Genomic DNA, 60,636 nt, shown 5'->3' with positions numbered 1-60,636 from the left:
TGGAAGTGTCTAGGACAGGGGTCCCCAAACTTTTTCCTGCGAGGGCCAAATAACTTTTCCCTTCTCTGACGGGGGGCCGGGCCAGTTTGTAACAAAAAGTGTGACGATCGCAGAGGTGTCTAAACGTAAACATTTATTGTTTTCCAGAAAGCCACACATAACCAAAAATTAACACTGTCTGGGATCTTGACAGGAAAAAAAAAATCTGAAAATAAATGATAACATTATTCATGAAATAAATAACACTATTTATGAAATGAATAATAACCAAATAACCCTTTTCAAGTTTTCACAGAAAAAAAGACCAAGGAACATTAATTTTCTTGTAGACACAACTGTTTGCAGTTCTCTCATATCAAATTCACTGTGAAAACCAGAAAGCAAACAGGCTATGAAACTGAACTGATACCAATACCTACCAACACAACACATTTCACTACCAGTATAGTTGTAGAATGGTTTTTATCCCAGCAGATTTCATTATGATTATATTTGTTTGTACTCAGAATGGCTCATTCAAGTCAATACATGTTCATCCCGATTAGACCAGCCCGATTAGACCGCGAGATGTGCCCTCCATTCGAGGAGCTCTGTCAGTTGTGATGCTAACAAGCTTTGACCAGTCCATGGTTTGGCATACTTTGCCAAAATTATTCTCCCCGTCATATTTCCTTTGAGACTTAGGAGGGATGCCAGATCCTCGCTCATTTCAAAGTCTGTGCTAACTCCATGAATAAAAATGGGCAGCTACGCTGTGTCCTGCACATCCGTGCTCTCATCCAGTGCAAATGAAAAAAAAGTCCAATTATTTCGTCTTCTGCTGCAGCTGGGCATATACATTACCCCCAATTTCTTCAATATGTCTTGTGATTGTAGTCGTCGACAGACTCACGACATTAAAGATATCTTTCTTCTCGGGACACATCTCATCCGCGACAGCATTCAAACATTTCTTGACAAATTCTCCATCAGTGAAAGGTTTACTGCTGCTTGCTATCAGTTGAGCAACCCAAAAGCTCGCTTGAACAGAGGACCAGTTCATCTGAGCTTGGAGTACAAATGTACTCTGCTGAGCTAACAGTCCACTTTTTAGCTTTGAGAGTTTGTCTGCTCGCATTTGACCTTGCAAGCTATCATACTTGTCTTTGTGACGGGATTCATAGTGTCGGCACAGATCGTATTCTTTGAATACAGCCACCGTCTCTTGACAGATGAGAGAAACAGCCATTTCTTTGGATTGAACAAAATAATTATCGCTTGTCCGCTGCAGGTTAAATACCCTGCTTCTGAACCTATTTTTCTGTTACCTAATCTTTTCACCATTATTCAGTGTTATTTGACAGGGTTGTGTCCAGGATTGGAGGGGTTTAAGATTAGGCACAGATTGCAGAAGGGTGGAATAGAACGTAACCTTCTATGCACATGCAAGTCACGATTACGTGGCCAGAATGAAAAAAAAAAATCATAATGCATCTCTGGTATTGTTCAGGGACTGGGCAAAATGTGGAGACGGGCTGTAGTTTGGGGTCCACTGGTCTAGGAGAAGCAGTGGAAGAGTTTCTGACTAGTTTATTCAACAGGATCTTAGAGAGTTAAAAGATTCCTGAAGAATGGAGACGAAGTGTGGTGGTGCCCATTTTTAAGAATAAGGGGGATGTGCAGAATTGCGGCAACTATAGAGGAATAAAGTTGATGAGCCATACAATGAAGTTATGGGAAAGAGTAGTGGAAACTAGACTGAGAGCAGAAGTCAGCATTTGTGAACAGCAGTATGGCTTCATGCCTAGGAAGAGTACCACAGATGCAGTATTTGCGTTGAGAATGCTAATAGAAAAGTACAGAGAAGGCCAGAGGGAGTTACATTGCGTTTTTGTAGACCTAGAAAAAGCATATGACAGGGTGCCAAGAGAGGAGCTCTGGTATTGTATAAGAGAATCTGGTGTGACAGAGAAGTATGTTAGATTGGTGCAGGACATGTATGCTAGCTGTGAGACAGCGGTGCGTTGTGGTGTAGGGGTAACAGAGAAGTTCAAGGGAGAGGTGGGACTCCATCAGGGATCAGCTCTGAGCCCCTTCTTGTTTGCTGTGGTGATGGACAGGCTGACAGATGAGGTAAAACAGGAATCTCCATGGACCATGTTTGCAGATGACATTGTGATCTGTAGGGAGAGCAGAGAACAGGTTGAGGAAAATTTAGAGAGGTGGAGGTATGCTCTGGAAGGGAGAGGAATGAAAATTAGTCCCAGCAAGACAGAGTGTATGTGTGTGAATGAGAGGAACTCAGGTGGAATGGTGAGGCTACAGGAAGTGCAGATCCAGAGGCTGGACATTTCAGGGACTTTGGATCATCAGTTTAGGGCAATGGAGAGTGTGGAATAGAGGTGAAGAGATGGGTTCAAGCAGGTTGGAATGGGTGGAGAAAAGTGTCAGGGGTACTGTGCGATAGAAGACTTTCAGCCAGAATGAAAGGAAAGGTATACAAGACAGTATACAAGAGGCAGACCGAGAGGTTGCAGAGATGAAGACGCTAAGGTTCTCTTTGGGAGTGACCAGGATGGATAGGATCAGGAATGAGTCTGTCAGAGGAACAGCACATGTTAGATGTTTTGGAGAGAAGGTCAGAGAAGCCAGACTGAGATGGTTGGGTCATGTACAGAGGAGGGATAGTGAATATATTGGTAGATGGATGGCGAAATTGGAGCAGCCGGGTGGGAGGTCTCGAGGAAGACCAGAGAGAAGATTTATGGACGTAGTGAGAGAGAGATATGAAGTTAGTTGATGTGAGTAAGGAGGATACAGAGAATAGGGTTAGATGTAGAGGGTTGAGTTGCTGTGATGACCCCTGGAGGGAAAAACCGAAAGGAAAAGAAGAAGAAAAGAAGGTCAAATACTAAGCCCAGAGGATCCCCTGTCCCCAAAGGAGGTATTCAAGTGTTTTTTGGCTACTTTAGAATGTTTCGAACTGGATAAACCAAATAAAATTACTAATTTCCGAAGACCGAAAGCTTTGCTTTATTTGTCTCCATTAATTCAGGTGTCAGGCATGTTTTCAGCTGAGTTGACTGGCCTGCCATCTCTCAACAGACTCCTGTATTCCTTGAAAACACAGCTGAACGTTGCGACCAACCCGTTCATCATGTACGATGGCAACACCTACTACCTGGTCAACAGAAAGCATGTCAAGACGAGCCTTGTGGAGGCTGATCCCGACGTTCTGGGTTACGACGTGGATGAAAACGAGAAGGGAAAGTCAGCTGGCCAGCTGATGCTGGAATCCTTGCAAAGGGTAAGTGGTGGCCATCTTGGTACTTGTACACCATAGCAATGTTTTTCTGGACTTTGACTTGTCTAAATTGACACCGGCAATGATTACCATGTTTACTTATTTAAACTCCGTCTTTTTTAACTGGTTCCTTCTTGAAACTGGGAGCTGTGGTGTTGGGGGCATCGGCTACTGGTCGGGTCTCATAAGGCAAAGTGGTCCGAGGTGGGGTTCAAGAATTGGAAGGCCCCTTTTTGATGCCTGAACGACCCCTCCCAAACCCCTTACTGCAGTTGCGTCAGATCATGGATGAATCACATTCAATAAAGAACAAATCCCAGAATAAGTGTACAGAAATGAGATCACTGCTTTATCAATGTCTGATTCAGTGTTGCTGTTATTGCACCGAGCAAATGAAATAACTCTGAGAAATGAAACCATCTCCTGTTTGTTCCACCTGCTAAACTGTTCCGACAAAGAGCAATGTTTGCCAAATATTTGCCGGCTTTCACAGGTTACTGAGTTTTGGAAGTTGCAAATTATAATCGCACTTCACTGCTTTCTCAGTTTTTTTTTCTCTGTGTCTAAAACATGGGTTGGAAACCCGCGGCTCCGGAGGCTTTTGAAAATAATTAATGAGGATTTAATTCAAATGCATTTTATTGAAGTTCATTCCTTTTAAATGTAATTTTAAATTTGAAGATTATGCTGATCTTGTACCATCAAAATTAAATGTGTTAAAATATTTTTGTCTCTCTTTGTAAGAGACTGCACGTGCCAGTAAAAGGATGACAGAACACATAACAGTTTTGCCTTTTTTCATAAATATAAAAAAAGTAACCTTCAACCCAATATCTTTTATTCAGAGTTCAAAATGTTTTTTTGAAGGCAGAAATTTAATTTAATTTTTTTTGGATTTGTTTATTAATTGAAAAAAAAAAAAGCAAGACACAATTTGTTTGTACATATCATAAACAGCTGAATGGATACTCAAGTGATGCTTTGTTTTCCTGAAGGTGAATTTGGAAGTGTTGAGGAACGGCTGCAAGTCTGCCCTGCAAAAGTACGACAGATACTCCGTCCAGGTAAAAAAAAACGACTTTGTTTGTCGGGTAGATACGTGCCAAAGCAGATGAAACAGCGGGACACTATCCATGCAGGAACGATGCTAGCGTGTTCAAGAGGGAAGCCAGGGTGATCTAGGTTGATATTCGGGACCCTGGGTGGGGTGGGGCAGTACCTGGCAACACCCTGAAGGCTCTGAATTTGAAACTGGCGCCTCGAAAGACTTGGATGATGACAACACTAAAACTGCGGCGGGCTGGAAGACCCCCTGGCAAGAAGCTGGCTGGCTGAGGGAGGAGTTGCCCAAGCCTGTGAGGGTGTGAGGAATGTCCAAGTCAAGTATTCAGGAATATTCCGATTGCCTTTGTTTAAAGAGGACAGCATTCGGCATCTCAGCATGAGAACCAAATGCTTAGAGGCAAATATCGTGTGACGCAAATCGTTCAAAAGGTTTGTGACAAAGCCGACACGGTTGACATCCCAGTGGGAAATGTATTTGTTTAAAAGGAGTATCTGGTGGAGGTGGCCAACCTGAGTTCAGAGGCGGTGAGGATGATCGGTGATGTGCAGAACGAGAGGTCGCTGATGTACACGGCGGTGTCTGAGATGGTTTACGACTTTGCTGACATCAACGACGACGTCGAGTAAGTGGCCACGGCTCAAGACAGGTATAGAAGCTGCCTACAGTCTATTATTATTAATGTAACATATTAACTTTTTAGGTACTATGAAATCACTGGCGGGTCAGAAGTTCTTGTAGATGCGTTCCTCAATGTCTTGGATTGTCCCATTCTTTATAACTCCAAGGTCAAGGATGTGACCCAGACTGAGGAAGGTGTAACTGTGTCATACCAGGAATCATCAAGCAGCTCTTTAAATAAAATCAAAGCAGACGTTGTTCTGGTAGCAACCACAGCCAAGGCATCCCTCTTGATCAACTTTGAACCACCGCTGTCCATCGCAAAGATGCAGGCCATGAGATCGGTCCACTATGATAGCTCCACCAAAGTCGTGCTCACCTTTAGCAGAAGGTTCTGGGAAGATGACGACATCAAGGGAGGAAAGAGCATCACTGGCAAGCCGTCGCGGTTTATTTACTACCCCAGCCATGGCTTCCCTGACAACCAAACCATCGGCGTCCTCCTGGCATCCTACACCTGGTCTGACGACTCCCTCCTCCTCCTCGGTCTCAGCGACGAAGAGCTGAAAGAGATGGCTCTGAATGACTTGGCAGAAATTCATGGTGAGAAAGTTAAGTCTCTCTGCACCGGAGTGCTGGTGAAGAAGTGGAGCTTGGATCCTTACAGTTTGGGCGCCTTTGCCCTCTTCACCCCTTACCAGCACCTGAATTATGCCCAAGACCTCTTCAAGAAAGAGGGCAGGATCTACTTTGCTGGCGAGCATACAGCGTTCCCTCACGGCTGGATCGAGGCGTCCCTAAAATCCGCTACCAGAGCTGCCAAACATATCAACGAAGACGCCAGAAAGGTCCATGAGACCAAACTGAGTGATGAACTTTAGAATCATCTCCTAAACGCTATTACATGCAACGTATCCATATCTATCCATCGATCTTCCCAGCCATGCCATTGCTGGTCGGCTGCTGCGTGTAGCTTTTTCCCCTCTGCCATTGATGATGTCCTGCAGTGACGTGATGGGTCACATCACACCTGGTTAGGACAGTTGATGCTGTTAAACAACACATTTGTGACATAAGAGTAAACTGAGTAACGGGCTTCAGAGTCTCCAGCCTGTAGTTTATCGATGCTGGCTTCATGCAAGAAATCAGATACCCACTATATTGCTTTGCTTTGTCACAAGTCTACCTTCAGACCAATCCGCCTGCTATCCTATCCTACTTTAAGATTTCTAACATCACGTTCCCCAAGCTATCTCGCAGCCTACTAGTTATCTATCTATGCAACCCAAACAAGCGTTGAAAATACCCGTTGTAATGACGTGATTGTAAAAACTCAATAAACTTTATTCTGCTTCACATCAAATGTCCTTTGTCTTCTTTTTCGAAATAGGACAATAGAGGTTGGTAGTTTTTTTTTGGATAGACATTGATATACGTACTGGGCTGAAAGGTAGTATGACAGCAGGTAGCTGATGAAACAAGCCTCAGGCCCAGGGCCTTGTAACATCAAAAAGCAAATGTGAATATTTAAAATCAGATGATAAGACGTGTTAATATATATCTTTACAATATTAATTCTTAGAGGTTCCTTTGCAACTGATGAAACAAAAGGTTGCAGGAAATGTACTGCTCTCCCAAACTGCAAGGAAGAAAACGGATAGTGTTCTCTGGTGGAGACATTTTGTAACTACAACGGCAGAGAACAAATTGGTGCAGGTGGTTTATGTTTAGTATACACACACACACACACACACACACAGATATATATTTATGTGTTTAAATATGTCTGTTAGTGTGTGTATGTATGTAGAAACAGCTTTTATTTTTGTTGCTAATATTAATATTTTGCGAAAATGAAAGTTTTCTTTGTCATAGCTAATCAAATTTATCTAAAGCAACTTCCTTAAGATGCCGGATTCTGCTGAACCCTCTGCCTCGACCTTTCCCTGCTAATTTTCTAGTTTTTAGATAATTTGCTGATTTTTATAGGCATTTCTGGCTATTTTTCAATCTGCTTACTTGTACATCTGTGTATGTATTCTACGCAAGGCTAGGTTGCATTCAATGATAGCAAACTTTCTATAATCGGCTCTTCAGATCACGTTCATTAAAACTACAATTTAAAATATGGACAGTTAAAGATTTTTTATACAAGTTAAAACAGGTTATGACGTACAGTATCATACTATCAAACACCCTTCCTACAATGAGGTGCTATGGGACAGCAAACATCTTGTGGCGAGATACTTGAGCAACAAGCTGTCATTTCCTGTCTTCTAACCTCCCTCTTCAATGCAAAGGCATATTGTTCTTAATGTGTTCACCGAGCATGTAAAGAGCTTTACAGAGTTCTTTCTATGTGAGGATTGGATGTTCTAGCTCAACATTTTTTGTGCCGCGGACTGATTTGTCAGACAATAATTTCACGGATCGGCCTTTAAGATGTGGAAATACATATTAATATTCCTGCTTTTTCTTTCAAAATACTCCAAAGGCTTGGTTTTTGATGCAGGGTGCTTGGTCTCCAAGTGGCAAAGCAGTTTTGAAAGCGTCACTGCCTCATCGGAGAGCCAGTCACCGCATATTATGCAGAGCCGGCTTGGTGCATTGGAATCACCTGTCACGATAAAGTTTTAAGTAAGTCTCCTGGTATTGTCTGTTAAATGCAGCTTTTACTTAGTGGTCATAGGCTCTTCTGTCTTCTCTTTGCAAAGACACTTTCCAAAAACGCCTGTTTTTTACTCATTTGATAGCTTGTGGGTTTGATATTAGCGTTAAGGTATCATATGAATGAGACAAGCATCTTGACATGCGTGAAGAGTGAGTCATAGACGGATGTAAAGGAGAGAATTAGATCATTTTTCAGAATGAAACATTGTGTGTATAACAAATAAAAAGGAAAAAATGTAGGTTATTTATTCTTTCTGTGCGGCCTGGTACCAAACGACCCACAGGCTGATACCAGTCTGCAGCCAGGGGGTTGGGGACCGCTGCTCTAGCCAATCCAGCTTGGAGTCGGTGAATGCAAGTGTGTGAATGCAAGATTGAAACGTGCGATGGCTCTGAGTCCCCATGTTTTGCAGGTGGACCATTTGAGTAGCAGGAAAGACCTCACCAGGTGTATGCTCCACTCCCCCTGTGCAAATAAAAGTCCTTCAAGAAAGAGGCAGCCTGATGGCCCAGATAGAGCAGGATGGAGAATGTTGAATTTAGGACGGACAGCATTGTAATAAATGGCATGGATGCGACTGATGATCAACAGATCAGGGTTGCAAAACACCTGATGCAGACTTGCACTGCAGCGGAAGGTCATGAAAGGAGGACTTGTGGCCGTCAGATTGGGTTGTGCAGTTACACAGCATAATTGAAGATGAGTACCCCTGAGCAGAATGCCAAGGTATCCTGCTAATGTCATTTTCCCTTAAGCCAATGACAAGGATGTAGAGAGAAGCTGATCAAAATTCAATTGAAGTTCAGGTCTAATCAGCTCACTTACTGTAATTTCCAGACTATTAAGTGCATCTGAATATAAGCTATATGTGTATTCACAAAGGGGTGGTGCAGGGGCAGTAGAGCGATTCTTCTTGGAATCAAACATTTCTGATTCGAATCCTGGTTCCATCCGGGTCGAAGTGTTGTTGAACAAGAAATTGAACCCCTAACTGCTCCCCTGGTGCCACTAGATAGCAGCCAATTACTCGTGGTTCATCCATGGTGGGTTAAATGCAGAGAGGAATTTCACGTAAAGGATTAATACAGCGCAACAAAATTTAATTTAAACAAATTTGGCTGTACTTGTCTATTAGAGACAGGGGTCAATGTTGTAACATGAGGTATTTACAGAAACTTTTTTTTTTTAACTTTTAATTAAATACATACTGGTAACATCCAAAAACGCACTGGGAATGCTTTTTTTCCGAACAGTGCCTGTAACATGGCTGATTAATAATACAAAACACATGGAAAAGTCCATCCATCATCCATTCATTTTCTATCCCCGCCTCGTCCTACCCCAGCTGATCGCTATCTTTGTCTTCCTCCTGCGCACTAAAACCAATAAAGTCATCTTCTTCAGTGTCAGAATTGAAAGGCCTCAGAATTTCACAGTAATATTATTGGTCCAATGTGATGAGGCTAAATATTTTGGCAGCATGAAGCTCGTCGGCCCCCCCAAAATCCGTGAAATATCACCTCAACCGCTTTGAAAATAGACCAGTAATGACAATAGAAGGTGGCTGGGCTGTTTGGCAGAAACATCTTGAAACCCCCCATTGAAATCCACCAGCCTGGGCTACCAACCTGTTCTCAAAGTGGGACCTCCTCATGAGCGGTTTTTGCACACCACCAAAGCCAAAAAGGTTGAGGGCCGGAGCAGGAACGGTCATTTCTGTGTGGGGGAGGAGAGCGGAACGTGATCTCGACTGCCAGATGAAGCCTCCCAATGAAATCTTTGCAACCTCCTCATGGCCTCATCCTTTGGTCCACCCCTACAAAAGCAGTCATAATGGTTGAGCCGGCTGTCCCTTGGGCGGATTGTTTGGGGGCTGCCTTTGTGAAGACAAATGAGGAGTGCACAGAGCTGGTAAATGTGTGTGGAAATCTTTCACCGATCTGGTAGAAAGTGACTCCACCGAGGCTCCACCTCCCGGTGTCTCTTGGCAGCACGGCCTCCACGGAGAAGGAGGCTCGAAAAACCCGACAGCGGAGGTGGGAGGAGTGGAGACGACCCCTCTAAGAATAACCCAACATGAGTAATGTGATGAATATGATGAGAAAATTACATGTGTGAATGTGAGGGTGAATGACTGTATGTCAAATGGTTGAATGCCACTACGTGCTCTGATCTTTGGAATATTTATATACGTATTATATTTATACTCATTATCATTTCATTTTTATCAGCCACATCTCCTTATGTACTCCTATTATTTCATTCCATTCCGTTGTCTGCACAAGACATTTTTCTTCAGTTTATTTTTAAATGTTTCAGATTTTGTTTTCTTTTGTTTATATTGTACTTAGTCTTGCTGATCTGGATCCTAGACCAGACGTGGGCGTTTTACGACCCGGGTGCTACATGTGGCCCTTTGGCTGTCCTTGTCCGGCCCGCGTGGAGTCAGTCAGAACACGAATGACAAAACATTCTTGTCGAAATCTTCTCGTTGTGGCAGCTGGACTTGAATTTCTTTACTTAAAGAAGGGCTTCTTTAGTTCTAATGAACTGTGGGGAGTGTCTGACTATAACCGACAGGGTGTTGGACGGGTCTAGGTTATGGTCATTACGTAAATGGAAGTTGATGGGCAGAAACTGGGTCTAAGGAAGTTATATTGGAAACAGGGATGTCGTTCGTTGGGGACAAGGAACAACTTTTCGACAGGATTTTCAACAAGAATTTATTGCAACCTGGATTACTGAGAACTTCCTCAGACAATGAAAAAACATGTATTTCGTACATGTTACGCAAGTATGTTTCTTTTCTGTTATCACTGGTTCAGCCCTCCCATGGCGTTTTCAGGTTTCTCATGTGGCCCCTTATAATAATTAATTGCCCACCCTGATCTAATTCCTCTATTTGCATATTCTTCTCTATTATTACTACTTGCATGCTTTTCTACCCTGGAATGCTGCGGTGACAATTGAATTTCCTCGTTGTGGGATCAATATAGTCAGTTTTATCTTCTGTCGGTGTGACCTCTAAATGAGAAGATAAATTGTTTCATGTGGACATGTGATGTGTAAATAAGGGGGTGAATGTCCACCTGATGATTATATTATTGTAAATCTTGGTTGTGTGTTGATATATACAGAACATCTGGGATAGACTAGGATAGGATAAGTGGTCCAGAAAAGAATGAATGAATGAATGAACATTTTTCAGTGAAGGCTCAAAGGTTTTTTCTCTGTTGTGTGACAGGATCTCATGAATTAAAATAAAAGAAAAAAAGGCCTGCGCAGCCACTGACACACACAAGAGCATGCAGGAACATATGTGATTACAAACAATGAGACAAAAGATGGACATACACGTGAACACACACACATGGATAAATGCATACACATGAATGGACACACAAAGACACACGTGCAAAGGCACATGAGCAATCAGGCGAACACACACACACACACACACACACACACACACACACAAGAATGCATGGGCGCATCATCGGACATCAGGTCGCAGTGTGAGGCACCTGCACTCACGTCTCCCCCTAGTGGTCCGGAGTAAGAAGTGCAAGCAGAGATTTATATTTATATATACGGAACGCACGATATATGGTATGTTATATAAAGACATGTATATTTTAAATATATATATGTATGTATATAAATGGCACTTTGCATTTTGACTTTAAACAGAACGCACAGATGAACACGTGATGAAAGATGGAGAGAATAGTTTTATGTGTTTATACACTTGCGTGACGCGTTTCCTGTCCCATTGATGGAGAGCGGGGGGGGGGGGGTCATCCTTGGGAGTCCGTGCACGTACACACGCAACTGTGCACGCAGACGCGCACACACTGCCCCTTTCTCCCTTACGCACACGCACACGCACGCACACGTGCGGGGCGAGCTGGGGAGGGGGAGGAGGTGAAGGGGCGGGGCTTCTGCTTTCACGTTTAGTCTTCGGCGGATCACCGACGGAGCCGGTCTGTCAGTCCCCCCCCCCCCTACACACACACACACACACACACACACACACACACACACACATACACACACACACACATACATACACACACAATCACGCAGGAGCTCGCGCATCCAAACCGCCGCTGTACCCGCACTGCCCGCATCCTCCTCCTCCTTTTCCTCCTCATCACCATCAAGGACATCATCCGCATCACCGGAAGCAGCAGCAGCGGCGTCGCCATCGCGGTAAGACCCGCGTGCGGCGCGAGCGCGCGCGGATAACCGTCGGCGGGGACCGTGACGTAACCGTTACCGGCACCGTTACCGACACCGTTACCGGCACCGGCCGGTGTTATGCAAGGCGGTGGAGAGAAATCGTGACCTCCTCGTTTCCGGCCCCACTTCATCCAGCCGGTAACGGCTGTCACCGTGCGAACGCGCATGTGACGTCACAGCACGCGCTGCCCGCAGCTCGATTTCTCATTCATCATGAATATTATTATTGTTATGATTAGCAGTAGCTATAATGGTATTCATGTCAATATTATTGTTAGCAGTTGTAGTCGTTTAAAACAAAACTAAAGCAGCCTGGGTAGTCCTCCTTCTGTTTACCAAGCGAAAACCGCAATGTAAAAACTTATTGATTTATTATTTTTATTTATTGTTAATGGTGATAGTACTACGGGAGCTAACAGCCCCAGCGGCATCCTGGTTGCTCCCTGAAATGAAAAATTACTTTAACTGGTTTAATGTTTTTAACCATAAAACGCCATCTCGGGATGAAGGTGAGACAAAAAAAAGCGGATTTCAAAACAGAAAAGAAGTTTCCGCTGGTACCGTTGCTTTTTCAGAAGGCAAAGGCGTGTGTGTGTGTGTGTGTGTGTGTGTGTGTGTGTTTGAATGCATGCGTGCGTGTGCGTGTGTGTGTGTGTGTGCGTGTGTGTGTGTGTGCGCGTGTAAAGAAGTAAAATCGGTATTTTTATCCGCCCGATTGCAAAAGGAGTCAATTGATTTGATATGAAATGAAAGTGAGGGCCCGGTTGTGTCGGTTCTTCCTCTGTTGTCATCAGGATCGTGTCTCAGATGACCTTATATGTCAGACTGAGGAACCAATTAAACAAGAGATCGATAGCTCGCTAATGAAAAGCATCCCAGAATCCTCTGATCGTCTCATCTCTTATATGTTAATGGTCTAAATCTGGGACCTGAAACACCTCTATATTCATCCACACACGTGGTGTTTGCTGAGTTTGGTCCCTTGTCGACCAGCTGACAGGTGCGATTCATTCGAAGGTCTTCGGGTTTTGTCCCTTCTGCGCCTCCTACGCTGCACTATGCGTTGACCCGGATCAATAGTTGTGCACGCCTATGGCTTGAAATGTGGCTCTGTGTTAATGTCAATAACAGACATCTACAGTGAACATTTTGTCCTGGTAAAACCTGGGATTCAAGGCCAAAGCTCTGTCAGGATGATAGCTTGTATTCGCTTGATTTAAAAAAAAAAAAAGAAGGAAAAGAATTGCCTCTATCACCTCCGCCCTTTTCAAACAAACATGAATGAGCTACAATATGAAATCAAATGAAATTGAGCTCAATGATGAAGTTTTTTTTTCCCCTCAGAGGGAACAGAACAGGTTTAATTTCATGCATTGAAATAACAAGATAAATCACCAACACAAATAGGTTTCTCGTCAGTTTATGGGACTACTTATGTTTAAATTCCCCTCAGATGCTGGTTTACTGTCCAGACTGATAGTTTTCACATTCCTTTATATTATTATGGCTAAATTAATCCCCCTTTGATTTGTCCTGCATCAGGGTTGTGGTCATGGCTCGGTCCAGAATGGGGCGCAGTGGTTTTTCATGCTGGTAACTGAGAATAATCCTCAAGGTGGGTCATTACACCTGGCTAAAGCAGGACTTCATCATGTTATACTCTTCACATCAACAACACGGAGACGCTGCACGCTCTTGTTTGCATGGTAATGTAGCGACCAGCATTTACTCTAGCTTGTTGTAGCTAGTTAGCTGCAAGTAATCCATGGCTATAGGGAAAACAATGGGTATGAACGATATATTGATGTAAGTATCTACATTGAGAACCAAAGAGATCCATAGCTAGTTAGCGTCACCCACAGTCTGAGCTACATTTCAGAAAAATCAGTCAAAGCTAGCTATACTTTCTATATTATACCCATAAACAACCTAAAAGAAATCTTCAGTGGGAAGGTTGGATAATGATTGGTCACTTTGCATGTAAATTAGGCAGCAGTTAGCTAACAAACTTGATATCAACCTAGTGAAGCAAAATGTCGAGATGTTCATCCACCCTTGCAAGTTTCTGTATAGCAGTAGTTGCTGGAGCTACTTCAAACCGCCCTCTAAACTGTCCTCCCGTGGAGTCAGATGTTTTTTTTCCCCCCTGGCTGCCCCCTTCGAGGGGTTGCCACGGTGAACCACCCGCCTCCACCCATTGTTAGTGTTGTTAGGAGATGTAAACACGAGCAGAAGGTACAGGAAATGCTAAATTGAAAACCAAAGAAGATATCCAATGCTTGTGACAGATGTTGACCGTTGTCAAATCCAATCCACCACCACACTGATTTTTTTCAGCGGAAATGAAAACAATCTTTCAGCGTTAGACGACGAGAACTTCCCGTATGAGTTGCTGTGGATAAATGAAGCGACGGCAGGCGACCATCCTCCAGCAAACACCTCTAGATTTATAAAAGACAAAACATTTTGTGTTCCCAACACGGGTCCACATCGTCGTCCTAATCATCAAGAAGAGGTTGCTGTCAGGTGGTGGAACGCTCAAATCTAAATATCAAGGGAACAGAAAGAGAACTTTTCCAGCGATGATGTTCCCGTAGGAAATACTCATCCAAATGCTCCCACAGAAGTGCGACTGCAAACATGATGACAAGGAAAAACAAGGGCAGGCATGCAATCACCATGATGGGATTTTTGCGTGATCCTATAGTTAAAACAATCAATAGTCTGTAACAGCTGCTGCTAAAATGTATGTGTGTGTGAGTTTTTGCAGCAGTGTCACCCTTTGAATACCTCTGTAGATGTGGTCGCCTCAGCCCCCTCCCCCCAGTGCGATGTGTATGTGTGAGAAAGAGCCGCCCCGTGAGTCGGTCATCATTCTATTTAATGCCGAGCCTCGAATGGATGATCGCATGAGGGATCTCAAAAGGGTTGTACTCCCCTGGACCACTTTAGTTTTCTTGCTCATCCAGTAAGACCTTGATGTGAATTGTCATGATGCATCACGCATGTCAGTCCGGACTAATTCAATATATTTACAACAGTTCACGACAGACCTGTAAAATATGAGCCACAGTGTGTGCTATAAATGAGATGAGAGATGAGATGAGAACAACTTTATTTATCCCGAAGGAAATTGTTGTGCCAGAGTTTCAAGTAAAAACACAACAGTTATAGATAATAGTAGAAAGGAGGAAGATAATAGTAGAAAGGAGGAAGTGAGGTAAATGTGATCAATACTGGAAGATGAGATGGGACAAGATAAGAAGATAAAACAAGGAAGATGATAAAGGTATGGTGAGATGATGTTAGATGAGATGAGATAGGCTGTGATGTGATAAGATAAGACAAGATAATGTTGACCATAAGATGATGCGATGAGATGACATTGGAAGAGATAAGAAAATATAAGATAAGCTAAGACATGGTGCTGAGATGAGATGAAATACAATGTTGAGGCGAGATACAATGAAATGAGATGTGACAAGAAGATTGAATTAGTTAAGATAAGGTGAGCTGAGGTAACATAACATAGCGTAACGTAACATGATTTTGAGATGAGAAGCGATCAGATGATAAACGAAGGATAAGGAATGAGCAATTGCTGATAGGGACATACATACATGCATTGTTTGTATAATGAGTCATTTGAGGTCATATGATTTCACTCTGCTGTTATGGTGCCTTTGCTTATTCGCTCTAAAAACAAAAAAAAAATAAGAACCCAAAATAATGGTTGGGATGAAAAATCAACTTAAATACATCAGAATTATCTAAAGAGTCCTTTGGAGACAGCTGCAGTTATAACAGATGTTGCTCTAAACACCATTCTTTTAAGTGAAAATAACAGTCTCTCATCCGAAGTTGTGATGAGACGTTCAGATGGTTTGAAGCTGAAATGGATGTTGGGTTGGTGTCCACTCAAAGCTCCTGTCTTCCTCCTCTAAATGGTCAGAAGGTTAACTGAAGACTCTCTGAGGACTCTACGATTATCAATGAGAGTGTGAATGTTTAGGTGTCTCCATGTGTGACTCTGTGATTGACTAGTCCAGCTGGGAGTTGGCTCTGGCTAATGAAGATCAGGCATTTATGTGAAATGAAAAGCCGTTTAAACGAAATTGATTCCTCGATTAATAACGCTCCATCTGAGTGTCACGTTTAAATGCGTCGCATTCCCGACAGGGGGCTTCCTGTGTGGAGCCTCCATGTTCTCCCCTTGGGGTTCCTCTGGGTTCTCCAGGTTCCTTCCTTACTCCAACAACATGCAGTAAGTTGACTGGAGACCCTACATTGCCTAGACGTGTGAATGACAGGGTAAATGTTTGTGTCTCTATGTGACTTGCAAATGAGTGACGGTTGCATGTCTCTATATATGACCCTGTGATTGATACAGGGTGATTTTCCACCTCTTGCTCAATGACAGGAAAGCAGTATAGATAACGAATGAATGCATGAATTGTTAAATGTCTTATTCAATCTATAACATCCTTAAACCCAAAATGACATTATCGTCCTTTACCGACACACACACCAGAATGTGCAGACACATGGGGTCGATGGAGTGTTTACCTCCAGAGACGTGTCACATGGGGTTCATATTAAGTCTCGTCAGACTTCGACAACATGTGACATCATTGTGTTTGTGACAAGGTCCACGTTGTTTTTCTCTCACCACCTTGTTTTTCTGAGTCGGGCGAAACGGAACTTGATTTGGTGACGGAATTGTGATCCAGATTATTTCACAATAATTGTAAGATTTGTGAGAAACTGCTAAAGATATATGTTTAAAAAAGTCATGTGCCAGGAATATACCAGACAGTGACTAAATTGAATGGTAGAAAGACCAAATACCCCATTAGACAATGATGAATTGATCAAGAGTGGTTTGAAAGGGTGTTTGAATCTAAATGCTAGTTAATTCCTTCATTCGTCATCATCATCTTATCCTGCAGTCCAGATCGTGGGGGTTATTGGACTCGACTGTTAATGGACGAGAGGCGGCGTTCCCTCTGGACCGACCGCAGGGCCTTGTTTAGAGACATGCATCCATTCACTTGTTCACACATCACATAAAGGCACACAGCCATTCACTCGGTCATTCGTGTGTTGGGAAAATTTAGGGTTTCCAATGAACCCTCTGCATGTTTATGGACCGAGGGAGGATCCCCATGCAGAGACGGGGGGAATCCAACCAACCAGGGACCTTCTTACTGTGAGGTGCTCACCCTTGCGCCATTGTGCCCCCCTTTGTTGATAACTTAAAAGAACAAAGCTACATTTGCGTCCTCATCTTTCCACCAAATGGTTCCTTAAAATTCGATTAGTAATCACAATTCACATGAGAACTAACACTCGCTGAATGTCGCCGTCATAACGTTGACCTGCATCAGCCAATCTTCACAAACTTCAACCAAACAACAGTCAGAAAAAGTTTTGGCTCCAAAAGGACGGAAGTATCATCTTCCTGGTCGGGATCATCCTCATCGGATGTTTTCGTCCTCGTCTCCATGTGTTTGTGCGCTCGCTGTGACACTGGAGGAGGCTGTTGTGATGTAGCAACTCCACTGGGCAAAAAAGGTAGACCAAGAGTGGGGTGCAGAGAGAGAGACAGAGGGTGAGAGAGAGACAGAAAGAGGGAGAGGGTGCGGGAGAGGGAGGTCTGGATGTGATCTGATGCTTTTTGACAGTTTGGTATTTGGAATTGAAAGCATGGAGGCTTTATTGTATTAATGATGGAGGTGAAAACACAACATGAACATGCTTCCCCCTTCACTCTTATCAGCACATTTCCTCCTGTGCCTCCCCGAGCAAACACTGTCAAAGTCCCACGCATGCTTTTTCAAACGCGGCAGGCTGGCGCTCTTTGTGCGCCACGTTCATCGCTGGCCAAGTACCGTGCCCCCCTCCTGCGGCGCAGCGCTTCGGGGCTTCTTTTTAGTCCCTGACACAAAAACTAAAGGTGCCAGTGACTGGAAAATGCCCCACTGTATAGTGTTGAAACTCGTGCACACACACGCAAGTTGCCCAAACAGGCCATCTTCTCATCTAGGTAAAAGCCAGGTAGATCAGGATCATCTTTAAATTCACAACATCCACTGATTATTTCAATCATCACTAGAATAATGGCCAGCGTGAATAATTGAGTTGTCTCCGAGGGCCCCGTTGATGCGACAACGTTCTTTTCAGTCGTGCATGATACACCGTAGGAAACAATAGAAGTGATTTTGTGATGAACCAAAGCATGCGTGTGTACATAGACATTTCTTTTCTCGGCACAATACCAAACGTGGGAGCCACACCGAATGTAAATATCAACAATGGCGAACAATCAAGTACTTTTGTGCACAGATCAGGAGGCGGAGTTATTCCAGTACATCTCCACTGATTCAAATGGTGGTGGAGAAACTCCACGCTTTTCAGCAGTGTGGCAATGGCAATGTCCGCCATTGTTGTTACAGTCCACCCACCCATCCATGCGAGTTGGAGTGACCCTGAATTGCAAGGCGGGTAAATTCCAAGGGAATTTAGACTTTGAGTGGTGCCAGTCAAAGTACTCTGGAGTACTGATGTCTTGTTCTACCCCACTGGAGTACTCCGGAGCACTCCGAAGTACTTCAGAGTCCTCTGGAGTCCTCTGAAGTTAGGCATTGCTGTTATGGTCCACCCAGTGGTGCGTGCAAATCGTGACCATGAGGTTGAGTTAGTGCTTGGAGTGACCCTGAACTACAAGGCAGGGAAAATTCCAAGACAATGTTGGCTAGCAGATGTGCCTGCCAAAGAGTCTAGAGTACTCTGGAGTCCGCCATTGTTGTTATGGTCTACCCACCCGTGCACAGCAATTTGGTTGCAACTTCAGTGTACATGTCACATTTTCCCCGTGTCCATCAAGAAGTAGGCGTCTTAAAAATATTTCCACCCCGTAGCCCTTTCCATATTGTAATGCCTGTCAGACGCCACGACTGGCGTCCTTGTGTAAATGATGTTGTCGCGTCAACAGAGCCTTAAATATGTACCTTTTCCTGCTAATTTAGAGTAAGCCATACAATTTAAATACACTTTGGAACTGTAGTTCACAGTTCACACTCTCGATTTCCTTGCAGATCTACCTATCCACCTGGAGGTTTTGAGGTGATGCTGTGTATTAGTTATTACCAAAACAGTGTACTTTACATCATTGTGTCGCAGTACATCCTGTGCTGTGACACAGAGGATTGCTGTTCTGGAATGGTAGCCCTTACATTATTCATCAGATCATTGCCTAGCAATTATGCGTGTATTGGCTAATTTTAGGGTGCAGCCCCCCGCTTCCACAGTCACACACACACACTCATGCGCACACCAAGGCCAGGGCCATCAGACTGTAACAGCTGTGTGTGCTCGGTTAAATCAGGGCCTCCCGAAGTGGGTCGCGGGATGATGATTTTCAGGAGTCAATTCATTAAGCCTATTTTAGCCCGACTCATGCGAAGGAGGAGAGAACATGAAGGAACATGTCAGCACATCCAAGGTGACCGCAGAACTGGCGCAGGTGATGTGAAAAGAAAGTCAAATCCTTATCCAATGTCATCTGACCTTTATTAAAACAGGAATGTATAACCCTGCTATCGCATTGCGATGCATTATTTCCACCTCATGAGGCACCTCCTTCATAGCCTTCTGTTGTGCTCCACAGACCTCGGAGATTAATGACTTTATGGGGTGCTGCAGCCTCGGCAGAGGTATTGGTGTTGGGGTGGGGGTGGGGGTGGGTTGTAGAAAAGGACAGACTGGCAGGATGTGGGGGATGGTAGAGAGGCTGGAAGAAGAGGGGGAGGTTATAGAGGAGATAAAGGAGGGGGTGGGTCGCAGCATTCAAGGGATGGAGCGAGGAGATGAGGAGGCCTAAAATAGAAGGAGGCAGTAAAGAGGTGGAAGGTCAGGGAAAGGCTGCTTTAAAGGGGTTGAGGAGTAGACAAGGAGAGTAGAAGGGGCTGATCAGGTGATGAAGCCTCCAAAAGGAGGCTAAAAGCAAGTTGCAGCTCATTAGATCCACCATCAGGCCCGGATTAAATTCGCGAGATGAACACATGAATAGTATGATTGATTTAATGTCAATGCTTTCATTGTGCCCTAAAACAAACAGTGGTCCCCAACCCCCAGTCCCCGGACTGGTACCAGTCCGCAGATCAATGGGTAATAGAAACTCTTTTTTGTTTTTTTCTTTAGACTACCAGATCTCATTTTAAATAGATGATTGTTTATGCTTTGGCTTTACTGTCGCACTTAATATTGTAATTGCCTTATATAAACTGTAATTGTTGTATTCAGATTAAATACTGTGCACCGACAAAAGTTTTTATTACTTTAAACGCCCGTGCCTCTAACCGGTAGGAGGAAAGATTTTCATGCATAAAACTGGCCCCTGGTACAAAAAAGGTTGGGGACTGCTGCCCTAAAAACTCCAATCTGCACGATGCCCAATGACACCTTGGAGATGCGAATGTTGATGATGTCGCCCAAGCAGCAAATGTAAGCATCACTTATGTGTTGCATAATAGTTAAAATTAGCATAACAGGTATTTTCTGGTTTTTGGCTAGAGGGGCATGTAGACCCCAACTTGGAGCACCGGCACACACCGCCGTGTTGCTTCTACAGTGATGACATAGTGCTTCACATCGTAAATACCAACGGTATCACAGTATACAATTGGTCTCTATCCAGTGGGGTGGGGGGTTGCTGAAGGCTATTTCAGCTGTCACAACCATTCACCCTCTCATCGATGCATCTGGGAAATTTAGGGGTCTCAGGTGAACCTACTGCATGTTTTTGGGACTGCGAGGAGGAAACCTGAGAATCGAGGGGAAGAACACGGAGACTAACTTCCCAGCCAGGGAACCCCCTTGCTGTGAGGTGGAAGTTCTATCCACCGCGCTGCCGTGCCGCCCTACTTTTGTTTACTCTCTTCTTATTCCTATTGCCTTCCGCTTGGACACATGGATGACGTGATTGTACGAAGCATGTTTCGTTCTCGCGGACCCCCTTCCCCCAAACGTCTTTGCATTACGTACAGAATGTATTTTAAGCTGTGGTGGTCGACCTGGCGCTTTGATGATGTTGTGTCTGATTGTGAAAAAGCCGATTGCGATGCGGTTATCTTCCTCCTGAATAACACATAATGTCTTACTCCTGGCTGGAGCTGCAGCCTGACCAGTGTCTACAACCATGAATGTTTGGACAAAGCAATGCTTCGTTTACTGGATGAGATGCTCCCCCATGCCCCGTCCGGATGATGGCGAATAAACCTACAATCAAGGTGAGGAGGAAGTGACAACGCACTGCTGCATTTTCACTTGGTTGTCGGCATGCCAGCGCATTCCCATAATGACTTTATTTTTGTGCTTTTTTTTTTTTAACAGCAAACGACACTGGGATGTCATCCATCAGACGCGGTGGCTCTGGACGACACTGCCTTAAGGCGTTCAAGAAAAAGAGCATGAGAGAATGAGTGATGTATGTTGTGAAAATCAATAAAAGTGTGAACTTTTAAGTGATTTGCTTTGTTTTCCTCTATTTGTTTAAATTAGTCAGTCTGGATAAAATTCACCAAATCCTTTTTACGAAGTAGAAAACATTCATAGCACTATTTCCTTCTTATGGATTTCACAGCAGAGGCTACAAACTAATGAAAATTACTTTTATACTTGGCTTGTGCACCATTTATCCCTGAGCTTCCCCCAAGGAAATGATAAAGTGCTGAGATGGAATAGTTGAGGATAGCTAAGCTAACTGATGTGTGGGTTGGTGCACAGCTTCCCTCACCAGATTTAATCATGTTTTACAACCAGTCAGGTGCCATGGAGGGTGTGTTTAACTTAACAACCCGTGATTTTACTTCTTTACGCGAGCTTCCTATTTCGCCGCCGTTTGTTTTAAGCTCAATCAAAGTGGAGACGTGAATTTGTAGGTTCAGGCTCAGAAACTAACAAGTAAAAATAACAAAAGCAGATAGCATTTTCGCATTCCTTTCTGAATAAATGAATGATTTCGGGTTCACATCAAAATAGCATTGGTTGGATTTCTTTGTGGAAAGGAACGTTCGAGTGTTCAGAGTCACTTGTCGGGGGGAAACCAAATGGATAACGTCAGCTGTTTAGTGTTTAATCCAGAGGCGTTAGGGGGGCAGTTGCGTAGCCCGACCGCCAGATGGCGTCATAGTAAAAATTGGTCAAGTCCTGCACAAGTCCCACTTCTAGGTTGATGAAAAGTCACAAACAGCATGTCTTAAAACCAATGCCATATAACAATCACTTTCGTATGCATCAGGGCCCCCCAGGATTCATAATCTCAGGTCTTTTACTTGGGACCTTGTGAATATCTTGTGAAACCAACTCCACGTTAAGTAACACTCCATTTTAAATTTCCGAAATGTTGCAAAAAGTGTAAAAGACTCCTTAAGCTCTAAGTTTTGATGGACTTTTAGCATGTCCAGATGAAACCTTGACTTCCCCAGTTCAACTCCAGCACAAACGGAAGCCATCGACCGAGGCTTTTCCTTGTCAAATCTTGTTGCGGCAAATTGACTTAGTCTCTCTCCTTGAAGATGTTGCTTCTCTCATTCCAGGTTTTTCATTTCTTACAGACTTTGGAGTTTTTGCTAAATAACTGCTGGGGTTTTGGGCATTGGACGTTGTTCTTAGTTGTGAGGGTTCACTGTGAATGAGTTCCGGTGCAGCAAGTGTTGGATTGTTGTGTTTTCACCCAAAAACGTTTTTGGGTGAAAATACAAAACTCTAGTTGCATTTTGACCGTCCGTCTGCATGAGAATGGTGTTAGCGATGCCTTAAAACAGAACAATATGGAAAAAGGGTTTTAGATTTCCTCACAAAAAAAGAAACACTTGGAAAAGGACTTGGTTGCAATCACTTGCCTTGCGCCAATGGGAAGACCATAACAATACCAGACTCCACAATTCTCCAGAGTACTTCAGAGAACTCAGGAGTACTTGGACTGCCATGACTACTAGTCTACATCCTTCTGGAATTGTAGTTCAGGGTCACTCCAAGCAGTAACTCCACCTCAACTGGTCTGTACAAATATTCCACTGCTCGCCATTGCTGATGCTTACACTCGCTGGAGTTCCCACATTTGTTATTGTGCCCAGATAGGAGGTGTTTCTACACGTGTGTGTTTTAGTTCACCACAAAATTAACGTGCCAACTACTGGCCTTCCATGTGTACTGCAGGGCTTCAAGTTGCATCCCACGGTCTGGTGTGCACAAAGATTGCTTTCAAAATAAAGAACTCTGAAAATGGCGACTGAAAACAAAACATCTAATGTTTAGGTTGTTGGAACGAAAGAAGTTTGTTAGTCAAAGTGCTGAGGTACCAGGCGGGACCTTATTTGGGTTGCTCACCTCTGGGTGAATTGATGGTTGTAGATGGATCTGTCGGCGTGTGTGCGTGTGTGTGTGTGTGTGTGTGTGTGTGTGTGTGTCTTTGAGTGTGTGCGTGTGCGTGTGTGTGTGTGTGTGTGTGTGTGTGTGTGTGTGTGTTGATCTGTATTGTAGCAGATCTTGGGGCACTGCTTTGTATGTAGGTGAAAGGTTTCCAACCCCATGCAGCCCAATTGCTGCACCACAACTCTTTCAACTAGGATCAACACCCCAGCAATTGTAAGCCTTAAAATACCTCACAGTCTGTTAGACCTGAAGATTTCTCTGGAATGAGAGAAGAAATATCTTCAAGGCGAGAAACCAATTTGAGTTTGCCACCATAAGAGAGCCATCAAGACTATTTAGGCTATTAATCCCAACATCAATGAGGAAGTTCAACTGCTCCCAACTTAACCCTTCTCCTTATGGAGCACCATTCCTGCAATTTGTAAGAACTAAGGAAATAAAAGCTCAGCACTCTTTAACTTTGCCCTCAGTGCAGTGAAATAGGCGGTTATATGCACGTTGCCACATAGATGGCATTGATCAGTGAATTGAATTGTATCCACGTCAATGTAAGTCAAATGTTACAATCGGCGTCCAGTGAAAACACGTGTATCGCTTTATTTTTCAAAAAACTGCAGTTCAGGTTGAGTTGAACACTATCGGCCCTATTAAATGCGCAGAAGGTCCAGTTTTGCGACATTCGTACTGTCAGCAAGGAAATAATTAATAGGCGTTACAGCTGAGGGTGCCCCTTTCAGTGCAGAATCTACTGAGTGCACAGCGCTATATAGAGGAGAGTATCCTTATCGGCAATAAATCAGAGCGCCTCTTCGCAGTGACCTCTATTCTCATTGCACCCGGTGTTACTGCAGTGACTAATGGCCTGATCCACAAAGCCCAGACCAGCATCTCTAGAAATCCCCCTGTGAGGCCTGGCTTTGGAGTTGAAACCAGGTTTTGTCATTTCAGTCTTGTGTGAATTTCAATTGTATCCACCATGTGGAACAAAAAGGGTATGATCAAATGCAAACTTTGTGATGGTAAGTTCGTAAGCCATCCTGACACTACGCCAAAGTGTCGGGATAATACTTTAGATCATAGTTTACTATCTGCACCGCACATGACATTCGAGTCAGTCTGGTCAGATAGTTAATTCCGCTTGAGTCAAACAAAGCGATATCTATTCATTCATTTGTCATCTATACTGCATATCCTGCACATTTTGCTGTGCTCTGCACCACTGTGCTGCCTGTAAAGCAATATTGGATGTAAAGAAACACAAGAAAACAAAACAAAGCCATTTATTAGCCAAAATAAACCACCAGATTAAATCTTTTGTACATTGACCAACTTTAAACTAGCTGGTTTCTAATCACATTAAAATGTTGTTTGATTTATATCTGACTGACCTGACTACTATTTAGATGCTGGTCAGTCACAATCATGTCGTGCCTGAAGAGCTGTACTTCAAGCAGAATGTTTCCCCATCCCGAGGAGTCCCCCTCAAGGCCTTGTCCACATGAATGTGTCTTCGTCTGCATTCACCAGCTGAAATGCCTCCCCAGATATGGCTGCTCTCATCCATATCGCCTGGAGCCATGTGCCCCAAAAGGAAAAGCAAGGACCAAAATCCCCCATCAAGCTGCCAGAAAGAACCAGAGATGAGCCACCGCGTTTTCCTGACTTTGTTTCTTGTGATTGTAGCGGCTGGTTAATAACAGGCTGCATACATAAAGCTACAAGTCCTGCGCCAATGGCCTTGAAGAACATGAGTTGTCAATGTGAATGCTCTGCTTTGACTATCCAAATGAAGCAGTCTTGCCTTAAGGACGTGGCAATGTTGGACCTGACAGCACAACGAGGACAGTTTACTCTGCACATTTAGCTGCATACCCAAGCATGCTATCTTACTGTAAGTTGCTTGTCTCTACTTCAAAAATGAACTGTCTTAGCTGTGTTAGGACAGACTCCAGAAGAAGCATTTCTTGCATCTGTTTCGCCTGATCGGCCAAAGACCAAAGAAGAACCGCACGCCCACACCAGCTTTCAAACTCACGGTTGTGTACTTGTGCTTCGCATCTTCTCCCAGCCCAGAGGCTGGGGGGGGAATTGTCATTGAGCATGATCCATTGACTCAATTGCCCCACTAACAAGAATAGAATATTCCTTTAATTGTCCCGCAGTGGGGAAATTTCAAACAATTCATTGCAACTGCTCTTCAGTCTGCCTGGTTCCTCTTTGCCTTCGGCTAGCTAGGCCAGTGGCCATGGCTTACTGTAAGGCATGCCATAGGAGGCCTTGCACGAGGCCTTGAGGTGTGCATCTCCAGGTCAGTCTCCAAGAGAATACCCTGAGGTGGTGCGGCAGCACGGAGAGCTTTTTAAGCTCCCCGAAGACATGTTGGTGTGGACAAGCGCTCAGAGGAAACTCCAAGGTTCTTGAAGTACGTACAATTTTTCCCATGCGTGGGAGACCAAAGAACTTCCATGTGATGCCATCGGCGTGGCCGGCAGTGCGAGATGTCTCGCTCGGCTCTGCCATTTTGATGAAAAGAAGCTCAGAGTTATGACTGACAGACTAACGTGGTGTCACTGGTTTGTTCCATGTATAGGGCTGTTCGGGGGAAATGATGCGGACCCTGCTGTTGCACGACACAATGCGATGCGTATGTGTTTGCGTCAGCGTGGAGCCTTCTTGCACGAAGCCGTCGGAGCTGAGGATCTTCCCAGGAGACATGAATGATTTTGATGACCATGTTCTCATCACTTGACCAACAGGATTATCTCCCGGAGACATGGTGTGTTCCTCTGAGTTCTGTATCATTTAGGTGCTCAAGAGTATGATGGTCCTAACCTGAGGAGATGGTGTACTCCAAACAAATCACATTGTGTCCCTGTTAATGCAAATGGATCTGGCTTTGATTGCTAGCAAAATGAAGACCAAGAGCTTGTGCTCTTTTTTCCTAAAGCTTTACTTTGCTGGGGAGGGAAATCTTCGCATGCCAAACTAACAGGGCATAACATGACCAGGGAGCCGGGGTATTGTCGCAACTGCGAGGGGGGAAAACAGGAAATGTCAGGCACCTTATGGTCTTCAGCCTTGAGGGTCTGAAAGCATAAGATGGAAGAATGCAAGATGCAGAAGAAAAACAGGATCTTCAAGTTATGGGCGAGTGTGACACTAGCTGCATTTCCATCCATATCAAGGAGAATCTGAAGGATGTTTCTGAAATATCATATAAATGTATACTCTTATATAGTGTAGTTCATCCAGAAGTTGGAGAAGATGTTCCTAACGTTGTGTGTATGGAACATTATAGATTATAGCATCACAACGATATCCATGAAACACTTTCAGTTGCGTCATAAAGATGGACATCAGGATTAGAAAAGTGATTGGAAAAGTCCTCTTTTCGCGGGAAGGCGGCTATTGCTTAGTTGATAGGGCGTTCCTCAAATTGGAAGGTTGGTCATTGGATTCCCAGCTCCTCTTTTCTACATGCCTCATGTCCTTGGGCAAGACGCTGAACCCCAGTTGCTATTGATGATCTGGTTGGCACCTTGCACTGCACCTCTACCACAGTGGTGTGGGCCTGTGTGTGAATGGGTGAATCTTATGTGCTGTAACAAAGCACCTTGAGCTTGAAAACAGCAAGGCGATGAAAGTGCTCTGTAAGGCCCCATTTACAGGACAACGTTTTTGGGTGAGGACGCATAACTTTTGCTGCATCTGTCTACACGTGAACCAAGTTTCCAGTTCCAGTACTCCAGAGCGGACAGATTTGATGCCTCCACAAACCCAGCCCTTTGAACACCACGGTGCATACAAATACTCCGGTGCTCTCCTTTGTTGATGTTTACACTCACCTGGCGTGTGTGCTACAGCATTTCTGCTGTTTCCTAAAGTCTCTATGGAGATCGTCTTCCAAATGTCAATGTCTGCATGCGGAACCACTTGGAAATGGCAACAGAAAACCAAAATGGAGCGTTGTCGTTCAAACGGGGCCCAGGTGCAGACCATCTCTTGTGTCCAGGATCCATCTGAGATACTAGTTTCTTGGAATCTTCTAAACATACTTTTCAGCGTTTAAATATATCCCCTTGAAATTGGAGTTGCCAGGCAGGAGGTCTTGAGGAAGACCAAAGAGAAGATTTATGGACGTAGTGAGAAAGTATATGCAGGTAGTTGGTGTGAGAGAGGATACAGAGAATAGGGTTAGATGGAGAAGATTGATTTGCTGTGGAATTAGCGAACCCTGAAGGTAAAAGCTGAAAGGAGAATATGAAGTTCAAATGCATCCCCTGCTGAGGTCAGCTCTTTGCAAAAAGCTTATATTTTTATGCAGTTGAGGACATATTTTCTTTCTGACGTGATATCCCAAAAGTACTTTGATGGAAACATGGCTAGTGTCACACTGCTGTCTCTTCAACAAGCGTTATTACGGGACAATACCGGTCTTTTTTCATGTAAAGACATGAAAAGACAGATGTTGTAAAGACTCACTCATACTTTTTGTGGTCATTATAGCATCTCATTGGTCCGAATATAAGATGAGCCTTCCTTTTCCAAAGACCTTGTCTTTATTACTAGAATAATTCTGAGTAACTTTAGTGTTACCAGTGCTAGATGAAGACAGATATTTAAGGGGCATTCAGGTCTTGAGTAAGAATGACTTGTCCTGGAACTGACTGACTGTCGCAGTGGATACTTCAGGTTGCAGTCTTTCCCCAGACTCCCTGGTCCACGCATTACTTTTATTCCCATTCTATTCCTTCTGTTTTCTATGGTTTGAATTCTAATGTCACTGGATCATTTCAATCACAGTTCTAGTGCATGTCCATCCCTCTGTGGATACAGTTGCCCAATCAGAGCAAAGGGAACCAGGAGAAATGTTGCTCTTGCTGCTCAAATGCTCTTGAAACTTCTCTTCATCATTTATTGCCGTGCCAGACATTGTGCCCGCATAGCTCTATGTGGCCTAACTCATCCCTGAATAAGTTAATGGGTAATGATTCGTTGGCCAAAGGTGAAGCCGTTATAGTTTGCATCTTGGAACCCCACGCTTTGCAAGACTGCGCACCAAACAGGGAAAGGGTTTAGAGGCCTGCAGTTCAGTGTCGAGGGGTATGGAGTCTGTGCTGGGAAGACTACCAAAATTCACAGAGGGTCTGGCAGCAGACGAACAGCCAGTGGACCATCTGGAGACAGCCCTGGGGGAGCACTGGTTTCTTCAGCAGGCGAAGAGTTTAAGGTGTGATTTCAGCAGCAGGTGAACAACTTTCTATTGGTGTGACTTTAGCACTGGAAGAACACCGGTGCCGCGACCCACTGAGGTACTGGCAGCAGGTGAGCTCAAGGAGGGGCCAGGCGAGAGGGCACTTGCCCGGTCGGGGCCAGAGCAGAGTTTGTAAGGGGGCCGGCCCGGAAGGAACCGGAAGGCCAGGTGGGGGAGGCACGGGCAATTAAAACAAACTTGAGGAGGGGTCTGGTCAGGAGGCGAGGTGGAAGGGTGCATGCATCCAAAATTCGAGTTGGGAGGCTTGCACAGAACCGGAAGACAAGACAGGGAAGTGCCAGCAATCAAAACAGGGGGCACGGTTGTGGCCAGAAGGCCAGGTGGAAGTGCACTGTCGAGTTCAGGATTGAAAACTTGAGGAGGTGGGCCCAGACAGAACCAGTAGGCAAAGCGGGGAGCATCAGCAAACAAAACAGGAAACTCGAGGAGTGGGCCCGGTCAAGAACAAGAGGCCTTGTGAGAGATGCTGGCATACTTTGACAGGCAGGGAGGGGAAGAGAGAATGAGAGAGAACTCAGAATGCAGAACTCAGGAGAGGGGACAGAAACGAGAAAGCCAGAGTGAAAAGAGAGATGGCACAGGGGACAGAGAGTGCGACTAGGGATACATAGGAGCAGGTAGGGACAATCCGGCAAATAGTGAGACTGAAGCTCAAGCTTTCAAGTCCTCACTGATTGGTGGTAATGCGCGGCAGCCGTCCCTGAGCCGAACCCAAACAGAAGCCGGAAATCAGACTCATTTGGTGACTAAACTATTTCTGAGAAGGATAGATGTTGCCTGATTAAAACTTGTGGTATCTAGTTGCTGGTTAACCTTCCTAACTTGGTACAACCTAGTTTTATGGATGCCCCTTATGTTAGACCTGTTTAACTGAAAACTAGCCATCTTATATTTGGACCAATGCCGTAACTACCACTCTTCTATTTTATTAAATTATTTGTCAATTGAAAAATGTTCTCTTTTAAATACACCGAGCCTTAATATTGATGCGTAGGAAGGTGAACTGCTCTGGGAGAAACAAAAGGGAGAGAAACTGTTGTTTTAGAGAAAATAAGATTGGTACTGTTCGGCTAAGGGTACAGGAATTTTCCAGTGATTCAACAACAATGTCACGTGGTATGTCATGTTGCAAGTTTTGCTTTTTCCATTTATCGGGCTACTGTGACATGAATAGGCCCGGACATGCACACTGTCACACTGGCATCAGCCCAAGAGCGGGGTGTTTGGTGTCGGTTCAATGCCAGTCGTTCCAGCGTGCCAAATTTAAATTTGTTTGGAGTTCACTGTCGACCCGGGAGGAAGGAAACGTGAGTTGATAGGAGAGCGAATCAATGAGTGTGAGAGAGACATGCAAAACAAAATAACAGTGACGCCCTGGCTGTCAGCTTGGACTGTCCTGGGCTGGATGGATGGAAAAATACCAGTGTCCACTGTGTGTGTGCATGTGTGTGCATGTGTGTCTGCTGTGCCCAGACAGTGTTTTCACTACAAATGCCCCAGGAGCTCACGTGGCCCATTGATAGATTATTGGAACATGTCTAACATTTCTGTGTTAGCTTTTGCAAACAACCACCCCCACCCACCCCCCATTCCCATCCTTCATGGCACTCAAAAGACGGCTTACGCTTATTGTCGGCGGAAAACTATAAGAAAACTCCTGCGATAAGACATCTGCGACTTTTTTGTTATGTCTGTAATGGAAGCACAGAATATTCCCGCTGTTGCATCGGCCGGATGGTTTCCGATGAGCATCCCATGCCACAGATGGCACCCCCTTCTGTCAGAACATAACAGGCCTGCTCGCATTTTAATCAGTGTTGTTTTCCAACGGCCAAGTAACAGCTCACTCTTTGGCTACAGTGCCGCTGTGTTTGTGAGCCTTTGTGTATCCGGTGCATTAAACATCGTAACTCAGGCAAATCAAGAGGTGAGCGTGTGAGTGACGGATTTTCTGATTCAAATTACAAACCTCCCTCAACATTATTTATCTTATGTTAATACTCTCGGGTCGTTTCTAGTTTTTGCTTAAAGCTCCCGGGCTTTAATCCAGCTTTGTTGTTTTGGGCTTTCCTGTCCGAGTTTCTCGATTCGGGATGATACGCCATTGAAGGCCGTCCCTTCTGTACCCTTGTCGCTCCTTCGTTTTTTTTTCAGCCTCAGAGGACAAGAAGACAAGAACCAGCAGCGTCTCTCTTGAAGTTCTCCAGTTCAGCAGCGCTGACTCCAGCAGGCTTCTTGAATCACTTGTGCTCCACCCGCACATTTTCTGGGGCTGGTTCTTCACAGCACCACCTTGTTTGATAATCCTCCTTTTTGTCCCGTCTCTATTTGGACAGACGACTGCACACTGCGTACTTCACCTTTACGCTCAGTGACCATTTCAGTCTGGAGCTTGGAGCTCTGCGAGGCTCTGTGGGTGTGTGCTCCACCGTTCCAGGTCTTCTGTCTCCCCCTTTCTTTTCAGTTCATTTTCCGTTTACTCATCTTTCAATGGTAACCTGGTCACTATAGGCTTGCAGGTCTTTCAAAAAGAACACATCATCAGTAACAAAGCTGTGTGTCCGTTCAGTCTGTCCACAACAACGGCTTGCAGGGTGCAGCGTACCTGGTATATCGCGCTAACGTTTGCAGGGTATAGATATATGAAGACCCCATTTGTTTTCATTCATACCAGAGATTATACCCATCTGATCAGTTTTAGCTTTAGGTTCTTGCACAGGTTAAAAGCAGTTGAACATTTGGTTTTGGGATATCAGGTGAGCAGGGACTGTCCTCTTACTGACCCTTAAATTTCCCACAATTTGCACGGGAACTGAGGTGATTTTATTGATCATGTCAAACGTAGTGCACAAACCTCTCACCTTAAAATACCAGAACCCATATCCTCTAAACTTACTGGCTGATGATGATCGTGACGCACTTAGTTTAATCCTGGTGATGGAATACCTTCTGTAATCCTGTTTACAAAGCTTACAACTGCAATGTAGGATCAAATGCATGCACAATGTGTGCCAAAATTTCACAACTATTACAAAAATGACATGAATGTTTAACAGTCTGCACATGTTTCTTAATTGCTGCTGTATGAATCCTTTAGCACTGTTAGCAGCCGGGGCTAAAGCTCTTCACTTGCATTATATAACTTAATTATCAGTACACTTCAAAACCTTCTGCACTTGTAATATTTTCACATTTCTCAGTTTATTTTTTCTACTCATAGCATAAAAACAATTGATTTTCTGATACTCGAGGCTCATTTTTAACTACTGGTAGCAACCACACTCCTTTACACGCCACCCTGCACCTGGTATCCGGTACTTCCGGAGTGTTATCTCCAAGGTCTCAGGCTGCTGTACATCGCAGAAGAGTAAAACCCCCTATCCGGCACCACTGATCCAATATCAATGTTGCCACGGGTACCCTTGAGGAAAATAGTGTCACACCCCTGCAGCAACTACCAAGAAAATATATTTGCATCAAAGCTGGATCCCCTTTGTTCTTTGTGGCTGCTGCATATATCCTGTGGTAGCCACATTGGACTGACCTCTATTGTGCTGTTCACTGTTGCATGCATCGCTTTTTTGACTTCTGTCACTGTGTTGGAATGAGTGTTGTACATTAATGTCAAACCTTATGTTGTGGAACGAACCATTTTCTTACCTCTGCCCATGTACGTACCTTCTTTGCTGTATGTACTCCTGTTTCTTGCTTTACACGGCAGTGTATGTTTGAATGGCCTGTTTATTTCTCATATTGGGATATGTATTTGCATTTTATTTGATTTCATTTGCTCCATATTATGTGTGGATGCATTGTGTATCACTTTATTAAAGGATGAAGTCCTCCAGCAAGCAAGTTTGTTTTGGTCTGTGTCTCTGCAGAGGCCTGGTGTTTTGTTTTGATTTCCAAACCCTCTCACACTGATGCGCCACCAGACACACAGCGTTTCGCTCATCCCGCTCACATCTGGGCGGTTGAAATGAATGTTCTGCGGGACTTTTTGAAACCAACTTGCAATGACGGAACCCAAACCTTGGCCGTTTTTGCCACGTTTGCAAAGAGCAGCATTAGTGTCCGGATTTGGAGGGTGAGGATATGGATTTACCGGATTTACAGGATAAGACTGGGATCAAGATGGTGCTAGTCGTCCACTTCCTGTCTGTTGTCGTTTATCCTTTTTTCTTGTTCTCATTGTCGCTTCTTCCCGTCTTGTTTTTCTGCTCTTTCAGGCGTGGCCCCATCCTCTCTTGCTGTCCCCGCCGCTTTCCCAGAAGACCCCTTTTGTTGGGTGTTACTCATTAGTTATACATCTCTCTTGACGTTGATGGAAAGTTCTATGTAGCTCCTGGGGTGACTACATTGTTTTCTTCTCAACTGTGCTTTTTTGAGAACCACAATTCCTTACTTTGATTGGCTGACAATTCGTACATCTTTGTCACAATTAACCTTGAATGTTTCCTCTATATTCTGGATCGTTAACCAGAGGTGGACATGAGTTTGAAACACAAGGAATCTAATCTAGGCCCGCTGATCTGACCCTCAGTACAACATCACAGTGTACAATTTGACTGTACTCGGCAAAGATATTTCTACTTCCCACATTCTGAAGGGGTTGCTGCAGCCAATCACCTGTCTCCATCTAACCCACCGCCAATCACCTGCCTCTATCTAACCATGTCCTTTGCATCCTCTTCTCTCACACCAACTAGAGTCATGTCCTCTTTCCCTCCATCCATAATTCTCCTCTGTGGTCGTCCTCATTCTGCGATTCATGTCACCAATGCCAATCCATGCATTTCGTTTATCATTATGAAATTTTATTATCTCTGCACGGCCATGCACGAAAACAACAGTGAAGATGATTGTACCATATTCCAGCAAGAGCTACTTTCCAGCTGAAGTCCCACTGAAACAGAATGGAAGGGAATAAAAAGGAAATATAGGACACATGAATCTGCTAGTGCAAGACATTACAGTATTCCACTCCATTCATCTCCTCACTCACGAGGACATCAATCATTGAATCCATTTGTACACTAAAATGTGAATCCATCTGTTCATTCACTAACATTCTAAAATATCAATATACCGACTGAAACATCATGTTCATCCATACGTTGACCAAAACAATAAAGATTATCAATACATATCGACTAAAATATCTCTTTGATTTTGAAAAAAGTTAAATTTCTAGTTCATTACATGTCATGGTTGCATCAGCACTGGGTCGGGTTTCTTGTGTTTCAATGCCAGTGAAAGTGTCCTTATTTGCAACCGTTGTGTATAAAGTGTGTAGTTGAGAACAATTGTGACGAAGCAACAGTTTGATGCAGCGGGAATATAATGTGACTTCTCATATTTTTTTTCCTCACCTCCTGTCAAAACTGCTTTATAGTAGCTTGCCCTACAATTTCATTTTACCCGTTTTTTTATTTAAATCTGGTTGAACCGGTAAAATACTTTGTCAGTTGTCTGCACTTTCTCCCTGTTGCCACTAGGGGGTTAAACGTAGCCCCCCCAAGTACCGATGTAGCTGTGCCTTTTGCTCCAGGAAGGATTGAGTCTCTTGCACACAAACACATGGTTCAACACACTTCATGGCTTAGAGTGTCTCATGAACAGCAGAGAGCGACGTCCTCCCAGGGTTCTAGATGAGCGGCATCTACAGTTATATATCCTGCGTTTATATCTCATCAGTTGTTTCATGATGAAGATCGACACCAGCCTGTACATGCCCCAGCTGCCCGAGGCCCTGTCCCAGGAGGGCCTGCAGTTTACCGTGGCCGTAGAAGACGACTTTGACGACATCATGGCGATGAGCCAGGACATTTATGGAGGACTGGACTACCTGCCGACCAGATACACTGCCTGGTTGCAGGAGACCAACCGCACTGTCATACTGGCACGCAAACAGGGGAAAGTGGTGAGTCTATATTCAAATTTAAGGTTCTTGCCAAATGCACCAAGATACATAAATGGAGTGGTATGGAATTGCCATAGGAATCACCAACACACTATTCATTGCATCATATTCTTCATCATGAACAGCAGCTTTAGTGACCTTGTGGTTTCAAAAGTGCTTTACACTGCATTACACAGATAGCAACAGAGCTGCCATGCAAAGTGCTTATACAGCCAAAGTGCTGCAACGAGGAAGTGGCGGTTCATTGGACACTTCAGCATGCAGTCCAGAGGAGCTGGGGATTGAACTGCCAATTGAGTGGGCAAAGATGTACAGCTGTAAAAATATGATGATGTCCATTGAGGTTCCCGGTTGTCCCGGTCATAGTACTTACTGTATTATCTGGGCAAAAACAACTGATCTTGTTGAAATTCTTGAAGATGTATTACCTGTTATTTGATGGGGGGAACCCACGCTCCTCATTGAGAACATGTTTATGGGGAGGCAAGCAGGGGAGACTAGCCAGCTTGCCATTATTTGGCCAATGAAAGCCAAAGTGTTTATTTGCTGCATATGTACACCTATGGTGCACTAGTCTGTGCTGTATCGTTGCATGATGGAAGGGCAGAATGTGAAGGCGCCATGAATGAGACTGTTGCAGTTAATCAAACCCTGGGGTTTCTGATGTTTGGGTTTTAACACCCATTTTTAAAAAAAATATAATCTTTCACAAATGGAGCCCTGCACTTAATTTGCCCAACCCTAAGTGAGCCCCATAGCATCTATGCTTAGCTAAGGTACTGACCTGCGAGTATTATACTGCATTATCCTCTCAGTTACATGTTGGCCGGAAATGTACAAATGGGAGCAAAGTGACTATTTCATAGTGTCCTTCCTCTGTCGGACAGATCGCCCTGGAGTCGGTGTGTGTGATTGACGATGGGGAGACCATGTTGGTAGAGGGACTCCGTGTCGCCCCACAAGAGAGGGGCAAAGGCGTGGCAGGGGTCCTGCTGCGCTTCTGCTCCGAGCTTGTCAAGTCCAAATACCCAGATGTGAAAGTGACTCGCCTGACCCGTGATGATCAGCTTGGACCCAAGGACTTTGAGAAGTATCGTCTTATAACCAAGCAGGTAGTGGCAGCAGCAGATTGAAAGCTGTTTACCATAACCTTGAGTCCTTTTCCCCCATACTGTGAGAGGGTCTAATCGGTTTGATCAGATGACTTACAAACTGCGCACCCTGGACTCAGATCATTGTCATGGGATTTGTTGCACAGTTTTAGCCGTATCAGCTGACTGTGACCTGGATTTTGCTTGTGATTGTTTTAATTTCAAAGGATTGTAAAGTGGAAAACCAATTTTATTTCAGTCTGTGTGATATGCTGAATATCCTACCACCTACTGTCCTTCTGCAGGGAATTCTGCTGGTGCGCTTTAGAGCTGAAGATCTCAAGGTTCGCCTTGCAGATCTTTTCATGGGCAGAGAGGATCAGCAGTCTCTGTCTACCTCCACCACTCCCCCGGTGCGCCTCGATCACGCCGCTGTCAATTGGCTGTATCTCACCACCGACCTGATGCGGGGGGTTCTTCCAAACGCCACCATCATCCAAGACTGGCAGCCATTCAAGCCTCTGCCAAGTAACATGGCCATTCTCATGAAGAAGGACATCGACTGGATGGTGGACGACATGTCCAAGCCTGCTGTGGCCAGCCTCTGTACCTTCCCATTCAGGGTTCCAATCGGAGACAATTGGTAATTGTCTTTTCTCTTTCTATTACCGATCCATATGGACTCAAATATTCTCTGGCCCATTTCATGCCCCATTCCTAACTAAAAATTGAACCATAGGCAGATGTTACATCTCACGACATGTGACCAATCTTTGTACACATATTGGCTTTTTGGGATTGTTGGGCAAGCCTTTGTATATACTCTATATGTATAAACAAAGTTGACTGTGGCAAATGTGTTTCTTTGAAATGTGGATGTAAGTATGTGTGCAAAAAATTCCGATACATGCCATAAAAAGGAACGCTACCTGAAGGGAGGATAGGACAAGAAATTGTGCCGTAGTTGCTTTGCAGCAGGACTTTAAATGTAACTGATACTACACAAATTGATTCAAAAGATCATTCTAATGTTTCTTCATGTTTAGCAAACGCTGAAGAAAGTCATTCTTAGCATGTCCGGTAGGTGTAGCCTCAAGCGTTATCCAGGTCATACCAACCACGTTTTTAGTTGCATATTAATCAGCATTATGCACTTTCTCACCCAAGTATGATTTTTTTTCCTGATCTGATAAACATCTGTTTTGTTTAGGTATTACCTCAACATTGACATGTTTGGGAAAGACCTGGATTTGGCTCAGCAGCAGTTCCTGTGCCACTTGCAGCGCCACACCGCCACCCTGAAGGGACATGTGATGTGCCAGATGTTCCTGGATCCCCCGCTGTGGAAGCCCATGGCCGAGTTTTGCCGCGACACCCTGAGCGTGGAGCTGGTGAAAGAATACACCGAGCAGTGCGTGGTGGAGTCAGATGTCATGTAGTTAGAGGGGTATGGGATGAAGGGATGGGCGTGAGACAAAGAGGAGGGTGTACACAAAAAGGAATGGACACAGCAACAAAAAAACACAACTAACTAATCTATTGACATATAAGCCAAGTTAAGCTTAAGGTATTTTACAAAACCTTTTAGAAGACCGGTAGCTGCAGCAGGTTCATGACAACTAACTTTGTGAGGACTCTGGTCTGAAACCAGTCGTTTTGATTCCTCTTGAAAGCTATTTTAAGATAGATGTTTAAATATATATTTCATGTACAAAACAACAGCAACGACCGAAGCTTTTTTTCTCAGATCCAAACCTTTGACCACGTCCGTGAAGGGACGGATGTGGTCTCCACACATTCTTACGATTGCTCAGCTGTCGGTTAAAGGTAAGCGGTTGTGATGGCTTGTTTGCTGTGGCCATTCCTATTAAACTCCAATACAGCAGTGCTGCGAAAACACAACCCAGAAAACCCAAGAATAATGGTATAATTGAACCATGACTCTGTAAAGCATCGCTTGAATTCAGGTTTAACTGTATGGATGCTATTGATCGCACATCAAGGACAGCAGTGATAATAGTGATGAGCTTCAGGACGCAGTGATGTAACCTAAAAGCTAACAACACTAAACATACAAAAAGCTGATTTATTTTTATTTTTATTTTTTGGCAGGAAATCAGGTCCTTAGGGAAACCTCGAACCTTTTAATTATTGCTATTTCTGTAAATATGGATCTTCTAAATACGTACAAGCTGAGTTGGGTCACTGAATCTGCACAACTCTTAAGGCACTTTAAAAAGTACACGGGCAGGTTGTGTCTACGCTAGAAAATGAGACGAAAAGTACGAGATCAAAGCGGAGCGAAATAAAGACCCAGTCACTCAGATGGTGACCGAAGCTCCGGAGATACAGGCATGACCCAAGGAACATCACCTCAAAAACAGCAAACTAAACCTGTCGGTGAATGAACATGCATTTTAATCTTTCGTTGCAGCTAAGTAGGCATTTTGTCTTTTTTTTTTCCTTTTGTCTCAGAACTTTTGACTGTGTGTACATACATATAAATGTTATTAATTGAATATTTTCACTAGAGCGTTGCAAAGATGTTAACAGATGTTATTGTCGCGCTGAAGCTGTGGGTGAAATCCAAGCTAACTTTTGTAGACTGATAGCATAAGGCCAAACTAAATGCTAATGCTTGAAAAGACACGCAGTACAGGCTTCAGCTAAAGCAAGGAGGAGGAAGAAATAGCTGCGTTAGATTAACAGAAATATATTGTATCATGTCAGTTTTTTTTAAATTAATACTATTACTAATTTCTGCTGATAAATGCCTTTTGAAAAGTATTACCCCTGGAGCTATGCAGGACCAGTGCTGAGAGGAGGTTCAGCCACGCCGGGGCAAATGTTGTTCTTGACATCGGCGACATATTGTAGGTTATACCGAGGCCGATCAATCAAGTGAGGACGGGAGAATACTGATATCCAGTAACAAATAGATGTCCCAGGTTTAGCACAGTGCAGGCATCTACATACAGAAACGAGAACTTTGCTCTGGCCACTTAAGGCTGTGAGAACAAAAATGATGTCCGTCGGCGATCTCAGCAGCAACGACTGTTGTGTGATTGGTCAGAAATTCATCCTCGCTTTTTCCGCTAGTGTGGAAGGGTGTACCGCGGTGGAAATTCATGAGGATGAAAGTATGTAAAGCTATGTAAAACATCTCGTAAGGCGCATAAAGACACACAGATGGGCAGTAATTCTCGGAAAGAGCTGCCCGAACGCTGAGCACGGCTGAAAGCGTCAATCGGAAAAGACGGTGATACCTTGGCAAGAAAAGATATTGGCCAAACAGACACGTAATGATGAAGAGAAGTGGCAGGAGGAGGTTGGTTCTTGTGTTTTCCACCATGAAATGTCGGGGCCATAAACAGACTTTGGTCTGGGTTCTCTCAGCCTCTGGGGTCGAGGGCAAAGTTCTTGGCTCTCGTGGAGGGTGTAGAAGCCTTCAGGGATGGCCAGCACTTTTGACCTACCTAACATTCAGACCAAGGGCAAAGTGAACTTTACCATCAACCACAGGATTGGTCATATTTATTAGCATTTTTTTCATTTAAAAACAACAACACTCTCATTCTTCTGTACTTCCTTCAATCATTGAGCTATTTCAGGAAGCTACAGACAGAGATGGCATTTTCAAGGCTACGTTCTTACACTCACATCCCGATGACGTATGTCATCTTTTAGTAAAAACTATTCAGTGGTTCTGTATAGAACCTCACTGATTTCACATTTTTTTCAACTTTTTCTATCAAGCAATTTGTGTGTGACAACAGCATTATTTGAATCCAAGTAGCATGAATTGTTGCTCTGGTGGCATTTTCCAACAAAGCAGTACAACTCATAAATACACAACAGACCACAGTCTAGGACTAAATACTCATTGTGTTTTGGAAATGTGTTCCCGAAACTGGTACCCCGAGGTCAGCAGCAACCTGATGCTCAACCATGAAGTGCACACTTTTGCAGATGATCCCTTCCTTATTTTTCAAAGGAAGCAGAAATATAGAAAAGTGAAAGTATGACTTTGTGAATGAAAGTAAAACGGAAATCATCAAACTGAATACACTGAGTCGTACACACTCTGTCAGTGCAATAATGCTTGTTGGAAAAATGGATCTCAGACCAGGCCATTCTTCCTGTGTGGCTTGTGACACTGCCCTGCCAAATTTTGTTTTTGAACATCAAAATCCCGCATCAAAAAAAAAACATTCAATTCACTTTGTCTTCGGTTCCAGAACGATGTGAGAGACCAAACAAAAAAAAAAAAAAAAAAATGAACTACCAACACAATTTCCATCCCAATCCAGGAGGGCCTTTGCTCTAAAATGCAACATTTAAAGCTGAACGCTGTCCCCTGTGTTTATCAGAGTAAAGAAAAACACCAGGAAAAGAGTGCTTACATTGCAGATCTCTATTCCATTTGCAGGCATTGAAAAAACAAAGCCGAATCACGGTCGAGCTGGAAAACAAAATGCAAATCAGTGCTGACATGAGATTGGTTATAAGATCCTTTCGGTACTCCGCCGCACGTATGTACAGTATTTTCCAAATTCCAATTGCGGCAGGATCAACATGCAGGTTTTTCAAACCTCTCGGCGTTAAATGACCTCACACACACACACTCGAGATCTCCGTTTAAATGCCCGCAAAGGCGGATGTGACCGAGCATGCTGTTCCTCCGTGACCTCCTTGCTCTCTTCGCCCACCTTTAACCACCTCGCTCTTCCTCTGTGCATTGGTTTTAAACACGAGGATGACAAGGGCTGCGCGTGAGAATAACGCCGAACAAAAAGACACCGCTTTCGTCAAATTCTCAATAGTTTCGGTCAGATAGCGACGGCAATCCAACTGTGAGGGTAAGGAAAAGAGGACCTTTATGATTCAACCAAAGACTCCCAACCTCCTCATGTGACCTGCAGTCAGCGTCCAATGGGAGGACGGAGCATCCTCGTTTCTCTCGTAGCTACTATTGTTTCGTGGGTTTTACCGATTGGGCAGAATTCTAGTAATCTAGATTCTGATGCCACGTAACTCACGCTGTGATCCCTATCTTTACTAAAAAATAAAGAATAGATAAACTATGCTGTGGTACCGTAGTGTGATGTGACTGAACGGCTTTCGATAACTTTTGAAACCAAAAGGTGATCATTGTGAATCCAAAAAACATTAATGGCTAATCAGCAATACTGTGTATTTAAAATAAGTTAATTTTTATGTTTAATCTGGCTGTTTTAACTGCTCGCTGGCTAACCTTGAGTCTCGTTTGCTGATGACGCACTGATGTTTGTTTATCCGTCACCGCTTAGACACAAGTTCTTAGACTAAGCTACGAGGGGGATCTCACAGCTTGAGAGTCAGTCTGAGATTTGAAAACATGGATCATACTGACGGGTGAAAGAATAAACCTTGAAAGCAAAATCACTATTGCACAAAGTTTAATCACACACACGCACACACAGATACAGCCAAAATGTTTTTATGAATTCATAAAAGGCAGCCTCGGTGTGGTATAACCTCAAAAAACCTTTTCATGCTAACAGTTGGATGTTTCCCCTTCTTTTCTTCTTCTTCTCCCTTTGGGCAATCACCTGCCTCCATCTAACCCTCTTCTTTCAAGCCAACTAACTCTCTGTCCTCTTTCCCGCCATCCATAATCCTCCTCTCCGGTCTTCCGCTAAACCTCCACTTCCAACCCTCCTCCCAGATCTTCACCATCACTCCTCTGTCCATGTCCAAACCATCTCAGTGTGTATTTATGTCCAGAACATCTACCATGTGCTGTCCCTCTGATGGACTAATTCCTGCTCCTCTTCCTCTTCCTCACTCCTAAAGAGGAACCTCCACATATTCACCTCCGCTGCCTCCTGATAGACAATCCCAACACAGATTGTTTGAAGCTCTCACCAAAACCACATTTCGTGACACGTTTTAGACTTTTCAATTTTATGTTTCAATCGAAAAAAACGCGGCCCTTCGTTCCCCTGAGATCATTCCTGGTCCTAATTTTCATGTCAGAGGACACCACGGCCATAAAAATCCACTCCTCCATTCCGGAGTTAGCCGTTTGAAAACCGTTATTCGATGTTGGTGAAGTTTCGGTAAAGTATTTCCAAGAACATCTGGAATAAATTTGAATTTGCTCAGCCACATGCTGTCATCCGAGATGTTCTCCTCACCGGCAAACCTATCGTTCTCCACGCAGCATTGATGCTCCTCCATTTATCTATATTTACGTGCTCCTTCACTGCAGGATGCAGCGTCTGCTGGGCGCTTCTTGCCTCCTTGCGCTCGCAGAGCAAAACCTCCGATGCCAAATTGCTGGGGTGGTTAAACCGCTGCGGTTCTTGCGCGGTATCACGTCGGAAAAAAATTGAAATTCATTTCAAATGAAGCCCGTTTTTTCTATTTTTTCACCCGCTCTCAACCCCACACTGATCAAAGGTGACTGAAGGTTTAATTTCTGTTGCTCGCAGCACTTTGTTTTAAAAAAAACCCTAACCACTGAATATGAATACATACGCTGACGACACACTGTGCTTGCAGACCCTCCATCCACCCCTGCCCGCCCCTGTGTATCCGCGCGTTTGACGAAAAAAAAGCCATGAGTCGGCTGCGAGGCAGCACGTTGCACTTTAGTTGTCTTATGGCAATAACTGTCGGCTCCCATCCCCTGCGAGCGGTGCATTTTCACCACATTTCAGTTCCACCAGGGGGGAGTAGAGAGGGGACAGGATGAGCAGAGAGGGTGCAACGCAGGTCAAAGTTTGTGAAACCAAGAAATAAAAGGTACTATAAGTGTTTTTTTTTTTTTTTTTTTCTTTTTACTTTGTGTGAGTATTCGTGAAAAATCTTCTTGCAGAAGATATTGTCCTATTTAACTGAGACATTAACAGAAGACTAACACGCAGGACGTAGAAATGTTTGAGCTTCTTTTAATATGCAACTCTTCCTCTTCTATTTGTGCTTGATCTCTAGTGACTGCTTCTTCTTCCTCTTTACGGCTTTATGGATGATAATGCCTTGGACCCCCCACGCGGGGTTGGAACATGAACAAACCTTCCTCATTTGTTGTGTTTTCAGTAAAGATGAATACTGAGTCTGTGGGGTTTTTTTTCTTTCAGTCGCGGCTTTAATTTATTTTCTTAATTTAACCTTAATTTTACCAGGAAGTCCCCCAAATCTCTTCAGCGAGGGAGATCCAGTCAAGCTACCAGCCGTGTAAAAATGAACTAAAACACGCGATAGACAAATGAACAATAATTGAATGATATTCCCCCTTCACTGCATTCTTCATTTATATTCTACATCCTGACTTTTATAATTTAACTTATTCTAAACAGAATATTGGATTCTCTCAGCTGACGGCATTTACTCGGAGACGCCAAAGTGCATGTAGGAGCGAAGATTAAAAATTTCCACCTAAAAATAATTAATTGTAAACAAAGTCTGATGGAACCATTGAGTAAACAAGGTGTCAAAGTTTTCAATTTATTCATTATATTACATTACATTACATTGCATTTGGCAGACGCTTTTATCCAAAGCGACTTACAAAAGAGGACATAGGGACTGCAAATACACTTGCAAATACACAATGCACAGGAAATTTATTCACATTATTTTACTGCAAAGATCATGAACGAATATAACAGTTAAAGCTTTTCCTCTTTACCCCCATTTATTGGCATCATATCAAGCCTTACAATGTCCTTTCTGTGCGGAGGTGCACTTCTGACTATGGACACCAGAGGTCACCAGGGTACTCTGACCTTTCCATGCACTGTTCTAAAACTCAATATATATAAAATATTTAATTTCTTCTCGTTAATATTATAATTAGGTTTCAGGTTAGTGCTAATATTTTCGAAACTTGTAAAAAATATATACATTTTTTTATTTTTGTCTGATTACTCTCACTTTCATATTTGATATTCATAATTTTAAATCAATTTTATCCCTACTTTTTGCTCAAATTCAAAACTGCATGCAAACATAAGCAAATTTAAGGTGGCTCAGCTGGTAGAGCAGACGTCCTGTCAATAGGTTGGTGGTTTCGATATCAACTCCTCCGAAGTGCCCTCAGGCAGTACGCTGAACCCACTGTTGCTTATGATGGTCTGGTTGGTAGCGCGAAGGTTCTAATGTATGCAAATGGGTGCATATAAATGAGTAAAATCTAAATAACCGCAGTTTGCTTACCATTTCATTAAGAGCCTCATTGCTGCTGGGAAAAGTGAATTGATCCTTTCATACAGCCGTTGCCCTCAGGAAGTACGCTGAACCCATAGTTGCTTCCGATGGTCTGGTTAGAGTTAAGGTGCTAATGTATTTAAATGGGTGAATATTAATTAGTAAAATTGAAATAACCGCAGTTTGCTTACCATTTCATCACTAAAGATTAAATATTTGAAGACTTCAACCTTGCTGGGAGAAGTAAATAATCCTTTAATACAACTGTTGGCACAGCTCAAAGTTGGGCTCTAAGCTTTCTAAATAATAAAACAAAAATAACCTTTTTTTTTATGATTTTCAGTCAACGTTCGTGGAAGTTTCTCAAAATTTCTTGCGAGTCGTTAACCACCGTCCCACCAGAGTCCCTGAATTTCCACGGAGACGCAGGATATCGACCCGACCTCGACCTTAGGACACAGTCTGAAATATAGAGCATCTTGTCTTTTTGTTAATTTGATTTCAGAGAACGCCTGTAATTCCATTACATAATAATCTGGAGATTTTTCACCAACAAAGATTGAAGTAAAGGTGTCGGGGACGGAGAGGAGGATGGAGAGGATCAAGAATGAGAAGGACAGCACATGGTAGATGTTCAGGAGATAAAGTCCCAGTGATTTATAATAATTAACTTGTTATACCTCCGGGCCGGCAGGGGGCGTATGTTCGCGGCCTACATATATAAAAGCAGCAGAAGAAGAAGCACCTCGGTACACAGGTCAACGCTGCTCCTCTGGCAGTAAACAGTGACAGGACCAAGGCGCTACTGCGGGGTAAGATGTCTTTTTTTTTTCTTCTCTGATTTTATTTTATGTTTTTAAAAGGAAGACGGTTGCGCTTCCGTGATACACACCGGAAAGAACTTTCTAGACGACTGATAACTTTACCAAATTTCCACCGCCTGACCTCCTCCCCCTTCTTCTACACTTTGGTCCATATTAGCTGTTTGAAGTTCACGTTTGAAGTTAACAACATTTCATTTTAATGATATAAATAATACTATTTACATCATTCGAAATTAACGTCCGAATCGAGTTTAGTTTCCTGAATTAACTCATAATTATGTCATATTTATAATATATATAATATATGAGACCTAGAAATGAGGGCCAAACTTCACGGATGAGGCACGTAATGAGGAGGTGTGGAGTTGAACCCGTGTCTCCACCCGCGGGTGCCGGTTCGGCCTTGAACCCTGGATCCGGACTGATAGCGACCCGCACAGGCGTTTGGGAAGGAAACTAATGGATCTCTCTCTCTCTCACACACACATTATCTACATTATATAAAGCGTGGGCATTTATCTACCACATTGATGTATCCCACTATGTACAGTATATACATACAGTATGTACTGTGTATATGTTCAATATGAATTGAACAGGATGGACATGCCTTGTCATATTCACTGTGTATATCTACAGTATGGACTGTGTACACATACAGTATTTGCATTGCATATATACAGTGTACACTGTGTATATAAACAGTATATAAAGCATATATATATGTGTGTGTGTGTGTGTGTATAATGTACAATATATTCAGACACTGTGCACAGTGTATATATCAATATGTGCAGTGTATATACGCAGTATGTATATTATCTACATGCATATCAACATATGTGCTGTGTATACATACAGTATGAACAGTGTATAAATACAGTATGTACAGTCATGGCCAAACGTTATGAGAATGACACAACCATAGACACATCTGGCAAACACCTAAAAACCCTAAAGGAACAGACTTTGTGAAAGTGTCATTTTCAAAACTTTTGGCCATGACTGTAGAATGTGTGTTTATATATATATAGAGTATTTATATTACCTATGGCATGGACTTATGTACTGTGTGTAAAGACAGTATGTACAGTCTACCCCTGCACTATGTACAGTATATGAATACAGTATTTTATGTATGTATGTATGTATGTATGTATGTATGTATGTATGTATTTTCATTTTATTTGCAGCATAGACATGCATCCAAATATATACAATGTATATATCTAGTATGTATCAATCTGACACCATTACCAATGTTGGGATCATTAACCCACCCCTACTGGTGACCCCTTCGTGCCTCACTCTGTTTACTTTTATTTAATGTTACCTTTTATTTAAACAGGGAAATTCTCATTTAGATTAAGAATCGTGTTTTCAAGGGAGTCTCGGCCAAGAGAAGCAGCTCCACGTTATTCATGTTGTCTTCCTTTTCTTCCTCTTCGTATGATTGTTTGTGGGACTCTGGGTCTTTCCGCTTAGGTTGCCATATCAGTGGCAGGACATGGACGGATGGGTGGGTGGTTAACACATTTGTTAAAAGAATGATACAATAAATTGCAAACCGGTCTGCAAACAAGACACCCAAGTGCATCATGTAATGTACAGCCAACGTTGTGTCCGTGATTGTGAGGTCATGCTCTGGTTACGGTTAGTGCCGGTACTTGGTATTCTGAATTGGTGGTGAACAAGTGACTTCAGGACTTTGGAATTAAATAGTCCACTTTTCAAACCGGTTGACAATACCCCAGTGGTCAGTTTGTACAAAAGAACAGCAAGGAATCAGAACTCATGATGTTCTTCAGTGACTTCTCGTCAGCAATCATTGTTCATTGATCATTGTTCAGATATTTCAGTATTTTAACTCATCTCTTCTTTCATGGAAAATCCTGGATGTCCTCTGGCATTCTGAAGACAAGATGGGGTATGAATTGTCGGACCTTCCCAGCGGCCCCCTGGATATCTACAGGAAAAAAGCCTCCTTCAACTGGAAGGAGATGCTGGAGTTCATTGATGGAGAAGAACTCCTGGCCTACAAGGTAGAATCAGACCTCTGGGCTAGAGTCATGTAACTTCCTGTCGATCTAAAGTCACTGATGATCTCTGTCTGATCCTGTTGCAGGATTACGTGTTCCAGATACTGCAGAACGACCCTCTGTTTGCTCGAACACCTGGTGAGGATGTCACGGTGGAGAAGATGAGGGAGCTCAATTTCCTCAGGTGTTAACCGCCACCAGCCTACTCGTCTGCTGCACAAAAGTTGAATCAGTAGAAGTCCTTTTTAAACTAGCAAAAAACTCCAAAGTGTTGTGATTTAACTGGTTTTATTCCCCATTAGTATTTAAAAAGGATTGCAAATATGATAATCTTGAGGTCGGTAATAGTCACGACCCGATGAGATATTTTTGAATAGCTGCCGAGTAATTTAATTTCAGTAATTTTTAAGCGTTTATTTGAAGATAATGTGATAGGTTGTGATTCCGAGCCTCTAGTTCATGTCGTTCCGGACCACCTGTAGCGTCTAAAAGTTGGGCTTGAATCCGCAGGGTGAAGCAGCTCTTCCGGTACGACATCCTGAACAAGGACGAGACCATGTTGAACCCCTTGAAGACGGTGGTCCTCAATGACTGCCTGGGCATGTATGATATGGCGCTGTCTGCAAAGTTCTTCCTCAACATAAGGGTCAGTGGGAAGAAGCCCAACTTAGACTAGTTGTTTAACATAAAATGGTAAAAAATGTTGTATTTTCTTCCTGCTTTAGATGTTTGCAGGTACAGTGGCCAGCTCAGGATCAGAGAGGCACAACAAATTTGTGAACGACATTGAAGAAATGATGGTAAGACACTGTCAGAGTCTTCGCTTCGCTATTTCCTCTAGTGTGACGTAGGCCAGTAGATACTACGGAGCAGGGAAAACACAAAGAATCAGATATTAAGTTCAGATGAGCTGAAGTCCTGCCTTTAACCCTGAGCAGAAGCAAGAGGTTTGAAAAAAGAGTGCTCCAAAAACAAAGATATGTGATAACTCCCCTGTTTTTTAAAAAAAGAATGAATGAATGAATTAATAAATAATTGTTATTTTTGGAGCTCTCTTGTTGTGGATTTTTTTCAAACCTTTATTTAATCAATACTTTTGATGCAGCAACCATCGCTAACTGGGCAGCAGACATGTGTGTTTTTCTTATTTCTCAAGCAGAACAAAGGGGTTTAAACTTTATAACTGGCTATATCCATTGTATGAAGGGATAAATCAGATTTCTCTTTCACTAGAAGTCCATGTTGAAAGTCAGAATCACTATCCTGTTACTGATTTCAAAAAGCTTATTTAAGGTCATTATTGATTTTCCAATTTGCTCATGAATTAATCCCCATCGGTTGCCAAATATTCAGACATTAATCAAGCTAATGAGCAAATGTGAGACATGCGAGGTTGTTGGTAAAAGTAATTGAAAAAAACATTCGCACTGAGCAAGTATTCTGGAAAACCTTGGGAAATACCAAGGTGGTGAAGCACGGGTCGAGGGACATTTTGGAACAACTGGTGTGAAACTGAAGAAACTGTTTTGCACAGTTCTATTACTGTTATCTATAATGATCCTTGTTGTTCAATTTGTTATCCATTTTTATCCTTGTTATTCCGCTAATCTATTTTTATCCCTTTTGTTGTCATCATTCTGTTATCTATTTTTATTCTTGTTCATCTTTATTTTTTTTTTAATCTTATGTTTTTCATCCGTTTTATTTTGGTTTTGTCATTGTCAATTTATATTCATATTTATTGATTGTTATTGTTGCGCTGCTGTGACAGTGACAAACAAATTTCTCCTATGAGGATCAATAAAGTATTATTTTATTTTATCAACTTATCTTTTGTGTAGACGTTTGGCTGCTTCGCCTTGACTGAGCTGAGCCACGGCAGCAACACCAGAGCCATGAGGACCACGGCGACCTACGACCCACTCACGCAGGTCGGACTCTCACCTTCGAGTAGAATCCCCAAAGAACTCAGAGGAGTAGCGAGGAATTGGATCATCTGAGTTTCCAGAAGGACTCGTTCTCAAACTCACGCTCTCACCCGTCATTTCCCGCCGGGCAGGAGTTTGTCATACACACCCCGGACTTCGAGGCAACCAAGTTCTGGGTGGGCAACCTCGGGAAGACGGCGACGCATGCGATAGTGTTTGCCCAGCTCTACACGCCTGACCAAGTGTGCCACGGTCTGCACGCCTTCGTGGTCCCGGTACGTACTGAGACGTGAACTTGTGACCTGCAGTTCTGAATCAGAATGCAGTGTGAGTTCTTTTCCAATCCCTGGAGATGGCTTATCCTTCTACACTTCCTAATGTGGAGGCACGTTAACATTCAGATTAATATTTAAGCCCAGGTGATGGTCGCATCCCCTGGCAGCAGCTGTTAAATGCCAACATTAAAAGATGAGATGAGATGAGATGAGAACTTTATTAATCCCGAAGGAAAAAAGGGAATCCAAACTAATACACTTATTTTGCTTTTCTTTCCCATTTTCCCCCTCTTTTAATGCACATTAAAATCCTTATCAGCGGGTTATTTCTGTTCCTTTTTCTGGTCATTCTTAGATACTTCATTTAATTTCAAACCAACTCATTCATTAATGAATTTTTCATTTAATTTGAAATGAAACGTAAATGCTTTTTAATGAAATTAGCTGGTGTTTCTATTTACATCTCATAAGTTTGCTAATAAAATATCTATATTTTTCTTTTTCATTGATTCATTACATTTACATTACATTACAATCATTTAGCAGACGCTTTTATCAAAAGCAACTTACAAGAAGTCATTTCTTGATTCTTGTAATTTCTAAATGCATTTTCAAGTTTCAGATCATTGAGGTAAAGTAATTTTGACCCTTAGTACAAATCAGTAACTACTATTTCCTTGGCTTGCTATTGAGATATGTGTTAGTTTCAAACATTTATTTATAGCAGCAGCAGATCTTGGCTGTCATTATTGTTCCAAACATTTGAAACATATTTGCAAGCATTCAGTGAAGCAATAACTTATTGATTATCCCGTTCCCCGTCAACTTCGATCCAATAACAAGGCAGGAAAGGTTTCAGTGCCCCGAATTCACCCTGGAAACTGAAAGTTTTGATGGCGGATCTTCGGCACAGTGAACGTTTGACCTTTGACCCACAGGTGAGGGACCCCAGGACCCTGCTGGCTTTGCCCGGTGTCATTGTGGGAGACATGGGCAAGAAGCTTGGCCAGAATGGCTTGGACAACGGGTAGGGTCAGAAGAAATATTAAAACAATGTTCTTTTCACCTTGAAAAGACAATTGGGGGTGGCGCAGGAGGTGGAGCAATCGTCTTTAGAACCAAATATTCCTGGTTTGGTTCCCGCCTCCTCGTGTGTCCAAGTGTTGTTGATCAAGGCACAGAACCCCAAACTGCTCCCCTGGCACTGGTGGACGGCAGCCGACTGCTCCTGGTTCATCCATGACGGGTTAATTGAAGAGAAATATCCCCAAGGGGATTAATAAAGGATAAATTATTATTATTATTATTAAGTAATTATCAGCGCTAGACCACATGATGCTAGGAAAACACAGAAATGAATATTGCAATATTCAATATCTTTGCAGAGTGTGATATTTATATCCTGTGTATCCCCAGAGTATTTGTTTTTTTCTGCCCATGAGATTTCTTTTATTAAACCTTGGGTTTATTCATTTTCCATATGCTGCATGGTCACTATTTCTCACGCCCTTTGAAATCACTTCTGGCGCTCTAGGTTTGCATCGTTCCACCAGGTGAGGATTCCTCGGGAGAACCTGCTGAATAAGACTGGGGACGTCACCCCTGATGGCCGCTACGTAACACCTTTTAAGGTCAGTTGTCGGGAGTACACCTAACCATCTTGTCCCCAAGTCCAAAGGCCGGCCGATGTTTGCTGACGTCTCCTTAAGCAGTTTTAACAGACACCCCGTGATGTTTGTGGGATGTAAACATGTCCACATCCAGCTCCTGGATTCATGGACCTATGAGTGCAAATTCAAAGAAGGTTATGTTGGTCCTTATGGGACTTCTATCTGAAGCAACCATTCAAAACAAACACAGTTAGAAACACATCCTGGTGACCTAATACGGCCAAACCTGAGGTGTTTATGTTCACATTTAAAATACATTCATTCCCTTGTTGGGAGTAGCCTTTCTGTATGGAGTCTTCATGTTCTGCCTCTGGGTTATCCGGGTTCCTTCCACAGTCCAAATGCTTTTTTCTTTCACCCTTCCAGGACCCCAACAAGCGTTTTGGGGCGTCCCTGGGTGCCCTGTCAGGTGGCCGGATCTCCATTGTCAGGATGTCCCTGACCAACCTCAAGCTGGCCCTGACGGTGGCTATTCGTTTCTCGGCCACTAGGAGGCAGTTTGGCCCCAAGGACACGGAAGAGATCCCTGTCCTGGAGTACCAGCTGCAGGTCGGAAGGCTTCCAACACAGGGGCATGGAAGGTTCACCATTATAGCTTTTCTGACATTTATTGCCCCTTCCCTCAGCAATGGCGTCTGATCCCGTACCTGGCTGCGGCGTACGCTCTGGAGTACTTCTCCAAGAGCATAATGATGGACTTTGGGCAGTTCCAGATGGGACTGATTCTGAAAGACAAGAGTGACAATCATGTAAGTGAGGATGAGGTGCCATATATTCGTTTATGGACATACCATCATGCCGTCCACATTCCGGATGAAGGCCACTTGTGTCTTATTTGCAATAATTCAATCCCAAACTAAAAAACAAGAAAAAAAGTAAAAAAATGCCTGGAAATGAGCAGAAGGCTTGGAAATACCTAAGAAAAAAAACATCATAAATGTGTTTTCATGGACAGAGGTTTTGCATACGCAAGGATTTTTTTGTTATAAAACTAGCAAACAAAAATTTCAAACAAAAAATAAAAAGCAACAATCAAAAGGACCCTAATTGCAAATATATGAGTATTGCAAAAATAATAACAATATCTTTCTTTCCCTCTGTTTGTCTTTGTCCTCTGTTTGTCTTTGTTTTCTTGTGCATTTGTGCCACTTTAAAGGCTGAAATGGGTCGGGAGATCCATGCCCTTAGCTGCTCCGGCAAGCCTCTGGGCTCGTGGACCGCTCAGAGAGGGATCCAGGAGTGCAGGGAGGCCTGCGGCGGACACGGATATCTGGCCAGTGAGTCTGACACACAGATACAGACACACGTCTGCAAAAAAAAAAAAAAACCAGCAACAAAAAAAACACCTGACTGAGACACCGTTGTGTAACAGTGAATCGGCTCGGCGACCTGCGGAATGACAACGACCCAAACTGCACCTACGAGGGAGACAACAACGTGTTGCTGCAGCAGACCAGTAACTACCTGCTCGGCTGGTTCCAGCTGAAGAGCCGCGGTCAGTTACACCAGCATTATTATTTTGTATCCACCTTTAGTTATTTGTACAATGCATTTTTTATTTATAAACCAGTAACAAAACCTGAGGGCTGGAACAGATTAATATTGATCAGGAGTTTTTCATTTGATATATGGGCAAATTGACTCACAAGCTCATTCATGGAACCAAATGAACTCCTAAGTCAAGGTATTGCTGTGTTTGGCCATTTTATGGTAGCACAAGCCAGCTTTCAGAAGCTGAGCAGCTACAATGGTATGAGAAGAAATTTCTGTCAGAGCAACGGGGCTTTAAGTCTCTATGAACTTGAAAATGAAAGATATTAGTGTTTATGATCTAGAACTTTGTGAGATTTCTGTAAAATCCTGGGTCAGCGTTGGGTCACTGTTTCCCCCGCTGTGGCGTGTGTTTTAGACGGAGTGCGGATTGAATCCCCCCTTCACACGGTGGACTTCCTGGACAGTTTTGACGAGATCCTCGGCAGCACGTTCACAGCAGAGGCCGTGGAAGACTGCTTAGATTCTGCAGGTACGCTCTATAGCTCTCTGCACGTACTTTCCCAAACTCGTGAGTTTTGCCATCTTCACTGGATGGCAAAAAAATTGGAGTTCTAGCGCATCATTTCATTACTCATTGTCATTCTGACAATATATTGCACTAGCACCTTTTTTTTCCCCACTAAATTCTTGTCAAAATCTTCTTGCCGAGGCAACTGGACTAGAATTTATTCACTTGATGACATTTCACGACAAGAAGATGTCAACAAGAATTCATGATGACCTGACTGAGAACTTCCACAGGCAATTTTTTGCCCTGTCATGAGTAAAAAAAAAACCTCATGTTGCTATTGTACCATATACCATTATGGTAGCACCTACTGACCTTTTGCACTAAACTGCACAGAAAAACCTCTGCTGCTACTCTATATTCAAATTACACATATTTATACACTTCACTCATCATGCCATTAAATGTGTCATCTTTTCACCTAACCAGCAGTTTGTATCTGCGTGCACTTTATACCTTTTGGTTTAATGTTTACCGTTTCATGTGCACTTTGCTGTTTAATTTGCACTCTGTTATTATTATTCTTTTAATTTCATGTCATCGTGGGATTGTGAGAAATGCAAATGCAGAGAAATGAATGTGACTTTTTATTTGACTTTGTCTATGATTTCCATTTTTTTTTGTTAGCATAAAGGCTATTAAGTATTTTTTACAGTGTTTGTGATCTACTAGTTGAATTTTTTTTCTGGCTCAGTTAGGCTTTTGAATACAGCCCGCCAAGTTTTTCAATATCATAGTATTACGTTATCTCGTTTGTTTTTGCCTTTTGTCAACATTTCCCCAATAGATGGCGCTCTCCAGACACATAGACCTTTGCTGGAGTATAGGCGTATTGCTCCCCGTGTCATCCTGTTTGTTTTTTCTGTAAAAACATGGATTTGACAACAACAAAAAAGCAAGTTCAACCAAAATGCAGAAAAACATATTTAAAAAAAAAAAAATTCAAAAACTTTTTTTTGTATGCAAACATTTTACTTTTACTTTATTTCGGAGGTTTGTGAGCATTTGCATAAAAGTGTTTTAAGATTTTTTCCGAAAACAATAAATGGGAAATTATAATATTAACTTACTATTAACTACATTGAATTGTAAAAAGTATTTCTGAATTGGAAATAAAATAACATTTGTAGAATTACTACCCATACTTGATGCTTTGGAGCCTGATGAGAAACATATTCTTCTTTAAAAAACACTTTTTCACCTCAATTTTCACACAAACTGCTCTTTGCCCAACCCCTCTGTTAAACTTTAGAGCTCTTTGGAGTCCAGAAGTTTGCCCACCCCTGCTCTATGTAACCACATAATAGAATTTATTAGCTGCCTCAGCCCATCAGCAAACATTTCTTCACACAAATGGATGGATTTGATAGAATCGCCTCCTCCCCCCAACAGTGCCGCTGGCAGCCTATAGGTGGCTGGTCTGCTTCCTGCTTCAGGAGAGCCAGGCCAGGCTGGAGGAGCAGCGGGACCTGGGCTCCAGCGAGTTTGACGTCCGCAACAACAGCCAGGTGTGTGAATGGCTTTCAGGTATCCCAGGGATGATGTTTGCAGATTCCACAGTGTGCGTATGTGTGTGTGTTCAGGTTTACTACTGCCGCACACTGGCCCTCGCCTACATCGAACACGACTGCCTGAAGAGGTTCCACAACTTGACAGTGGGGGACTTGCCTTCTGGCCTCAGAGATGTCCTTAGGAAGCTCTGTGCTCTTTATGGACTGTGGAGCCTCAGCAGCCACATGGCCACACTCTACCAGGGTACGCCGGACACACACACACACACACACACACACACACACACACACACACATATGCACACATATGCTAATGTTAGTTGTACACGGTGACTCCTGTGCAGGTGGTTACTTCAGCGGGAGGAGGCCAGCGGAGTTGGTCCAGAAGGCCATCATCATGCTCTGCTACCAGGTATGAACCTCTCACAAGACATCTAGTGACAGAGGATATAATTTTATTCAGGTGTTGACACTCAGCCTTGAGTGAGGTGTCACTCTTTCGTCTGATGGTTTAGGCCTTAAACCTTAAACACTCAAAAAAACATTTAGACCTGTTTCCTGCAGTAATCCTGTAGAAAAGAAAACACAGCGAAATTTAGAAGAGAAAACTGCATATATCTGTATATATTCTTTTAACTTTTATGCTACATATAGAAAAGAAAGGAGAGTGTGCTGCAATTTATTTCTGTGCGCAACAAAAAACATTTTCAACTCAAAAAAAAAAAAAGAAAGGAAAGGAAAATACTACGCGTCAAAACAAAAAAATGCCCTTTGCCTCCGTGTGCTGGGGCGTGTAGTCAGCTGTCAACCATGATTAAACAAGACAGTTTTAATGAACCATGTAAAATATATATAACAGCCAGTTAAAATGTTTATTTTATCTGATTAATGGGATTTTTCTGCATGGCACAGCTGCATAAGCTCATTAAAGGGCGTTCCGGCGGGTACGACATATTTTGAGCAACATAAAAATGGCACATGTTGTGTTAGACTGTTATCACCGTAACCTTCCAATTTAGAATTACAATTAAAAAAAAGAAAAACTAAAATAGTAAAACTTTTTTATGCCATTTTCCTGAGGAAAAAAAAATTGCAATGAAATAGATATTCCTAAAATAATTCTTAAAATGAAGAACATACATCCATCCATCTTCCGCTGCTTATCTTGCTCAAAACGAACAGCTAAGGGAGTTTTTCTGACAATCCAAATTACTGGACGGGCGGAGGGGCCATGACCTTTCGCTCAAGAAACCCTTTTGTTTACATGATGGTCACTTAGCGTTGTGAGTCACGTCTGGCTGGCAAGCAGCTGTGGGCCTGACTCACCTCTGACTCAGCCCTTCGTTTCAGTCTAATCCTTCACAAGTTGTTGCACAATAAACCCCTGACCTGGAGAGAGGGTGCTTGGTGCATCCCCTAAACGCCACAGAGCTTCACCACGCCGTTATCCGCTCTGATTGTGAAACTGTACCTTTTTTTTTTCAGTTAAAGGACGACGCCGTCTCTCTGATAGATGTTTTCGCACCGCCTGATTTTATCCTCAACTCACCCATTGGCAACGCAGACGGACAGGTAACAATTTTGCAAAAAGTCGGATAGCTGTGTTCAATGTTTTTGTGTTGTTTTTTTTCCTCTCCTCCCAACCGTGCTGTGATTGGCAAATGGTGATGTTGTAGGCGTTGTCTGCGGGGAACCTCTGTCCCGCTTTATCGCTCGAGCTCTCAACTCAATTTTCTCGTACAGCAGTCCCATGCCGTATTGCCGTTCACAATTTGTGATCAAACTGTATCACGATGTGAAATTGCAGTGGTATTATGAAAAATAGGAGAAACCCTGATTTCTAATTCTTAGAAATGCCGAGTTTTAATCAGATAATACCTTAAATATGGGGTGTAAATGTCCATCCATCTTCCCCCACTTATCTGGAGTTTGGTCCCGGGCAATCTCCCTCTCCCCCACCACATGGTCCAGCTCCTCTGAGGGAACCCCAAGGCCTTCCCAGGCCAGCCTGGAGACAGTCTCTCCAGCGTGCCCTGGGTCTTTCCGTGGTCTCCTCCCAGATGAACATTCTGCATCCTGGATTTGTCCAGGAAGCATCTTGACCAGATGCCCAAGCCACCTCATCTGGCTCCTCTCTATGCGGAGGAGCAGCGGCTCTACCCCGAGCTCCCCTCGGATGACCAAACTTCTCACCCTATCTCTTAGGGTGAGTTTGGCCACCCTGCGGAGGAAACTCATTTCGGCCGCTTGTATCCGCGGTCACTACTGACACCTTGTGACCATAGGTGAGGGTGGGAACGTAGATCGACCGCTAATTGGCTCGGTTCCCTCTTCACCACAGTAGACTGGTACAGAGTCCGCATCGCTGCAGACGCCACACTGATCTGCCTGTCAATCTCCCGCTCCATCCTTCCCTCACTTGTGAACAAGACCCTGAGATACTTGAATTCCTCCACTTGGGGCAGGTTCTCTTCCCCCGACCCGGAGTGGGCATTCCATCCATTTTCGGTTGAGCACCATTTTTCGGATTTGGAGATGCTGATCCTCCTCCCGGCCGCTTCACATTCGTCTGTGAATCACTTCAGTGAGAGCTGGATATCATGGCCTGATGAAGCCAACGGAGCCACATCATTTGCAAAAAGTAGAGACTCGATCCTGAGGCCACCAAACCAGATCCCCTCGACACCCTGGCTGCACCTAGAAATTCTGTCCATAAAATTTGGGAACAGAATCTGTGACAAAGGGAGTTTTTCATTCGGTGTTCTATTGCTTAACTTACTGGCTAAACACTTATTGCTACGCTGTGCTGCTAAATGTAACTTGGACACGCTGCTACAACTTATAGCTAGATTTCATTTAGCGACAGAATGAATGCTGCTCCTCTTTTTAAAATGATCAAACCGCGGTCCACTCTAGACTGGATGGGTAAAGGTCAGAGAAAACACGAATATTCAAAATAAAACATTAATAAAACGGTCATCTTATAACATCATGGAGGTAGGTGAAGGCTCGGGATCCACCATGATATCCTCAAGTCAAGCGAGTGCTAATGCAAGCTAGTGCTCTGCGCAGCATTGCTGCCTCAAAGCGCAAAGCTACTTACAAAGGAGGCTTTTCTAGATACGTTTTTCGCCAACGTTATATCCTGTAGTGCAGTGGCGGGCCTAACATTTTACACCTAGGCCTTCAGTAGTGCTCTGAATCCACTTTCCAATAATTAGTTTATGGCTATAAAAAACATCTTATTATGCAGAAATGCAGTAAAAAGAGAGGTGCATCGCAGATAGATAACTTGTGTAGTGTTATAATTCGCCCCGGGAACACATCATGTGACGACAAAAGGATGCCCAACTGTGTACTCTTCCACTGACATCCCCCGTGCGTAATCGATCACGCACCGGGGTGCTTTGTCCGGGGCACTGCCTGGCACCCCAAGTGCCCGAATTCCAAGAGTGCGTAAAACAAGTCCTTATTAGGAAGTGATCCTGACTGTTGAGGCGATGGTATAAAATGACCGCGGCCCCTTGGTTTGGGGCCAGAACCTCCTCGCCTGCACATCCGCTGGACGCGTCTCTGCGGGTGTGCAGAGAGGGTGAACAATCCTCCCAGGTTGACATTTACCTCAGTCAGTTCTGGCCTGGGATATCTCTGGCCACTTTCTGACTATCCAATCAGAGGGTGTGAATACACTGACGTTGCTGTAGCCTGCTCAAAGGCTTTGATGTCGCTAACTCAAAATCTGATCGGTTGAAGCAACAGCGTCATCAACACTTATTTTTTTGCGTTAAGGGCTAGCAGAACTGATTGTGCACCCCCCCCCCCCTGTGATTCAGATATTTTTTTTAGGCCAGCAGAGAAGGCCTTGCAGGCCTTGATGGCCCACCCCTGCTGTAATGTGTAAATGCCGATGTGTATCTGAGTCATCATTCTGAGAAATCACGGCAAACCTTCATAGGAGGTATGCTGACTGTCCCTCCCCGAGTACGCAAGGGGGAAATTCAGCTCCTTTTTGGGGATAAAGAGCCGAGCTTCATGGCCGAAGACCAACTTAATGACGGAGATTTATCGCCGCTCTGCCTCGAGGTCAGGTGAAAGTTAATTTGCTGTCAGGAAATGTGTGTGTGTGTTGCTGTGTCAACAGACAATTTAATCTTGTTCCTGGAAGATGAGAGTTTTGCTGCGTCTCTTCCAAGAATCCAGTCTGAGTCAAAAGCATTTGATAACAGTGACCGCTCACCTGGTAGAGAACACAGGCCCCCATTTTTCTGCTCTTTGGCCAGAAGACTTCTGGTTCAGTACCAAAGATTTACCAGGTTCCTTCTGCCTGGGTTCCCTCCAGGTTCTTCCGCCCACAGTCCAAACACAGGCAGCAGGTTCACACTGAAGCTTCTGAATTGTCGGTAGTGAATTGTTGGTCGTTCAGCTGAGCAGTCCACGTGTGTGTTGGTGTGTGACCCCGGATTGTGTGTTTGTGTTTCTGCAGCTGTACAAGAACCTCTGGGCGACGGTGATGCACGCCCCCCAGGTGTTGGAGCGGCCCGGCTGGTGGAAGGAATTCTGCTCAGAGAAGCCGGTGATTGGATCCCTGCGGCCGAAACTCTAGGAGACACAAACAGACCCGCACAAAGTGTCCAGATTCTTCAATTTTGATTTCTACGCGTTCGCTTTTTTTCTGCCAAATGTGAATCACCTTGTGAGTTTTGTGTTGTAGAATGGGGGACAATTCTTTTTTTCCTCTTGGACAGATTTCAGGGTTGGAGATCTGATTTTCCACGTATGTTGGGACCGATCCATAGTCACATAGCCAGCTCGAACCAGCCTTTGCCTCTGTCTCACCTAGTTAGCGATCAACCATAGCCTCACGCTCTTAACTAGTGATCCATGATGGCCTCGGTCACCTTGCTAGCCTAGCACCAACTTAAGTCGTACGTATGTATTGAGAAACACAATGAGGCCATTGGGAAATGAAAGGGAGAATGTGTTTAAAAGACAAAAATTAAAAAAATGAAACTAATTAAACGAACATGAAAATGAGATAAATTCCCCATAATGGCAATCTAAAAGTTTTCGGCCTCTTAGCCTATTGATCTTAGCTTAAAGGCAGAGATGTATTCTACCTTTCTAGCCCATTCTGATTTCCCTTCTAACGTAATCCCTTTCCTTATCCTTCCCATGCTGCCATCGGAAGAGTCCGCCTTATACTGGGATCCATCTTGAAAAGTCACAGAAAAAGATGTAAACACGTCACACAGTAACTGACTACATGTCCTTACACCGTTTGAATTTTACGCTGCACTGCTTCAAGTCAAAATTTGTGTTTTTCAAGTCAGAATTGTTGGGATTAATGACCCAAATTCGAAACCCTGAAAGTTGAGAACCCCCTGTGGTTCTTTTGCGCACTTCTCACCGCCGCTACCAGGAGTTCAGTGCAGGATAATAGATGGAGGGGAAGAGGACAGGAAGTTAGTTGGAGAGTTACATGGAGGCAGATGATTGGCTGAGGTGACCCCTGAAAGGGAAAAAAAGAATACCCCCTTTTTAATAACATTTTTTTCTGAATTATTTTTGATCAATGGTGGAAAAAAGGGAAAAGGAACCAAATGTGTCTTTCAGTTCACATCCAGGAATCAGCCTGCAATCTGTGTGACTCTTCTGAGGGAAAAGACAAGTGCCTGTAAAGTCAGTGGGACACACACACTCACACATTTAAAAGTTTTTAGATTAACCATTGCTTTAGTCTTGATTCACTTCCTTTGTCCTCTGCTGTTTTGTTTTTCTCCACTCTAAGTCATAATCTTTCTGACTCCGAATGAACTCCATGTCAGACCTAAAGAGATTCAGTGCAATTTAGAATTGACCTGTAAATAATTTAGAAAATTGTGTTTTTTAAGGTTTTTTTTTTAATTTTATTTTTTTTTCCAGTTTGTTTGATTGTAATATTGTAATTCATAAAATAAACAGAATGTACAGCCTTGTCTAAAGAGATGAGAACAACCAGAAAGAAGTTAACAGCTGATGTTTTTTGATCATTAACATTTGGATATTGAATACATTTCGGATTCTAATCGGACAAATATTGGGTTTATTAACAAAACCACACATTAAGACCCAATGCTAAATCCCGATGCTGACGTAAAAACACAAAACACGCCAAACATTGATGTCTTAGCTTGGAGCTACTTAGGATGAAGGTCAAACACTCACAACGTCTGTGTGGAGTCTTCAGGTTCTCCATATCTGCCTGGGTTCTTTCCAAGTTGTCCATCTTCCTTCCACCTGTCCAAAACCAGCCTGCAATATCAATTGATTAATTAATTCAAGATTAATTGACGACTCATAATAATCCATAGGTATGAATTGTCGCATTTATCCTGGGGGGGTATAGATGATGCAGTCGTCTCCTCATGGAGTTGGGTCATCTTGAGGGAGCTTGTACTTTTGCGCGTCTGTTTTTTATTGATCGTATACAACCACACATTTTAGCTATTTGTCTTACCAGCACATACACCCTTGACCAGGGTATAGTAAA

The 60,636-nt window shown here is 43.4% G+C and overlaps 3 protein-coding genes across 7 annotated transcripts; all 3 read left to right on the top strand.

Annotated features, from left to right (window-relative positions):
* The first annotated feature begins 3,081 nt into the window (after nt 1–3,081).
* Nucleotides 3,082–6,323, top strand: LOC147223810 (L-amino-acid oxidase-like). The gene is made up of 4 exons (XM_086166041.1): nt 3,082–3,286; nt 4,279–4,347; nt 4,835–4,971; nt 5,050–6,323. Exons 1-4 carry the CDS (start codon nt 3,137–3,139, stop codon nt 5,846–5,848), a joined length of 1,155 nt encoding a protein of 384 aa, XP_086022167.1. The 5' UTR covers nt 3,082–3,136; the 3' UTR covers nt 5,849–6,323.
* Nucleotides 6,324–11,645: 5,322 nt separating this feature from the next.
* nat16 (N-acetyltransferase 16) lies at nt 11,646–42,748 on the top strand. Of its 4 annotated transcripts, none has more exons than XM_086165375.1 (7): nt 11,710–11,850; nt 21,060–21,170; nt 21,274–21,367; nt 34,289–34,514; nt 35,402–35,626; nt 35,911–36,248; nt 36,816–42,747. In XM_086165375.1, exons 4-7 carry the CDS (start codon nt 34,296–34,298, stop codon nt 37,042–37,044), a joined length of 1,011 nt encoding a protein of 336 aa, XP_086021501.1. In that variant the 5' UTR covers nt 11,710–11,850; nt 21,060–21,170; nt 21,274–21,367; nt 34,289–34,295; the 3' UTR covers nt 37,045–42,747. The 4 variants fall into 4 exon arrangements, with proteins under 4 accessions (XP_086021503.1, XP_086021501.1, XP_086021502.1 ...); XM_086165376.1 differs by having other exon boundaries at nt 11,767–11,850; nt 21,054–21,170; XM_086165374.1 differs by lacking the exons at nt 21,060–21,170; nt 21,274–21,367 and adding an exon at nt 25,907–26,092 and having other exon boundaries at nt 11,799–11,850; nt 36,816–42,748.
* A 1,790-nt stretch (nt 42,749–44,538) lies between these two features.
* acox3 (acyl-CoA oxidase 3, pristanoyl) lies at nt 44,539–60,108 on the top strand. 2 transcript variants are annotated; one of them, XM_086165371.1, is made up of 19 exons: nt 44,539–44,610; nt 46,540–46,664; nt 46,748–46,845; nt 47,172–47,307; nt 47,387–47,461; nt 48,503–48,592; nt 48,721–48,864; nt 49,803–49,891; nt 50,399–50,495; nt 50,901–51,083; nt 51,161–51,283; nt 51,691–51,811; nt 51,907–52,029; nt 52,444–52,557; nt 53,989–54,104; nt 54,180–54,351; nt 54,452–54,519; nt 55,593–55,679; nt 58,591–60,108. In XM_086165371.1, the coding sequence occupies exons 2-19, from the start codon at nt 46,545–46,547 to the stop codon at nt 58,708–58,710; spliced, it is 2,076 nt and encodes a 691-aa protein (XP_086021497.1). In that variant the 5' UTR covers nt 44,539–44,610; nt 46,540–46,544; the 3' UTR covers nt 58,711–60,108. The 2 variants fall into 2 exon arrangements, with proteins under 2 accessions (XP_086021497.1, XP_086021499.1); XM_086165373.1 differs by lacking the exons at nt 44,539–44,610; nt 46,540–46,664 and having other exon boundaries at nt 46,800–46,845; nt 47,172–47,264.
* The last annotated feature ends 528 nt before the right edge of the window (nt 60,109–60,636 follow it).

Source organism: Fistularia commersonii, chromosome 19, assembly GCF_037954325.1.
Source record: "Fistularia commersonii isolate RoL2024-O1a breed Wild chromosome 19, RoL_Fcom_v1.0, whole genome shotgun sequence".
Taxonomy (NCBI): domain Eukaryota; kingdom Metazoa; phylum Chordata; class Actinopteri; order Syngnathiformes; family Fistulariidae; genus Fistularia; species Fistularia commersonii.
Note: the sequence above shows the minus strand (reverse complement) of the source record. Positions and strands in the feature narration are given on the sequence as shown.

Bases quoted from the DNA above. Each gene is read 5' to 3' on its own strand.
- acox3 (XM_086165371.1), top strand. From the start codon at position 46,545: ATGGGGTATGAATTGTCGGACCTTCCCAGCGGCCCCCTGGATATCTAC. The intron at 47,308-47,386 runs GTCAGTGGGAAG...TTCCTGCTTTAG, and splicing joins AGTTCTTCCTCAACATAAGG to ATGTTTGCAGGTACAGTGGC. The intron at 54,520-55,592 runs GTATGAACCTCT...TTTTTTTTTCAG, and splicing joins TCATCATGCTCTGCTACCAG to TTAAAGGACGACGCCGTCTC.
- nat16 (XM_086165374.1), top strand. From the start codon at position 26,034: ATGATTTTGATGACCATGTTCTCATCACTTGACCAACAGGATTATCTC. The intron at 26,093-34,288 runs GTGTGTTCCTCT...ATATCTCATCAG, and splicing joins GATTATCTCCCGGAGACATG to TTGTTTCATGATGAAGATCG. The intron at 36,249-36,815 runs GTAATTGTCTTT...TGTTTTGTTTAG, and splicing joins GTTCCAATCGGAGACAATTG to GTATTACCTCAACATTGACA.
- LOC147223810 (XM_086166041.1), top strand. From the start codon at position 3,137: ATGTACGATGGCAACACCTACTACCTGGTCAACAGAAAGCATGTCAAG. The intron at 3,287-4,278 runs GTAAGTGGTGGC...GTTTTCCTGAAG, and splicing joins TGCTGGAATCCTTGCAAAGG to GTGAATTTGGAAGTGTTGAG. The intron at 4,972-5,049 runs GTAAGTGGCCAC...TTAACTTTTTAG, and splicing joins GACATCAACGACGACGTCGA to GTACTATGAAATCACTGGCG.